Below are 70489 nucleotides of genomic sequence, written 5' to 3' on the forward strand. Positions count from 1 at the left end.
CTTGACTCTGTTCCCTAAGAGCTGGGATTACAGGTATGAACCACCATGCCCCATACTAGGTCCAGACCGCTTATGTTAGAGTCGGATCAATCTGCAGCAGCACTTCCTTGGAGTGGGAAGCAGGGATAAATAAGGAAGACGTGGGGGAGTCTTTAGTGTCTCTAGAAGCATCATTGTGTGGGGCTAAGACGAAACATCATTAAACCTCCTCTTGTAAAAAATAACTGGTGTTTCTTCACTGTACATCTCTAAGACTATGTGGCCCCCAGATCTAGGCAAAGGCACCAAGACCATTTCAGATCTTATTTCTGTGTTGAACTCAGTTGTGGTGTTTCCTTCCTCCTTCCCTCCCTCCTTCCTTCCTTCCTTCCCTCCCTCCCTTCCTCCCTCCTTCCCTCCCTCCATCCCTCCCTCCCTCCCTCCCTTTCTCCCTCCCTTCCTTCCCTTGCTTTGCTTGTTTATTTTTGAGACAAGGTCTTAGTATGTAGCCTATGCTGGCTTTGAATTCAACACGTATTCCAGGCTGATTTCAAACTCCTCCTGCCTCAGCCTCCTGAGTGCTAGGATTGCAGGTATGTGCCACCGTTCTCAACCTGAATGCCTCATGCTGAAAGACCATTGTGTCCTAAGACTGGGTCCTATCCAAAACTCTGTTAATTCATTCACTTCTTTAGTCAGTATTTACTTGTTAATAACTCATGGTTTGAGATTTAATGTGACTGAAACATCGTTTTGATCTAACAGAGTTCAGCGAGTCTACATACAATCCTAGCATTGCCTTCAGGGATCACTGCATTCTGGGAGCAGAATGTATCAGGTTTTCTCTGGGTCTCAGTCATTCATTGCCTCAATTCCATGAGTATCACTCGTCTTCCTGGCCCTTCAGGTTGGCTTTTGTTTGTTTTGTGTGTTTTTTGTTTGTTTTTGTTTTGTTTTGTTTTATTATTTTGAGATAGTGTCTCCTATAGGCCAAGTTGACCTCCAACTCGATATGTAGCTGAGAATGACTTTGAATTCCTTATCTTCCTGCCTCCAACTCTTGAGTGTTGGAATTACAGGTTATCTGGTTTCTGTGATGCTAGGGATCAAATCCAGGGTTTTGTGCATGGTAGGCAAGAACTATACCACCTGTCCTATACTCCTGGTCTACAGGCTGTCATTCTTTATGGGCAAGAAGTAATGATATTTTCTTTTTACTTTGCTTTCCTTTATGAGGATGGCACCAGCTCCGAGCAGATATTCAAATGAGGTTGTCTGACTAAATTATTTAAATGACTAACTGTGAACCATGAGAAAGCAGTTTCTACAGTTCCGGATTTAGTATCTTAGAGGTTGAGTGGCATTTGATGGATGAGCAATAATAGAAACAGATAAAATTCCATGGAGCCAATTCAGCATTCCTCTGAAAGTTTGACTTTGGGTATCTTCTGTATGTGTTCTTCAGCATTCTTTCAGTGGCAAGTGTCAGAAAACTTGACTCAAGCCATCTTATCAACAAGAAAGGAAGAGGGGGATGACTCCATCACTACAGTGTCCAAAGACTGATCCAGCATGTTCATGTCCCATGTTAGACTCAGTGATTCAAATGGTGAACTCACAGCTAGTTCTCTTCTTTTATGTTGGAACTTTCTTTTCCTCTGTGCATCGGTTCCTATCTAGGTCAGACTCCAGTCACAAGATAGGAAAATGACCACCAACAGCTGCAATCTATATGCCTCCAATGGCATTTTAATAATTTATTTTATGTGTGTTGGTGTTTAACCTACATGTATATCTGTGTGAAGGTGCTGAATCCCCTGGAGCTGGAATTATAGACAGCTGTGAGCTGCCATGTGGGTGCTAGGAATTGAACCTGGGTCCTCTGGAAGAGCAGCTCCCAAATAACCGACTTAGAGGCTTAATATTAATTGTAAATGCTCGGCTGATAGCTCAGGCTTGTTACTGGCTAACTCTTCCACTTAAATTAACCCATGTTTCTTATCTGTGTATTGGCCACGTGGCCTGGCACCTTTTTTCAGTGTGGCATTTCCATCGTGCTTCTCCGAGTCTGCCCACGACTCTTTGACTCCGCCTTTCTTCCTCCCAGCATCCTCAGTTTGATTGCCCCACCTATATTTTTGCCTGACTATCTGCCAGTCAGCATTTTATTAAACACACTGGGGTGACAAATCTTTACAGTATACAAAAGGATGATTCCATAGCAGTCCCCAGTGACTTCCTGCAGCTAGGCCCCACCTCCCAAATTAACACTACCAGTAGAAGACCAAGACTTTAAACCATGAGCCTGTGGGAGCAAATGATGATAACTCCATAGCTCATCAGGGATAGATGATAGTCTGATACTGAGATTGGCTCTGCCTGTACCAGGACTTGTAAAAACAAAGCGTCCTGTGAGTCCAGACAGGTGGTGTAAATGACTGAAGGAGGATGGAACTGTGTCAGACTAGGGCGTTTACATGCCACATCCAAGGAACAGTTTCTAGTGGAGTGGTGATATTGTGTTTGTGCTCTAACGAATAAAGCTCGCCTGGAGATCAGAGTGTAGAGCTAGCCACTAGTTAACCATAGAGGCCAGGCAGTGGTGGCCCCTAACTTTAATCTCAGGCTTGGGATCTCATGTCTTTGATCCCAGGACTTGGGAGGCACACGCCTTTAATCCCAGCACTAGGGAGGTGGAGACAGGAAGTGATATGGCGGGGCAGAGAGAGGAATATAAGGCGGGAGGAGACAGGAGCTCAGCCCCCTTTTCAGGCTGAGGAGGTAAGAGGTGATTGTGGCTGTTTTACTTCTCTGTTCTTTCGGCATTTACCCCGATGTCTGACTCTGGGTTTTTATCATTAAGACTAAATAGAATTTGAGCTACATAGTGGGTTTTAGTCTATCATTGTCATAAGAAAGTGCATATTGTGGTAGACATCAATTGCTCCCTAATTCCTGGTTCTCTTCTCTGTGGATTTTGGATCAAGAACCACCTCTTATTTTGGCCAATGAAATGAAGCTAGCTCAAGTGATGCACTCCAAGAGGGATGACTGGACTGCTGGTGCTTGGTCCTTTTGCCTCTCTTTGCCACGGTGGCCTTGCTGACAGGAAGGTACAATACCAAGCCCTCACCGATAGGCTGGCTGCCCTGGCCAATCACCTAGATCCATAGTTGTCTTTTGTGAGGGTTGTGTAACAGGTTCCTCCAAGATAGAAACATTACACTTTGTAGGGAAGCTCCTTGAGCACAAGGTAAACAAAGAAACTGCAGAAGTCCCTGAAACTGACCAGATTCACTAGGCCCCTCCCTGCCAGAGTAAATGATAAAGCGGAACAGAGCTGCAAAGAAGGCCAAGAGCAGACCAGGTGCCTGGAAGGAGCAGAAACCAGCTGAACTGCCTGGAAGAGGTGTAGACCAACTGAGGCACCTGGAAAGATGCTCTCCAACCTGCAGGCTGTGACGTGTGCTCAGGTTCCCATGTGTGAGTTGTCATCCATATTGGGGTGGGCTTTGGTGAAAAGTTGTCTTTGAGTCATTTCTGATCCTGTAGGTAACCTCAATAAAACTCATGGTTCACCAACTTGGACTTTGGTGGTATCCGTATTTTGGTATCTGTGTTGTGGGCTCCCTATCTGGGGTGAGTAGATGTGTATATTGCTTTCTCCAGGGAAAGTTCTGTCACACAACAGTGAGGAATAACCTTTCTTGTGTTAAATCAATTGGACTGGGGGATGTTGGCTACTTCTGTAAAGCCTACCCTGCTTTCACTCTTGGATGTAGACCCAAAGTTGCCTGGCTTTTGAGTTTTTGGTTGTGAGCTTCAGTCTTTCACGGCTGAGCCATCTCTCCAGCCCTAGGCGTTGCTTTTTTAAGAGAAGGCAGCAATATAGATGTTGAGTGAAATATTTGGGACATAGAGAGAGAAGAGGAGGCAGAGGAATAAAAGGAGGCGCAGAAGGAGAGTTTTAACTCAAGGGAGGTTTAACCAAGGGAACAATACCTACCTGGATGTGGGTGGCACCATCCCATGCCTAGGGTTCTGGACAAACTAAAGATGAGAACAGGAGAAGGCAAGCCAGAAGGTGCAACATGGCTCCCATCTCTGCTCCTGACATGCTCAGGTATGACTAAGATGCTGTTGCCACCATGCCTTCCACACCAAGGTGAACGCTACCCCCTGAGCCAGGTATTTGACCACAGCAATAAAAAAAAAAAGGGGGGGGGGAATACAAAGGCTGATCCAGAAGCCTATCAGCTTGCCACATGATCCCTGACTTCTGGTGATTGGAAATACCATCTTTCAACTTTACGGCGGTGTTAACACACCTTTATACAGCCATTCTGTTTTTCCTTTTCGGTCCGGCAGTCGGTAAATCACATGAAATATGAACACATGGCATAAGCTGTGTGTTAGAAGGCTTGGCCCAAGGCTAGGCTAACACACGTGTTTTGAGCAAAGCTGAAGGTAGGTTGAGCTAAGCCCTGGTACTTTGTAAGTTAGTTTAATTAAATGCATCTTTTGGCTTATGGAATCTTCAGCTCACGGTGGGTTTGCCACAGCATAACCCCGTCATGTGTGAAGAAGCATCAGCAGTTTATAATCTTGGTGGACACGGTTGGAATGGAGACGGAAGTGGGAATCCTGCCTGGACTCCTGCAGTGCCTAATTAATTACCTCTCAGCCACACTTGACATTGCTGCTTGGCTCTTTTTGTTTGTTTGAACTCATTTTTCCTAACTAGATGGGGAGTGGGGACAGGTGAGGAACCACGTCTTCGTGCACGTCACAGGTCACGGGCATCTAACAGATTTTCAGTAAATACTGAGTGTAACGGTGAGCCGATCGGTTGGTTAGTCAGAACTATCGCTTCCCCTTTTGATGTTGAGGGACAGTTCTGGGGAAGTGTTTTATCTCATCAATTCACTTTTTTTCCCCTCGGCAAAAAGCTTAGGATTTATCAGTGTCCATTAACCTTTAAAACAGGATAGTTCAAATAAGAGATGCAACAGCCAATGTATATTTATTTATTTAGCATGGGTTTCACATATTCCAGGCTGGCCTGACACTCGCTATGTGGCTGAGGATGAACTTGAACTCCAGATCTTCCTGCCTCTACCACCCAAACACTCAGTTTATGGGTATGCTTCACTATGCCAAACGTATGCTGGTGCCAGCGACTATGCATGCTAGGAGGACACTCTACCACCTGGGTTTTATCCCCACCCCAACACACGCTCCATTGATGAGGACGTTAGTAGCAAATACTAGGAAATCTGAACCCAAGCTGCTTCAGACAAGCCACAGATTCCTAAATGGAATCCCCAGTGGGAGGGAGGAAAGCTGGTCTGGCTGGAGGTAGGGCCTTGGGTGTCATCAGCATCCACTGTCACTCTCTCCTCGGTGGCTTGGCGTCCCTCTACTGTTCTTTGCATTAATATTATTCCCAGGAAACTCCTTTGCTGAGGCAGCATCTACTAATTTCAGGTCAGCTTCTCGAAGCTTCTCTTCCCAGCGACTCCGGCAAAAACGCCTGGTCTCATCAATTTGAACTGGGGTATGTGATTATCTTTGAATCAGCCCACCGGCCATGGCTGTATATCTTAATCAGGACTTGCAAGAGACAGGCCACCTACATTCAGATTGCTTTAGGCTAGACCATTGTTTCCCTAAGCAACCGAGGTAGATCAGTTATATCAGGAGACGGCAAGTCTGCACAGAGGAGCCTTTCCCTAGCCTCTCCCAGAGGCAAAGTCTTTACAAAGGGGCCTGGTAGGAAACAGTATGCCTAGGAGATGGGTCTTGAGCTGCATTTGTATATAAAACTGGAGAACATCTATATCAAAAAGGGGAAGCCCAATGGATATTATGGGAGATGAGAGGGAATAAAAACTCCTTAGTGGCCCCCCTAGTGCCTTCCCTATAGCATATTTAGTGTAGGAAGTAAAGGCTCAGTAGGACTACCAGTCACCCCAGCCACGATCCAAAGTGCGCCCTGGAGAGGACCCGCTTTAACCACACATGTTAATTATTAGTCCCTGAACAGAGATCAGTTTAGCTTTTTCAAAGTCCCAACAGAGGATGCATAAAGTAATGCTTCCCGTGTTCAGTGTTTTCTTTCACATAAATGCCCAGACCCCCTCATCCTGGGGGAGAAACATCATGTAAGGCAGTTTCACAGTCTCCAGCTTTGATCTTCGTGCCGTGGTAAAGGTGTTGCTGGCTTTTCTGGGATGGAGAGTCATGTTCTTGTACAGGACTATCACATGACTACTGAGCTGGCAGAGTGTGTTCTTTTGGAGTACTTTGTTTTTTTTTTTTTTTTTTTTTTTTTTTTCTTGCATCAGTGTTGTGAGGGAAGCTGCTGATGGTGATCACGAAGACAGACAGGTGATGTCACTGGGACCTGGTCTGCCTCTTTCTAGTCCACCTGTTCTCCCTGCAGAGAGATTTAAGAGAAACATGGAGAAGGATGCCTCCCTGCAGGCAGGCACATGGAAATGGGATGTCTGGCTTGCCTCTGGACTTCCTTCCCTCCGTGTTGAAGTCTTTCACTCTGAGCGCTGGTACTCCAAGAAGGCATGAACTTTTTCTTTCACTTCCTTTCTTCTATGGGTGATGACCTGCCATCTCTCTGAGAAGGAGTCTGAAGGTCACTGAGTGTCAACATTGCCACCCCTCTCTGGCTTAAGCAGAAAGGGCGGGGGGCGCTGGCTGGTCACCCAAGGATTTGGAGATCTGGCATGACAACAATAGTTCTCAGATGTCACGTGTGTTTCTGCCTGAGGGCTCTGCGTACCACCCTTCGAAGGACTGTCATATTTTCTCTGGAGTGTCCTTTTGCTATCTACCTCTGTAGGAGGTTGGGAGGAGGGCGTGGAAGCCAGCCCTGGGAGTCCTTGAGGAAGAAGGCTGTTGGAGGTCTTGCAGAAGTCAAGTCCGCTCACGGCTGCGTCCTGTCAAAGGCAGGCAAAAGCCTGCGGGAGTTGGGCAAAGAGCCCTGGGTCACACTGGGCCAGCCACCGACAACGGTGGCCTCTAGCTGCAGCTCCAGTCTGGGTCTCGGTCCACTCACAGCGCGGCTTCAGGACCTCATGGCGCTTTGGTGGACAGCGGGAGGGGACAGAGGCTTCCAAACGCCTTAATCTCCCCGCCCATGCTCCGCCACGGAAAAAACAAAACAGGCTTGCGAGATCCCGCAGCGTCCGAAGACATCACTGCGCCGAACGTCACCCTCGCTCTGGGTTTGGGGGGAGAGCGCACCGGCTGGAGGAGGATGGTTCAGCGCGGGCTGAGCTGGAAGGGGTTCTCCGCTCGTCCGGCCGCCGCCTTCGCGTCCCTGCCTCCCTGGCTGCTCAGCGCCTCGGGGGTGGCGGCCGCGCGACCGAGCAGGGGATGCGCTTACATAACCGCTCGCCGGGTCCTGCTGCCTCGCGCGCTCGGGAGCCGCGGGCGGGGCGCGCCGCGGGACCGCGATGCTGCCGGGACCAGCGCGACAGGGCCCCGGCCGGCCCGGCAGGCGGAGGAGCGGGAGCAGCGGCGGCGGGAGGAGGGCGCCGGCGGCGGGGGAGGTGAAGGTCAGTGGGTGTGAAGCGAGCGATCCACACCCCCCCCTCCTCCCCGTCCCCTCCTTCTCTTCCTCTCCGTCCCCCCTCTGACGTGTGGAGCTGGCAGCTGGGTCGGTTCCGCATTCCCGACCCCTCCCCGCCGCGACTCAGGGCCCGCTATATAGCCGGGGCTGATGCAACCCGTCCCGCCGCCCGCCACAGCCTGCGGGAGGGACGCTCGGCGGCCGCGACGGGGGGCGCTGGCGGCGGCAGGGGCTGCAGCGGCGGCGGCGGCGGGGCTGGCGCCGCGGCGGCTCCCGGGCCGGGACGGGCCTGGGCAGCGGGCGGCAGCGGCGCGGAGTGGGCACGGCGCCTGCAGCCGGGGTCTGGGCCCGGGGGCGCCGCCTCCGCCAGCGGCGTCTGCACGGTGGGTGCTCGGGGAGGGGAGGGGAGGGGAGCGGGTGTTGGGGGGTGTAGGCGGGGCGCGCGGCCGCGGGCACCTGGGGCGGCCACCGTCGTAGTAGCTACCGCTGGGGGCTCGCACCCGACCCGGGGCCCCGAGCTCTGCACGGGAGAGCTGCAGCCGCTGCCCACCCGTGGCTTCCCGGACTGGGCCGGCCAGTCCTGTCTGCGGCCGGGACAGCGGGGAGCTCTCTCCTCGCTCTCCTCCCCCAGTGCGCGTGCTGGGAGGTGCTGTGCACGGACGGAGGAGAGGGCGGGGTGAGCGGGAGAAAACTGTCGCGGGGACTGCGGGGAACTCGAGGGGGTATGCATGCCCCAGACCTGCTGACAGGTCGCGCCCCAGTCTCTTCCTCAGCTCCGCAGGACCGGGAGGAGGGTATTGGGAAAGGTATCTGACCCACAGGGCTTCCTTTGCTCAGGACCATTGCTGCAAGCTCTGGCTGGGTTAGGAGGGAACCACGGGGTAGTCCCGGGTCCCCTTGGGATCCTATCTCGCACATCAGGTTACATAAGAATGGTAAGCAGGCGCCTTTAGGTCACCTGCCCACACTTCTGTCCCTCTTCTCCAAAAAGTCTTGGCCTTCCATCTGGACTCCTGGACCCTAGAGTGGCAGGGACAGGCTTTGCCTGGGTCTCTGGGGGAGCTGGCAAGCCTTGGAAACCTTGGCTCATTTGCAGAAATTGGATGGGCCATTTGGGGATAGAAGTGGAAGAGAGAATCAATCGACTGTTTGAGACAGCTCCCAGCCCTTGTGTGATGGAGTGGCCACTCGTCGGTATCATTCAGGGTAGGGGCCGTGGCATAGGTCTTGTGTCTGAGGGCTTGCACTGTGTGTACTGTTAAATCTTGGTCCACGCTACCCAGGATCTTAGTTCAGTGAGCATGAAAGAGCAGGATCTGCACCACAATAGGGTGGGTACCTGCTTGTCCTGAGGACTGTTAGCACCTGTCTTCACTACCCCACCTCATCCCTCATCCCCTAGGGGTTTAAAAAAAATCACCTTCCCCTGCGTTCACTGCTTTTCCACAAATCTGGCGGCAGCTTGGATGGCAGGCTTATCTTCCTGTACAGGTTTCTAGGGGAGAGTTGAACCAGGGATCAGGTGTGAGCCGGACTCTGGGTTTTGCAGAAACCTGAGGTTCAGGGGACTAGAAACAAGAACTATTCTTATACCTCTGGGTGCTCAGGGTTTCGCTTTGCTTCAAGTAGGGAGGATGGATTTCTCAAAGAATCTTCTGTTTCCCCTCCATGTTGGCTTCAGTTCAGAGGAGCAGGCAGCTCCAGAATCTTCCTGAAGAGCTGGGGGTGTTGTGTGGTTTGAAGGACTGCTGGGGGAGAGGGCATCTGATTTTTTTTGGGGGGGGTCAATAAATTGGTTGCAGTCATCTCCAAGGAGATATGTCTATCATGTGACGATGTTACTTAGGAAAAGCTTTGGTATGTGTCTCCCTTACTCATCCACTGCCTACTTTAGGCCCTGCCAGGGAACACTCCTCCTCTCCCCACCCAAGCTCTGTTTTATGCTCCCACCTGTTTGCAGGGATGTCCTCTCTCCTACCCTTTTCAACCTGCAGAGCTAGGTAGGTCCTCTGGGCCTCGTCTGTTCAGGAGTTAGTACTGGGGTGGCATGCAGTCCATATCGCCGCTCTCTCTCCCCCCATCTCCCTCTTCCCCCTCTCCCGCCCTCTCTCCCCACTCTGGGAAGGAAGGAGTCAGCACAGACTCTAGGCTGGCCTGGCCTGTATTCATTCAGCTCTAACTCTCCTCGGCCCCTCCAACCCTCCAGGGCGGAGGACAACTTGTATTCTTTTCTGCGGCAGAAGGCGGTGGACTTTTCTGTCCATGAGAATGACTTGGGTTTGAAGCCCCAAACCGGAGGAAGCAATAAAGAGTGAGTGTGCAGGGCTCTGTGTGCGAATACCTCTCTAGGCAGGGGGAGAGCAACAGGGACGCTATTTTTCCATTTTCCTTTAATTAAGGCTCTGTGGAGGTGTGTTTGGAAACAGAGGGTCTCCTATGCCTTTGAGGAGGGTGAGAACACTGTTTTGGCTTCGTCCCGGGCCCATATGCAATGTATGGTGGCCAATGAAACTTGGTCTGGCTCATTCAATTGCTTGTTTTGGCAGTCAGTTCCATGGCTTGTGTTACCAGCTCTCGGAGCTCCGGGGCTGCCAAGCTCAGTGTGCCTGTGTGTGTTCGTGTGTGTGTGTGTGTGTGTGTGTGTGTGTGTGTGTGTGTGTGTGGTTTGTTGAGACTCAGCAGAGACAAATGTCTTAATGATCCAGGCTTGGAATTTCCAGTCTTTCTCTGCACTCACTGGAGGTGGGAGAGCTGGCCAGAGCCCACCATGAAGTCTGATTTCTGGATGCAGCCCATGGGGTTTGGTGTTTCTAAAACTTCAGCTGGCCAATGTCTTTTTTTTTTCCCCTTTTCTTTTTTAGGACCAAAGCCATCATACACCATGGTCTGTCCCCTGCATTGTGCTACTTAGCCTTGCCACTAAGGGACAGAGCTGAGGGAAGACTGAGGAGAGAGATTGTCTAGCGGGTGGACCTTCTTGGTTCCCTATAGTCTGCCCTAGTATGGGTTCTGGCAGAAATAATTTGGTGCCATTTATTGATCCTCTACGTTGGGCAGAGGACAGGGCTGTGTTTTCGGGCAGAGCTTTGGGAAAGACATTTTTCTGGCCTCCAGGGAAGGGCAGGAGTCTGCTGGGGCACAGTTCCGGCTTCTTCCATGGCTGGGACAGCTCTGCAGAAGTCACTCCTGCCAGCATGCTGTGGCTTCTCCTGACCCCAGCTGCCCCGCTTCATCTTCCCATGACAGCCCATGAGTGATCCCTAGTGACCAGCCAAAGAGGTGAAGGACACTGGCACTCTGTTTTTCTGGAGCAGGGCCAGAGCCCTAGCCCATCAGTCGTACCCGTGGTGGAGAATGCATGCCACTGGACTTTGGGCCTGCAAGTTTCAGGACACTTTAGGAGAAACCGAGGCACGCTGAAGGTGCCAGGCCTCATTTCCGTCCTTTGGTCCCCAGCCCTGACTCAGCACCTTTCCTCTCTCTATGCTGTGGTTCACTGTCAGGATGCACTATGGCCCTGCCTTCTTGGGGCTTAGAGTTGGGAAGAGGGAGAGCAGAGCAGCGGGAGGAGTGAGAAGAATCCTCTTCATGACTCTGGGAAGAGAGAACATTGACAGAGGGGACGATCTAGAGGTGGTCTGGAGGGGTCATCTGGTGCTGGTGCCTCCACAGGAAGGAATACCGTGCCACCCTGACCCCCCAGCTCATCAAGTGAAGGGTTGTTCCAGGTGCTTTGCAAATGCTAAGTAACCTAATTTTGTCTACTGCCTTACGAGGCAAATGGTGTCATTACCACTTTATAGTGAGGAAAGCGATGCCCGGAGAGGTCATAGAATCGCCTTAGGTCACATAGCAAGGTTTTATTCAACCATCCGGCTCCACGGATTCCCTGTCACCCCCCTGTAGACTTCGGGCCAGCTTTTGCAAGAGAAGCTCCTTGCTGTCACCCAGGTGCTTTGCCCATTCCTTAGCTCCTTGCCCTCTGGGTCTCTTTGGGTTTTGGAGGCTGCTTGGCAGTACCATTCAGATTATTGGAAATAAATCATCGCCTGATTGTATAGCTCTGAGAAGACCCTTGGGTTTGCTTCCTCGCTGTGAAACTTTGACCAAATTCCCTAACCCCACCATGTCTCGCTTTCCCTGGGATTCCTAACCATCGGTCCCACACTCTGTGGTCACTGGCCTACCACCTCTCTGTCTCCTCCCGCGGACATCTCCTACCCTCCTGGGGACCTCCCAGAGTCCAGCTCCCAAGTCTTCCTGATTTTTCATCATGGCTCCCTGCCTCTGACTTGGGCTCCACTCTTGGGGTTACACGGACAGAGTCTCGCCCCTTCCCTGCTCGGTTCTTCCCGTTCTGCTCTCTCTCAGCCCGGAGCCTCAAACCTGAGGCCATCTTGCACCCGCCTGCACACCAGTCCCTATGCCAGCCCAGGCTGGCTGCTCCCGTGGCAAGCAGCTGTCTTTATAGGTGCCCAGGGAGTTCACACTTTTTCTGTAGTTCTAGAAGTTAGGTTCTATGTTCTTTTCAACTAGTCTTTTTTTTTATTTTACAAACCCACTTTTGGTATTCTAGAGGAAGATGCCGGTTATTTAAGGAGAGCCCTTTATGTGTGTGGCCTGCCAAAGTGAGACCGCGACTTACAGGCATACAAAAAGACGCGGGGTATTATGCTGCTTTCCGTACGGTGGACAAGAAGAGCAGGTGGGGCAGCTGAGTAAATTCCTGCCACCTTTATTCTCTCGAGGGGAAGGACTCTTGGTGTTCATATCTGCCGCTGGCTATTTTTGGCCTGGAAAAAACTTTGTGGCCTTTTATTCTGCACATCCAACGCAGCACCCTACTGTGTTCTTCCAAGTCCCCAAGGAAGTCAGCACAGACGTATAAATACTAGATAGTTCCTCCAGTTCTTTCCCGTTGAGCCCATCTGTCCCATTTTCTCTAAGCTGGCTTTCAGAGGGCCTCGTCGGTTCTCCCCTTATCTTAGCTCCACAGCGGCTTAGGGTCCCTGTGACCCTTGACCCTTGACCCTTGTCTGGAAGTCTTATTTGTACTGGGCTTGTCATCTTGGCTTTGGGCATTTTCTTTTTGCTTTATTATTATTATTATTATTAAATTATTTTGTTTTTGCATGGGAAGTAGCAGATGATACTTTGATACATACCTAGCCAGGGTTTCCCTCACATTGGCTAGCTTCCAACTTATCCCTGGTCAGTGTCCCACATCTCCATAGTCACTTTGGATTCTCTTCTGCATTTTTGGGCAAAACACCCAAATGGGGAATGTTGGGAGCTTGGTCTGTTACTCATCATCACCCTAGTTACTCATGGAGACATGGAGGGTGTCTATCTTTACTGCAGACCTCCGAGGCTCGGAAGGGAAGGAAAATCAGGTCTTTCTTCTAGGGCATCCAGTGTGCACTTCTCATTTCCCACTGAATTGTTTCTGTCTGGAACGAGGACTGTGGCGGATAATTTCGCCTCTTCTCATCTTTCCCGCGTCGTCTTCCTTGGAGCCGTGGGCTCCTCTTCGCTGTTGAGAGTTCCTTCCGTCTCTAACCCTTCTGCTTTTACAGATTCTCTAAATTACATGGAACTGCTTTGTTTTCTGAAACACCAAAGCTGCTTTTTGGCCTTGGATAAGTCAACCCGTGGCTTTGCAGTCAATGGGCTTCCATTTTGCTGCGGCTCCTCTGCCCTCCCCGCCCCTTCCCCGGGACAGCCGGGAGGGATGACTCCTCCCTGGGGAGAGTCAGTGCTGTGGCTGTCTCCTAGGAATGCCATGTGTTAAGGACTCTGTGGTTTCCATCTGAGCAGTTAGGGATCCCAAGCCGGGGAAGGAGAGGGTGATTTTTTTTTTTCTTCTACAAAAGAAAGCCTATTGCCTGGTCCCTTGTCCAAGATTTTTCTTTGGGATGAATTCACAGGGGGACAGGAATGGCAAGAATTTGGGTAGCTACTATTCCCAGGGTGGGGGTGAGGGGAGTTCCTCAGTAGCAGAAAATTCATTATTTGTCGGGAGCGTTTGTTAGTGTCCCGTGTATACCATCTGTATGAACATAAACAGAAACTGCAAACAGAGCCTGCCGTTCCGGGAACAGAGTGAGGTCTGGCTTCCATCTTGAAGGGATGGCTGAGATGAGAAACGGGCCAAAGCCCTTGGGGGCTTTCTCTTGGGCTCTTCTATGGGGAAAAAAAAATGACCTGGAGGAAGAAGTGTGGCCTAGCAGAGAGCCTGTAAGACTCCGGAGCGATCCGTACCCTGCGTGCTAACGTTTGCGGCCGTGGATTGTTGCTGTCCCTTTCTTCACACGCTCACTCATTCAACAAGTCTTTCTTCATCATGCTGTTGTGCCGGAAATGATCGTAGGCAGTGGGATCACCCGAGTAACAGCGGGTGTGACCTGCTCTCGGGTGGTAGAATAGCTGGGCCCTGGCAAAGCTTTGCCCCACAGGAGAAGGAATTGGCGGCTGCCCCTTCCCTCTTCTAGGGAGATGGCAGCTTGCCCAAGGGCGCTCTGGGGAGGCCTCTTCCTGTGCTAGCTTCAGACTCCTCTGCACCACAGACCCCACTCAGTCACTGACCCCGGGTGCCACCTTGGCGTTAAGGAATGTCCATGTGGGAAGGGCCTCAGGCCTGTTTTCCATGGGATCCTCCTACTCAAGCTGTTCTGGAGCTGTTAGGGGGAACTTCCTAGAACCGGGTCTCCACAGGAAACAGAGGGTCCTATACTATGGCTCTTAGGTCAGAGTTTGTCAGTGGAGGACACTATCATCTACTGAAGGCATTAACACCTCTTAAACCTCCTGAAGGGAAGTGGAAAAAAAAAAAAAAAGGCAGGGTCCCAAACTTGCAACCAGAGTCTGGTCTCGGCTCTGTCCTTATCTAGCTGGGTGACCTTGGGCAAGTCATTTTACTTCTCTGTGCTTCAGTCTCAACGTGCAAAATGAGGATGTGGTTCAGATGAGTTCAGGGCCTTCTCCAGCTGTGAGACTGCCACTCAGTGTGAATGAGTCTCAGGTCCTTTTCTGAGGTGACAGCGGTGGGGGTGGAGGTGGGGGCACATTGGTGCTCAGGATGTTGGAAGAGAATGTTAAGAGCAGGGAGAGCCAGATGTTGAGGGTATAGTAGGTGGAGCTCGGATGAAAGATCCCTACAAGACAAGGACTCTGTCGGCCATGTGATGGACAGAGGCCATGTGGTACTTCAGGAGAAGCCAGCTCACCATCCAGGTGTGCCTTTCTTTAGACAAAATGACATCCAATGAAGTCTTACGTTTGAGGGTGCATGCAAATCACCCATGTGTTTTTAAGAGACAGGTCCGGGGACTTGAGAGGTGACTCGGCAGTTAAGAGCACTGACTTCTCTTCTGAAGGCCCTGGGTTTGAGTCCTAGCATTCACATGGTAGCTCACAACTGTTGTGGAATATTATTTTAAGATGTGTTACATTCGTTTATGCTGTGGAACATTTGCTTAATGATGCAAAGATGTGTTGCGTTCTTTTATGTTGCATTTGTTTAATTCTGTGAAGCTGTGTTACTGTGCCTGTCTGAAACACCTGATTGGTCTAATAAAGAGCTGAACGGTCAATAGAGAGGCAGGAGGAAGGATAGGCGGGGCTGGCAGGCAGAGAGGATAAATAGGAGGAGAGAAAAGAAGAGGGAAGAATGAGAAAAGGAGAAGGAGAGGAGGAAGCCAGGGGCCAGCCACCCAGCCACAGAACCAGCCATGGAGTAAGTAAAGAAGGTATATAGAATAGAGAAAGGCAAAAGCCCAGAGTCAAAAAGTAGACAGGATAATTTAAGTTCAGAAAAGCTGGCTAGAAACAAGCCAAGCTAAGGCTGGGTATTCATAAGTAAGAATAAGCCTTCATGTATTTATTTGGGAGCTGGGTGTTGGGCTCCCCCAAAAGTAAAACAAAACAAAAAAACAACTACACAAAATTGTCTGTAACTCCAGTTCCAGGGGATCTGACACTTTCTTCTGGCCTTCAAGGGCACTGCACCCACACAGTGCACAGACATACATGCAGGCAAAACACCTTTACACACCAAATAAAACAAAAAATAAATAAGTAGGCTCAAGACTTAGATAGGGAAGCAGAGTTTACCCTCAGAGGTGAAATGGAGAATGTGTCTTGTATTCATGGATAAAAATGGGATTCTGGTGCATCCTTCTCTTGATTCTAGATCCAAGAAATTGAATGAGAAAAGGTGGTCAGGGTCCCTCTCCAGGGTTACTTATGTATGAGGACAGATAGCCCCAAACATCACGGCCTTAGGAGTTACCTGAACTCTAACAGCAGAGAAGCTTGGCCCAGCTGATGTCCATCTCCGCTGTCCTGACCTGTGTGTCCTTCTCCACAAGGAGACGGAGGAAGTGCAAGGATGAAACACATGTTCATTGCCTGCCTACTACCCGGCATTTCCAAGACTGTAAAGATGGGATTTTTATGGACCTGGGCAGAGAGGTGGGGAAAAGGTGAACTTATTTCCCTTATAGCACTGGACTGTGTGAATGGTTTTTGTTTTAGATTGTTCTGGGCAAGGCTGCGTCGAGGCTATGAACCTCGGACCTCCATGTTGTGGTGCCTGCTGGCCAGTAATAGCTGGTGCTGTATAGCAATTGGATGAATGGACGGAGGATGAGGGGGTGGATGGGTGGGCTGGAGGACTAGGTAGGTCTAGATGTTTAGATACATGTATTGGCAGACAGACTTTCTTCCCTTGTATCTGTGCCTGGAAATAGGGAAATGACTATGTCTTACCTGTGAGATTCCCTCAGTAGAGGGAAGGAAGAAACAAGAATTCCCTGGCTGTTCATCTCCCTTTTATGTCCTTTGAAGTTGGCTTCTGTCTTTCCTTGTATGGGGCTCTGAGAACAGGGAGCTCTTGAAGGAATTTTCTGGTGGTGCACAGAGAAAGCACACGCAGATTAATTCCATCTTCTTCTCCCTCCCCCTCCCCCTCCCCCGGGCACTGGACACGGACACAGTCACCTTTAACTTTGCTTAGGTTCATCTTGTATTCGTGGTGTCTTCACAAGTGTGCCGAGTAGGATGTGTGATTTGTGGGGAGGCACCATGCCAGGCCAAAAATAGCTGCCTCTTGAACAGGTGTGAAGGAGCCTGTAATTCCGCTGCTGTCTCCGCTCAGTCTCTTCAGAGGCTGCCGCCGCTGCTATTCACCTCCCCCCCCACCCCCCCACTCCCAGTCCACAGCGTCAGTGCAGAGCCCCCGAGGAGTTACCTTTCTGCCTTTGCAAGGGATTCTGGCCGGGTCTGGTGTGGTGAGTGGGAAGACTATGGGCAGCCCGGTGCCATCCAGTGCCAGATAAACGTCACCCACAGTTGGGCTAAGCATCGTCTTTTAAAAAGGGGCCAACTCTTCCCTGCGTGCCAGAGATGGGTGGCCTTAGTCAGTTGGCTGAGCCTCCCTGAATCACCAGGACTTGGGGCTTGCAGGCAGGAAGAACACCCGGGAGGAGAAAGGATTCAGGGGAACCCTGGTGAGGAAAGGATGGGCTCCGGCAGCTCACGGAGCCTCTTCTCAAGCTAACCTACCCATCCTGCTTTCTCCAACCCCTCCAGGCCAGCCTGCCACTCCTCCTGCTATGATGCCTGGGCAGATCCCGGACCCTTCGGTGACCGCAGGCTCTCTGCCAGGGCTCGGCCCCCTCACCGGACTTCCCAGCTCGGCTCTGACCACAGAGGAGCTGAAATACGCTGACATCCGCAACATTGGGGCCATGATTGCACCCTTGCACTTCCTGGAGGTGAAACTGGGCAAGAGGCCCCAACCTGTGAAGAGTGAGGTGAGACCCTTGTTCTCCAGACAAAGCCCAGGCTTCCAGGTGTGGCTCTAAACACACCTTGGAACCTCAGCCGCGTTCTTTAACGCGTAGTCTGAGAACCAGTAAGAGGAATGGGCACTCTTAGGTCTCATCCCCAGACCTGCGGAGTCAGAACCTGCATTTTTACCAAGCTCTGGGGGATTCATGCATGCATTCAAGTTTGAGCCGCACTGGGCTGGGGCAGGAGGCTTACCCTGCCTGTGGGTCTAGGAGGTGAGAGGAGACTGATGATAATACTGAGCACGAATACTACCTTAGCAGTCTCTCTGGGGTGCTGGGAGGATCAATAAAGGTCATGGAGGTGTGAGCATGTTTTGAAAAGCATAGAGGGCATTGAATTCTTTTTAAAAGTCAGTGTTGATGGTCTCTAGCCTTTTTGGCTCCCCTCTGGAGCTGCACCAGGGAAATCAGGAAAAAGGAGAGTGCAGCCTTCCTCTTTAGGCTCCGGCAAAGATGGGTGTGGCTTGGGTCCCCAGCACCACCTGCCTGAGATGGGGTTTGCAGAGGGCTGACTCATGGAAGCGCCCGCTTCTGAGGTCTCCTGCACCTGCTGCTCTCAGGACCCCACAGTGTCAGGACAGCTGTTCCCCAGTGACGAGTGAGAGGCAACAGTCCCCAGTGTGGGTCCTGGTGTTCCAGTGGAATGCATGCTTCATGCATTTACCCAGAGCTGGTGATGTGGTTTGTCCAAAGGAATACCTGGTGAGGGTTCCTGCAGGACTGTTTCTTCCCAAAATCTACCACCCGGAAGGAGCCAGGGCTAGGAGGTACTGGTAGCTGGGGTGGGCTGGGAGTAGGCAGTGGCCAAGCAGTCTCTCTCTCTCTCTCTCTCTCTCTCTCTCTCTCTCTCTCTGTGTGTGTGTGTGTGTGTGTGTGTGTGTGTGTGTGTGTGTGTGTGTGTTCCTGCCTGGAGGAAGCGTTCACACGCAAAGGTAAACCTCAATGGAGACTCAGAGCTTGGAAGCTGTGGAGAGAAGGGCTTTGGGGTGGAGAAAGGTGTCAGGATGCACACTGTGTGCATTTACTGGGTTTTTGTTCTTCTCGTCCCCTCTCTCCACGTGAAAGCTGCCGAGAAGGGCTTCCGGGGGCTTGTCCTGAGTGGCAAGCTTGCTCTTTGCAGGCTGGAGTTGGCTTGCAGATGTGTTTGGTTTGGCCTGTTCAGTATTTTAAGAACAACCCAACCTGTTATTTCACTTAAAATTTTCAGCAAAAAGTTTGGAAAATCCAGTGGCACACTGCTCCTCCGGTCAGGGCCTCACAAAGGCCAAATGGATGGTGGGAGTTGTCTCAATCTTGATTACCATAGACCCTGATGCCTCCCTCGAACCTTGGCTCTGCCTTTTTTGTTGGTTTGACCTATCTTACCACTAGCTGCTTTCGACCTCCACCGCACGGTCCCTCCCGGAGCCTCTGGGCTTGAGACACCTGGATGAAGGGCATCACTGGCGTCTACTAAAGAGCACTGATTCCAAGATGGGAACTGACTGAGCTTACTGTCCAGGGACAATGGGCTATGGGTAGCAATACTGTCGCTGGGAGACCCTTGTCTTTGGCCCTACGCTTCTCTTCTTTCTGGGCCCATGACCTGAAAACGGTCCTTTCTGGGTTGTTCTGTTATGAGGGCCGCTAACTGAACAGTGTCATTGAACTTTGAGGCTGAGAGTGGCTTGATGAAACCAGCAACTTCGGGTAAGCGTTGGCCCAGCTGTGACCTTCCTGGGGGTGCAGAGTTTTCCACTTCTCACCTCCCCCCAAAGACCTTGGAGGAGCTTCCTTTTTTTGGAGGAAAAAAAAACCATTTTGGGGTTGGGTATTTTTACATTTCACAGCCACCCCCAGACTGGTGGCATATGCCCTGTACTTGGTAGTGACGCTCTGTCCTCACAGGCACCCACAGACATGTACCATCCAGGCCGTGAAGATGACAGGCTGTTTTTAGGGTGTATTTGCATGTCCTCTCGCTCACCGTCAGGCTGCAGCACTGTGGGGGCAGAGGCAGTTGGAGCAGCTGACTTGGCGCCTCCCGGGGCGGGGGTGGGGGGGGAGGCCAGCCCTGTCCCTCGAATTGACTTCCCAGTGTTCCCTAGGTCAGACAGAGTGGTCAGAAGCTCTTTCTGGGAGCTGGTGACGAACCTTGCAGCTGATGGGGCTAGGGGGAAGGCCTATGTGTGTAGGGCAAACAGCCTTGGTGGATTTTCCCGTCGGTATTTTGGGCTCGCACAACTTTGTGCAGTGATGCTGAGGTGCCAGTTCACATTGAGGAACCGCGCCAGGGCTCTAACACACTTGATCCTTCACTCCTCAGCCAGGTCCTGGTGACCACGCCCTCCCTGTAGCAGAGACCAGGGATTTGAGGTCTAGGAAGCCGGGCAAGTGACCAGGTTCATGCTGCTGAGCAGTGGCTTGCCGGGTGGGTCCTGGCAAGCGGTGGCCGTCGTCACAGCTCCGTCTCCCTTGCCCCAAGTCAGCAGCAGGTGTAGTGGTGGTCCCTCCGTGAGGCCCCTGGTGTGTCTCCCAGGCCTCTGTGAAGTCCCTCCCTCCCCTCTCCTCTCTCTGCGTTCCTGTGTGCGTGACTGTGCCTGCTTCCATGTCACGGCCTGTGCGCAGAGGTTAGAGGACAGCCTGGGGTGTCAGCCCCCCCCTCACATTGCATCTGGAAGCAGGGTCGCTGGTGTTCTTTCACTGTGTGTGCCAGGCTAGCCGGCTCCGAAGCTTTGGAAGGTTCTCCGGGCTCCATTTCTTGTCTCCCCCACAGGAGCAGTAGGGATGGCAGACACTCAGGCTGCGTGTCCAGATGTGACAAGAGTCCCGGGGACCCCAGCTCCGGTCCTCACACCTGGACAAAGTGCTTTTACCTGCCGAGCCATCCCCGAAGTCACGGTTGCTATTATAGCGTTGTTACAGGGTGAGGTCTTCCAGGCCAAGTGAGGTCCAAGGTCACCCGCTAGGAGGAGAACAAACAGTGACTTCGGAGCCAATGAATTTAACCTTAGGCATCGCTGTTCCCCTGCCCCATGTTTCTGTTTGAGCTCCTTTGGCCTGAGGATACACCGAGCCCTGATACACTTGTCTGTTCAACGGTATGACAGTTCAGCAGCGGGCAGCGTTTCAGGACCCCAAGGGGGCAAGGGCCAAGCCGCGGTGCAGACAGCTCGGTTGGAGTTGGCTCTCGGGCCGTCCGTCTTGCAAAGACCCGTGGTCTCCTGGGCCACATCCAAACACACACAGCAGTTCAGTAAGAGAAAGTCGGAGGATTTAGGCAACAGGTTGTGAGTTACAGAGTGCTTTGTGCAGATGTTGCTCCTCTCAATGGCTGACATGATATTAAAATGGTTCAGGGCCAATTTCTTGTCTGCGGTCCATCCGCTAAGTACCTATTACTCGCCAAGCATTGGGCTGTGCCCCGAGGCTGGAACTATCAACAAAGGAGATTGGCTCACTGGGAGCCAAAAAAGAAGGCAATTCATCTGTAGTATTAGAGGTCAGGTAGTGATCAAGTCAGTCCCGTCTGATGAGATGGCATGGCGTTCATTCTAGTGACTGGCCAGGGCCTCTGTGGACATTCCGTCCCGTGGAGGATTTAGGTGTGTGTGTGTGTGTGTGTGTGTGTGTGTGTGTGTGTGTGTGTGTATGTGTGTTTTAAGAGCCAATGCTTCTTTCTTGTCTCTCCCTTCTTTTCAAGGAGACATTGCTAGAAGACCCCAGACTTTTCCTCCCGTTCTTTTATGCCCTGCATCCCCTGATGATGGTACCCCTTGGCCAGCGAGTCCCTTCTGACCTGGAGGTCTCAACCCTGCTACAGTGGGCAGCTGTGGCCTGGTGGGTGGCCTGGAATTCATTTTTAGTCGGGAGGAGGGAAGGAGGCCAGAGGCTTCACCCTTGCACGCTCAGCCACACACCAGGCCTTCCCTCACCCTGGTGGACAGGACCCCCACACCCCACCCTTGCACTGCAACGTTTGGAGGAAGCGTAAGGGTTCAGCAGGGGACTAACTGGTCTGGGTGACCCTCCAGGACAGAGGCTGCAAACTATCCAGCTGGGCTGGGTGTCACCCGCAGACTGAGTCTTGTTGGTGCGGTCAGAACAGTCAATGGTCTCCCTCCCTCCTCTGCCTCCTCCCCCCACTTTTTTTTCTAAGCTAGGGTCTCCCCTAAGTAGCCCAGGCTTGAGCTCATGAACCTCCTGTCTCAGCTTCCTGAGCCTCCCCCTTCTCAGCCGTGTGTGTGTGTGTGTGTGTGTGTGTGTGTGTGTGTGTATTTTTTCGCTGCTGCAGGCCTACACCCTGCTATGTACAGGTACTTTCCATGTCACCGGGTCACACTCCACACTGCCCTCTTGGTTGTCTTGCACTGACCCACTTCTCGCAATGATGCCCACTGGTGGATTTTCCAGTCTGTGCTCTGGGTTCAGGTGCAGGAGTCGGGTCTTACATTCTCCGGTCTGATAGCTCCTCATGTGGGTGGTGTGTTCCACACCTGCTTACTGGGCTGGTCGTTATTGACGGTGTCAGCTTGGCAAGGTGCTTACATCTCTGCTCTCTCATTTGCTCTGTCTTCCCTAGTTTTCCTATTTCTGAATTTAAGTGAGGGGGAGGGGGAGGGAGGAAGGAGGAGAGGGAGAAAGAGGGAGAGGGGAGAGAGAGCGAAAATGAATCAAAACAACCATCCTCAAACTTGGTGGATCATCCACATAGCTTGGGAAGCTTTTTCAAGGTCCAGCTTTCCATTCCCCAGCCCAGCCCAGCCCCCCCCCCCCCGCCCTGCCCCGCCCCACCCCCGCCTCACCCCTGGAATGCTCTGGGTGTAGTAGAATTTAGGGGCTCTGCACACTTAGCAGGCTCTGTGTGCGCTCAGATCTCTTGGGGAGTGTGACTCTCAGGCATCTATACCTCCAACATCCTTATGTCCTTCCCAACTTCAGTGCAGGGTCTATTCCTTGGCCACTTTCAGAGCAAGAGAGGAAATCTGCGGCTGGCAGATCTCATCCTGGTGACTTGCTGCCTTCTCCAGGCCCCTATGGAACATTTCAAAGCTTTCACCCACTGGATGAAGGTGAATTGGAATCTGTGGGCCCAGGGTGAGTGACCTCAGAAGACAGTTTACTCCCCAGCACAAGTGGTGTGTCCAGGGTGTGTTCACAAAAGGGACCAAGACACACACCCTTGTTTTAGCCTGAGCATACGAAGTTGCTTCAAGCTAGCGCTGTGCTGGGCAAACATTGGCTCAAGCTTGCTTGTGTTTTTAGAGACTTGAAACGTAAAGGCAGTCCGCTGACATTTTTAGCAAGCCTTGCATAATTGGTTTTTAATTTGTGGCTCTTTGGAATAGGCTTGGCGGCCTCTTCCCCCTGGCTCGGATGCTGCTTTGTGTGTGTGTGTGTGTGTGTGTGTGTGTGTGTGTGTGTGTGTCTCATACTTGGTTGGCAGAGAAATACAGTCTGTCCTTCCTGGAACAGACTTTCCCAATTCGTCTTTGAAATCTTGAGTTTCTACTTAGGCTCTATTGCTCTGTGAGCATGTTTTGGAAAGTGGGTGACTGTTTAAAAGGTGAGTGTGTATACTCATGTGTATACAGGCACACATGCACATGTGTGTTTGTGGAAGTCAGAGGATGACCTCAGGTGTCGTACTTCCTCAGTCATGATCTACCTTGATTTCTGAGACCAAGTCTCTTATTGGGCTGACGCTCCTCAGCTGTGGCTGGGCTGGCTGGCCAGTGAGCTCCACGGATCCTCCTTTGCCTCATGACACTGGAATTACGAGCATGTGCCACTGGGCTCAGATTTTTAGGTAGGCCCTGGGGGTCGAACTCGGGTCCTCATGTTTGTGTGGCAGACGCTTTATTGTTAGAGCTATCCCCACAGCCCTGGGTTTTTGTTTTTAAGCAATTAAGTTGGCGGAGGAGTGAGTGATAGTGACCGGCAGTGATGAGTATGTTTGATGTTGGCCCCTGTGGTCCTGAGTCCAAGTTGATACCAAAACCTGAGCATGTCCAGGGCTTCAAGGAATTTTTACTGAAAATGATGTTCGGGGGATCAAGATGTAGCTCAATGGTAGAGTGCGTGCCTCAGGGTCCTAGGTTCGATCCTTAGCACAAACATACGGGTCATAGCTGTTGTCCTGACACAGGGGTCCCTTGGAGAGATGATGGAAGACATCTGTATCTTCATGGGCACATCTGTACTTTCTTGGTGGAAACTGAACACTTTTGAATATTCTTGGGAGTCTTGGGACTTCTTCATGCTCCCGCCGAAAGAAGGGCATGGCGCTAGTATCTCCTTCTTAGAGTTGATATGATACATCGAGTTAATGTAGGTAACGATTTCCCAGGATGCCCAGCCTATAATAGAACATATGCATCCAGAGTGTTGATTGTGCACGTTCATATTTGTGATTGATTAAGGAGCTTGATCCTCGGGCTCTCATTTCCTAGAAAGTCCTTTGTCCCTGAAAGTGCTGGACAGTCTGTTTAGAGGTGCCCAAGAGTAGGACCTGCTTCCTAATCATGGGAGCCACTTCTGGGATCTGGGAAGCGCACAGGGCTTGAGGTTATGCTTCTGGGTTTAAAACAGAATGCCACTCATTCCCAGTGTGACTTTGGGCAAGTCATTGGCCAGGCTGAGCCACAGAACAAGGAAATTCAGACTCAGAAGTTTTAATGGGGAGGTCAGGGGAGACATTGCGTACAAAGACGACCTTGACTAAACAGAGCACACCGCGCTGGGGAATCACCTCTCCTGGGAATGAGTGTGTTTGCCGTGACTCAACTGCCCTGGCGGTGCTGGTCTCATGATGTGCAGAGCTTGTGACTTGGGCTGCAGGGAAGCAGTGGACCTTCCTGTTTCTGGTTGTTCCTGCAGTAGAGAAGCGGTTGGAGTCTGCTGTCTCCAGAGCCTGTGGGTGGGGAGGTGTTCCAGCCCTTTGCTGCCATGTGTGACCTCTCATCTTGTCTCCTGTGGTATTCAGGATGCCCGTTGGCCACTGTTTGTGTTGTTGTTGTTGTTGTTTTTCAGCAGCCCTGTAAAGTGGCCTCTTCAGCACAGATCCATGGCAACATGGACGGTTAGGTCAGGAGATTGACATCTTTCCCAGGTAAAATGTATCTGGTTGAGCAATGTGGAGCCATTTAAGGCTCTCTCTCTCTCCCCTCTACTGTCCCAAAAGGCATAGAACAACCTGGCTTGAGGTTGAGCAGAAAGCTCTGGGAAGATAGGTAGATGGATTGAGGCAGGCTGTGTGGGCGCTGGGAGCGAGTCCCGAGTCTCCTCTGGGTTTAGCTACCCTGGACGGTTGCCGTGCTCTGCGGCATCCATCTTCCACTTTATTGAGGCCAGTGTATGTGTGTGTGTGTGTGTGTGTGTGTGTGTGTGTGTGTGTGAACCTCTCCAGCCTTCTTCTATGCTCGACACCGCTCAGCCTCAGTGAGCACCCCAGTTCTGTGGCAATGGTGCAGTGAAGCCCATGCCGCTGTTGCTCAAGGAGCTGGGCTCTAGCGAAGCCGTGACGCGCCCTTGTAAAAGTTGGGGGAAAACGTAAAACACGGTGAAAAGCAAAGAGTCAGCATGGGCTAAAGAAGCAACCGTTCTGCTTGGTGCCACCTGGGACCAGGGAGGTAACAGCAGCCTGAGTGCAGATTTGTCATGGTCACGGGGGTCACATCCTCTGTAAGTCTGATGTCTTACTCACCAACCCGGTCTCGTTTGGTACTTCAGTACCGACAAGATTATTATTTTTTTTCAAAAAGGAAAAAAATAATTATATAGTTAGAAGAAACAAAATTTTAATATCCTTGGACTAGGCAGTGGTTACCCAGACACACACACACACACACACACACATACACACACATACACACACACATACCCCACTAGCAGTAAAATAAGATAGAAATTAGACATCTCATTCACAGATGAGAGCTTTTGCAAATCATAGCTCCGATAATGCATTGGTGTCCAGTGAATGAAGAATGGCCATGGAGCTGGGGACATGGCCCAGTTAGTAGACTGCTTATTGTGCAAGCTTGGGGACCTGAGTTGGATCCTGATGCCCAGGCACCATGACATGCATCTGTAATCCTGACACTGGGGGCTGAGAGATGTCCCAAAGAAAAAAAGTGGAGGGTGATTGAGGAAGACTCATGATGTTAACCTCTGTCCTCTGCATGTACACACACGTACACAAAAGAATGACTACATCTCAATATTAAAAAAGATAAATAATCCAACTTAAAAAAATGGGCAAGGATTTCTTCCAAGAACATTTTTATTCTTAGTTTTTGGAATCTTTTTAATTGAAGCACAGGAACAATCAGTTCCATTATGACATTTCCCCACATTCATATCATTTTCCTGGCTCACACTCACCCCTCCCATTACCCTATGCTGTTCCCTTTGGTTGGCTCCCCTCCTTTCCTCTCTGTCCCCTTTTACAGTATTTATGTATAAATCTAGACTTTACAGAGGAAAGAAGATACGTGATATTGGCCAAAGGAAAAAATGAAATGGCTAATAAATCCACGCAGAAGCTCAACATTCAAAACTACACGTGTGATCTCGGAATGGCTGTGCTTGAAAAGATAATACAAAGCCTGGGAGGAGGCCGAGGAGTGGCCATCATCGGAAGCTGCTAGTGGGAGTTTAAAGGGTGCAGAGTATAAATGTTCTCTTTGGAGAACTGTCTGGCACTTTTCCACAGACTAGACACAGTTACCGTAGGACCCAGCGATCCCACCCCTATATCCAATAGAAAGGAAACCATGTGGGCGTGGGGAGACCACTAGGTGGGTAAAATGGAATTCCCAGGCAGGGTGGAGGCCGTTTGTAATCCCAGCACTCGGGAGGCAGATGCTGAGATCGCCAGGGCCAAGAGGCTAGCTAGACTAGCCAGAACTGGTGAGCAGTGGGTTCAGTGAGAGACTCCGCCTCAGTGAAAATGGGGAGAGCAGCCGAGAAGACAGCTGACATCCATGTGTGCCTCTTCACACACACGCACACACTTCAGCAAGCCATGGCGAAACTGTACAGCTGGATGTGATTTGACCATGCAAAGGGTGAAGTACTGATACACGTTACACTGAAATCAGCGTCCTGAGGAGAAGCAGTAGCCAGTCACTCAGGATCAGGTATTCCATAACTCCATATACGGGAGATGCTCAGAATAGGCAAGAAGACATAGAACAGTGTCCCTGGTTGTCTTAGGGAAACTGAAAGAACAGAGACTATGGCAGGGCTAGGGCTAGGGCTAGGCGTTGTGGAGAGGGAGTATAAACTGTTTTAAAAGTGGTTGTGGTTCCCTGACTCAATACACATAGTTCAGTGGGTGAGCTGTGTATGTGAATTTTATCTCAGTAATACTTACGAGTTGGAGAGCATGCTATCTGCCTGACAGGGGTCTGAAGAGGTTCAATATAACAGTTCTCCCAGCATGCAGCAGTGCTCCAGAATTTGCGTCTATGCTATCCAATCCCTCCTTGGTGCTGGGGAGAGCTAAGTGGTTAAGAGCACCTGCTGCTTTACAGGGACCCAAAGTTTGATTCCCAGCATCCACATGGTGGCTCATGGCCATCCATAGTCCCAGTTCCAGGCGCTCCAGCAGGCACACACACAGCATGCAGGCACAACATTCATACACATACATGTAGAATAAATAAATCTAGAAGACAATCAAATAAATCCCCCTTTGGTGCCAACAGCTGAACAAAATCTCAGAGCTGGTGAGGGTCAGCTTTCTCCACTTCCTGTAATTTTCTCCGGTCCTGCCCAGCCCCGAGGTCCCACAGCCACTTATAATCATTCAGAGGCTTATATTAATTACCAGTTGTATGACCTATGGCATGCTTCTTATAACTTAACCCATTTCTATTCATCTATAAGTTGCCACCTTACCATGCCATTACCAGTCTGCTGGCATCTTGCTGCTCCTTGGGCGGCAGCCGGCGTCTCTCCAGACTCTGCCCTTCTCTCTGTCCCTCCACTTGGACTTCCCACCTGGCTGTAAGCTTTCTTGCCATGGGCCAAAACAGCTTTATTTTCTAACCAATGGAAACAGCATCTATTCACAGCATACAGAAAGACACCCCACAGCAACTTCCTTTCTGTTGCTAGTGGCCATCTGGGAGCAGACAGCATGGACAGGATTTTGTGCAGAACTCTAGGAAACAGGGTATACCGAAGTGACCACTAACTCTGCTTACCCATCTGGATCCCCAGTTCTGATTCATTCCATCTGCATGTGACTGGCAGGCAGCAGCAATAACATAGGTCTATCGGTTGAAACCCTCAGCTCAGTAGAAAGCAGCCAGGGTCTTCTAAGGAGTACCGCGGCTGTGTTTAGGGCAGGAGGCTTGCCTGAATACCGCCCTTGATGGTCAGCAAGCTGCTTCTGCAGATGTCAGCTCTCATCCGCTCCAGCCTCCATGTGAGGTGGTGGTGGTGGTGGGGGATTAGCTCCCAGAGAATGAAGACTCAGCAAGACCAAGCCACCAGCCAGGCCTCACTTGTAAACATGCCTTTCTTCTATTTGAAAGAAAGCTGTCTTTTGGTATAAGATGTGCCCAGACAGATCTTAGTTACCTAATCTAATGGCTCCGGGTGCCAAGAGGATCTGTTTTGCATAGATTTCAGAATAGGGGCTTCCCTGCGACTTGAGTTTAACTGATGAGCAGCCAAGGCATCATCTTCTGTCTGTTCCTCTACTTAGCTATCTAGCCTGACCTACTATTGTAAGTAAATTTGGATGCCGGGTCTCTGCGAGCCTTGCAACTGTCCCTGCTAATTCTGAGTTTAAATTTTGCACCAACCGAAGCATGCTGGTCATTGCATGACTGTTCAGTGTTGATACAGCTATAGGCCTTTGAATGAATGCTGCCATTTTCTAGGTTTAACTTTCATGGTATCAAATGGACAGAAGACTTTGGTTGCTAAAGCTAGCCTGCAATGTATGGGTTCATACTGATGGTTTTCACTGTGGGGCCCAAAGGCTGATGATGCTGGCAGCCAGGAGTATGCTATAAGCGCCACACTGGGTTTTGTCCAAGCTGATTCTGTGGAGGGTAGGATCCAGGACTCCTTTGTCCATAAAGCCCTCTGGGAATTTGGATGCTGTGAGCTGTGAGGTGACTGGGCCTTCCAGGCCTGCCTGGCAAGCTCCTGTCTTGAGACTGACTGACAAGGATCTAAAACCACATTTTTCTTCAATCTTAACTCCCGCTTCTTGCGTGGATCTGCCTGCCCCTGGGTATTTATTAAAGCGTGTGAAACCTGGATCTGCTCAACCAGAGCTTGGTCTCAGTCAGCATCCAAACCCCTTATTTCCATGTCCTGAGATCCCTGGCCCGACATCAGCGGTGTCCATGCCCTGGGGGACTTTACCCAGTGCATTAAGCTGGTTCCTCTGTTGTTATGGGCAGGACAATCAGATAAACTGTTCCCATGTCCCCGGAGCCTGCGTTTGCTGTGGCTGCCTTAATTGTTCTGGCTTCAAGGACTAGGTAGGGAGTCACTCCATCCCTCTGACCAGGGACAGCTGTCTACCGTACTTCATCTGCCTTAGCATGGCCAAGCTTTTCCTCACCCATCTGAACTTTCATCTGCCTGGTAAAAATCCTCCTTCCATCCTCCAGGCCGGGCCTCCCCGGCTGTGATCTTATTTGACCTTGTCACAAGTGCAGGATTTTTATTAGCCGGCATTCAGTTCCCTCGATGGAGAGGTGGCCGTTCTGCTGAGTGATTTGTCAGTTATCTATTTCTTGCGCCCGAGAGAAATTGGCTGAAATCTGTGGTTTGGCCGCATGGCCTGCATACAGATGAAACGGAGCTGCCTTGGTGGAGAATAATTAAGCTCAGGACCTTGTTTTTCACCTTCACAATGAAAGACGAATGACTTCCAAAGGCTTTAATGGGTTGGCACTTGAAAAGGGCAGCCCTGGCCAACTGGGGCTTTCAGAGCATCCCTGTTCATAAATATTCTGTGCAGCGGCCGAGCCTCTCCTTGTTGGTAGAGTCTATGTGCAACAGCATGTCTCTCGTTTGTGGACCAATGTCTCCCAGGCATTTCACACCGCACACGTCCATTAACTGGGGAGGTAGTTCAGTCAATAAAGTGCTTGCTGCATAAGAGTGAGGACCTGAGTTCAATCCCCGGCACCGATGGAAAAGCCAGATGTGGTGGCACAGGTCTGTGACCCCACTGCTGAGGAAATAGAGACCAGACCACCTCAGTGGTCAGCCAGTCTGGTAAATCGGCAAGCTTCAAGTTTGGTGAGAGGCTCTGTCTCAAAAATAAAATAAAATAAGGTGACAAGCTATTGAGGAAGACACCCAATGTATCAGCCTCTGGCCTATGCATGGGCACACACCAAAAAAAAAAAAAAAAAAAAAAAAAAAAAAAAAAACCAGTTTTCAACTGCGTTATTAACTTTTTGGGGAGACAATGGGTTTCCCCCTGCCGTTTGTTTTCTGCTTCATGCCTGCCTTTTGGGGGATATTGGGAGTCCTTTCTTGTCTTTTGAAGTAATTGTCAACTGGACAAGAAAAAGATTGATGGCCTGGCGGTGGGAAACCGACCCCACTAAACTGTTACGTGTGGACCAAGTCTGAAATAGACACATTTCAACAAAGGTCATCACTCTGCCAACGGCTCTCTCCTCACTGGCGGCTCTCCTGGCCAGTGTCGTCGACCTGATCCCTGCCTGCATCTCCTCCATTCTCCGTCGTGGTAGCGCACTGTCTGCTCTTTCTCCAGCGGGGCTGTCAGCCAATGGGTGTTGCCCCGCTCAGCCTGGTCTTGGAGGCTTTGTTCCAAACACAATGCTGTCTTTTCTTAGCCTTGGAAACAGGCTGTTCTGCGTGGCTTTTTGCGAAAATGGCCCTTCCCTATGTGTGCTGTAAATCAGCCCACGCCTAGCAGCAGCCTTTTGTTTTATAGGTTCTCTTGACCCAGAAGATTTTTTTTTCCTCCTGTGGACTAGGTGGGTGGAAGGCCAAAGTCAGACACACGCATCACTTCTTGGTGAGGGGCGGTGGGGAGACAGAAGTTGGTTTAACGAGCGAGTCTGCCGCGCTGGTGTGACAATTCCCAAAGGACTATCAGTTTGTAAAAAAAAAAAAAAAAATGGTATCCGTGCCTCTTCCCGGAAGACAGTGGCCTTCGGCCTGGGCTGCCAGGATCTGGCCCGGGGACCTGGGCATGCCCACTCCCCTCTGCGAGCTCTTGGCCTCACTGATGCACAGGGATATAGAATCGTAGGGTCTTGTCTGTTCTGGAACCTCCGGCTGGGTTTAGTTTCCAGCCCCATTTCCTGTCCACTGCAGCCTGCAGGTGCTGGAGCTCTCCTCCTCCACCTGCTGAGCCTAGGAGCTGAGGAATCCCTGCAGCAGGGCTCTGGTACCTCTCTCAGTGCTCCTCCCACGGAGCCTTCTCCCGGGATTTACCAAGCGGCCTCCAGGGAGCAGGGCCTGGTACTTGCGGTTGTCATGGTTACATGCTGGCCCTGCAGGCATCAGAGTGCAGTGGCAAAGCACGGGACTGGGATCAGAAATCTTGGGTTCTCGTACTGGAGCTGTAGGGCTGGTCCCCAGCACCGTAAAGCGAAAAAGAAAAGTCCCAGGTTCTTGTCTAGATGGAATGTTCTTTCCTCTTAGCAAATGTTTAGCCATCTACTGGGTACACAAAAAAGCCAACAAGACACAGGCTTTGTTTTCACGGAACTCCCAGTATGATGGAGACGACAGTAGAGGGAGAAAACAGTGAGGTGGGGGCAAGGATAAACTCGGAGTTGAGTAGGAGCTCAGAGCAGAGGGATGGTTCTCAGCTTGAAGGCTTCCAGTCAAGGAGGACTTCCTGTTGGAGGTGATATTCCCACTAAGTATACAGGAGGCCTGAAAAGTGAGTGAGCTCTTAGGTGCACAGTGGTGCAGAGGTATGCAGGCCAGGGAAGCCTGAGGCAGATAGACACCAGGTGCTTCAGGAGCACAGAGTGGTAGAGTTGGTATGGGCAGCCGGTGAGACCACAGGCAGGTGTGGCCAGGTCACAGGAACCTGGTGTGATAGAGTCAGCAGCTTGGCATTTGGGGCAAGGAAAGCCACTACCACCATCAAAGGGCCGCCACTGGTTATGTTTGCATTTCTGAAGGATTCAGTGGCTGGGGGGATGGTGAAGGGTGCTCACTGCAGGACCAGGAATCCTCCCAGGAGGCTGTCACAGTGTCCCAGCTGTGACTTGGGCTCAGGAAAACGGCGGTGGAGATGTCAGATCTCCAATCTGAAAGCCATGCAGGGCGGGCACGTCCAACCTCAGTTGCATGGGCCACGTGCATCTCAGGTTAGCTATGAATGCCGCTCAACACATATGTAGAAGACAATGCCATGTTACAGCTGCAGAGGATTGGACACTCCTGGTGTAGGACATGGAATGGGGTGTCTGGTAAGATCAAAACTGGAGATAATGAGGAAGACAGGGGAGGGTAGGCCAGAGCGTGTAGCTCTGGGGAACAGAGATGAAGGGACCTGAAGGCAGTATGATCTTTGGGGGCTGACGCACATTACAGTGAGTGTCCAGACATCCGTTGGATGTCTGGGTGTGGAAATAAAGATTTGGTTAGTAGTGGTGTACGGGAGGAGTGGATGACTGGGACCCGCGGGTGGTGCGGAGAAAATGACAAGGTGGGAAGCCAAGGGTAGGCTAGAGCGTGGCATGGAAAGGCCAAGAATTGGCTCCCATGTGAAGTGACAGGGTCGGAGGACAGTCGGGTGGTAAAGTGGCTTGGACCAAGGTGGAGAGAATTCAGGAACACAGACGACACAGTCTAGTGGCCCAAGAGGATGAACCCAAGTGTCCGTTGTTAGTTTTCTGGCTGCGTTGTGTTCTTACCCTGCAAGGAACGTCACGAAACACGACAGAATCCGCTTATAGAGTTTATTAGAAACAAAGGATAGAAAGTGCGCAGGCCTGTGGGAGAGACACGTGCGTGGAGAAGGGGAGTGGGGAATATGGCGCCGGACTTTTAAAACCGGCTGGGTACGTGGCCAGGTCACGTCACTACTCTACGTGTGTACGTAGGGCACATGGTGGTGCCGCGCGCTTGCATCACCAGGCAACGTCACGGGACTCTGATCACGCGAGACCCCTTGGCCCGGAACTTGCTGGGTGGAGACATCCGGGCCCACCGGTATCCTGGCTACGGGATGCTTTTGATGCGGAAGTGGCTGGACGGAAGTGTCCGCCCCGTAAATGGAACCATGTTGTGGTATCCTAGCTACGGGACGCTTTTGATGCGGACATGGCTAGACGGAAGCGTCCGCCCAGTGAATGGAACTGCGTTGTGAACCCTTCATCCGTTGAACTTGTCCTCTGGGGACCCGGTCTCTGCCCCCAAGTGTCAACCTGGAGCCAGCCTCCGTTTCCCAGGGGATGGGTCCTGGGGTTGGCCATTTAGTCTGTGAAGACAGAGACTTCTTAAAAGGGATCTGGGGAATGTCATATTGTTCATCCCGTACCTCACGCTCGCTCCGTTCCTGCCATGAGGACAGGATGGATGAACCCGGGGAAGTCAGATGCTAGAGCCAGGGGAGAGGAGGGGCTGGTCCAGTCAGCCATGCAGGAGGCTGCCTGCCATCCCAGAATCCCGCTGTTTCCCTGCCCGTGGAGCTACAGGCTGACCTTTGCCTTTCCAAACTACAGTTTGTTCACTGGTAAACCAAGAAAACCAGACCCCTCAGCTTTCCTTGCAGAGGGGCCGGAAGGTCAGAGAGAAATTGGAACTGTTGTATTGTTCAAGTGTTTAGATGGTCCCGGGAGGTAAGCTGAAGTGGCTCAAGGTCTCAGTATAGGACGCTGGTGGTGATGATGAGACCCAGACTTAGGCGGCAGACTCCACCGGAGTCAGATGCGAGCCAGGAGGCCGTGCAAACCTCAAATGTGGGTTTTTTTGTTTGTCTGTTTGTTATTTAGGCTCAAGCGGCGTTCGCTTCAAAGTGGAATTAGTTGACAACGTTGAGAATTGAGAGGTCTTACTTTTAAAAATCTGTATTTTCGGCCAGTCCTGAAAACTTGGAAGACTGGGCAGTATTGAGACTGCTTTGCTGGTGTGAACCTGGGTGTCCCCTCTGCAGACACAGCCCTCCCCAGCCCTCCTCCTTTATTAACCATTAACTGACCTAGCTCTCGAAGGTGGCTTGGGTTTGCCGCCCTGGCCATTTGTGCGAATTTGCTTATAAAGCCCTGCCCAGGAGGAGCGGATCTTCAGCCCCTGGTCACTTGCATCAGAAGTCTTGGCTAAGGAAGAGGAGAGGCCAAGGGCAACCGGTTTTGAGCGGCTCAGCCCTTGGAAGTGCCTTTGAGGGCCAGAGGCGTGGCCTGCGAAGGCTGCAGGGAGACATTGGGGTTTCCTCATCCCTGCAGGAGAGGCCGTGGGCCCAGCCCAGCTGGCCTGGCTTGGCCAAGAATTCACCTCTGAACTGTCCTACTTTGTTGATGGGGGGGGGGGCAGGGGAACCCCCAGCCCGGTGCAGCCTGTTTATGTGGGGGAATGTCTGGTATGTTTGGTATTTGGGTGTTTACTTCCCAGGGTGCTCATGGGTCCCCGGTGTTGAAATGTGGCTTCTTCGTATTGGCGGGGGCTCTTGTGGGCCTGGCTAGTGGCTTCGAGCCCTGTGCTGCTGCGTTTGGATGCTGCCAGGCTGTTCCACCCTTTCCATCTCTCTCTTCTCTCCATGCCAAGGAGGGAGGCTGACTGTGCCTCCAGGCAACTGGGAGTATTAGTTGCTTTGCTGCATACAGAGAGGGACATTTGCAGAGCGATGCCTGGGCTCCAGGCCCTGGGCTGGGGCTGTGTCCTTCAGGATCCACTCCATCCATGTGCATTGAGGGATGGAGACTCACAGAAGAGCCCACAGTCTTACTAAGAGAGCGTCTTAGGAACTTGTAAAGAATGGTACAGTTTATGCCATCGCCCACACGCCCAAGCCTGGCTCTCTGTGCGCATGCTTCGGTTCGGGGCCCTTCAGATGTCCCATTCTAACAATACTGTTTGTTTCTGTTTTCACTGTCTACCCACCTGCCTGCTCTGTGTCCCTTTATTGCTTTGTCCTTGTGACCTCATGAGAGAGGATTTCTGTATTTCCTATACCTTGGGTTAAATGTGTCTTTTTTTCTTTCTTGTTCTGTCTTGGTGGTCTGGCAAAAGAAACCTTTTTTTCTCTCTGAGACAGAGGTTTGTGTAGCCCAAGCTGGCCTTGACCTAGATAACGTAGCCAATGCTGACTTCGAACTTCTGGTCTTCCTGCCTCCACTTCCCAGGTGTGCGCCAGCCACCACACCCAGTGTATGCAGGGCTGACGATGGAACCCAGGACCTTCCACACAGCAGACACTGGGTCATATCTCCAGCCTTCAAAAGACATAATTTTGAAACTGCTTTTGAAATGTCAGATGTCAAACAGCAGTCTCGTGTGAGCTCCTCTAGCCACCGAGGCGAAGTGTGTCCCGAGGAACCTGAGCCACGAGGAAGACTAAGCTGCAGAGAACAGGCGAGGGCCCTCCATTCGCTCTGTAGACACCGCTTGTTCCTGTCCGTTGTGCGGTCAATATTGTTTTAAAATGAACATTGCTATGTGAACTAGAAGGTCTGGTGTGGATATGTGTTCCCTTCATGAGTGCATGGATGAAAAGGCTGGGGGGGTGGTGGCAGTGGGGGTGTAATATGCATGTGGAATACATGTAGACCATGTGACTTTTCAAAAAGGCAGGAGTGCTTGAACCCCGGGGGCCAAAAGACCTGGATTAGAACCCTGAGTTGTCACCAGTCATAACAACAGCCTTATCTGTAACGGCGGCAGGGAGCGGGTAAGGGAGCTAAGAGAGAGAGAGAGCTGTGTTAGATGTCTAGCCGGATGGAAAAGTAAATATTCTTGATTCAGTTCATAAATACCCATTGAAGGCCCTTTCCTTCCGTCCGTGCTCGGCTCTAGTGGCTGGGTGATGGCGGTAGAGACAGGCGTAGATACTTACGTAGCTAGGCTAACTATAAGGTTAATAACCTCAGGGGAACCTGAGCAGCAGCAGGCACATGTCTACATGGAAAAGGTAAAGACAGTTCATGAAAAGCCCCTGGAAAGAATAGACAGGGGCGGGGGGCTGGGGGTGGGGTGGATAAAAAGCAAGGCACCTTCCCATTGAGGTGGCAGTGAAATCTGGAACAAGAAGTCTCAGCAGAGGGGACAGCATGGGGAGAGCCCAGGGATGGGGAAGAACGCGGCGTTCCGAGGATGACAGGAAGGCCCTGTGGCTGGAGTTGAGGGTAGACAAAAGCCAGGCGGTAGAAGAAGCAGTCAGGGTCTTCTCCCACTGACAGACGAGGGTTTGTGCCCTGAGTGATGAAGGCTGTGGAGGGTGGCAAGCAGAGAAGATGACTGACATTTTAGCCAGGAGAGCCCCCCCCCCCCCCCCCGGGGAGCCATTGCCGCGTGGGGCTCAGCAGTGAGAGTCTGACCCGGGGAGGCTGGATTGATGCTGGTCATACCATCTGATGGCGCTTTGCCAGCGGGACCCTCGCAGGCTGTTAAATGGGCTGTTGTGAGGGAGGGACAGGACTAAGGTGATTTCCGGCTTGTTTCTGGCTGAACTGTCAGGTAGAGGGTGGTATTTACGAAAAGAGCACTTCCTGTGCGCCCCCCCCCCCCCCCCCCCCCCCCCCCCCCCCCCCCCCCCCCCCGAGCAAACTCCTGTGCATGCGAGTCCCCTGGGAATCGGATTACAGACAAGTCCCATTCCTGAAGGTCTGGGGTGAGGTTCAGGAAGGAAGCTGATAGGCAGACAACTGTCCATAGACCTTCCCTCGGAGTCTCGGGGTGCTGGAGCCCCCACCCTTACCCCAGTCCCCAAATGCCTGATGGCAATTGCCCAGAAAGAGCCAACTGTGACCCCAGTCTTTGTCACTGTGCCCTTCTTGATAACTGGGACCGGGGCTGCTATTGCATGTGGGCTTTACGAGATATTTTCACTCATCCAGCAGATCCACGCAGGTCTTGCCTGCTGTGGGCCTCTTGTGACCTATCGTAGCAAGTACCGTTACCCAGCATCTCTTGGTTTGAGCTTGGCCAATGGGAGGCACCAGCAGGGAAAGAGGGAATATATATATATATATATATATATATATATATATATATATATATCCTAATTTTTAGTGTATTTTAAAATATTTTTTGGGGGGTAGTAGTATTTCATACATGTGTGTTTTGATCAAGCTAACCCTCATTCCCTCCACTCAATTCCTTTCCCATCTCCCCACGTCGATTTCCTCCCAGCTCTGTGTGTTTATTGTTCACCTGCGGAGTGAACTGAGGGCCGCCGGAACGGGTAGGGGCCATGAGGCTATCTCCTGAAGTAAGGGTGGCTTCTCAAGGGCTGGGGTGGAACTTCACGTCCGCTTCCCCTCTCCGTGCTGGGGTCCTCCTGTCTGTCTTGAGCTCGCCGAGGGTTTTCGAGCGCTGCCACGACTGTCCCGGGTTCATGTGCACAGCTGCCCAGATGTGTGCTGCAAACGCTGTGGTCCTCCACCGCCCCCGGCACTTACACATCCCATTCTCTCTTCTGCAATGACCCTGAGCATCGGGGGTGGGGAGTGGGGTGGGTGGGTGGGTGAGGTAGACGCCCATTTAGGACCCAGAGCTCCACGCGCTCTCATTCTCTCTGTCGACCATTGACCACCACACACGGAAGCCTCTCCGATGAGGGTTGAGAGAGGCACTAATCCGTGCGTAAAACCGTAAGGTGTTTGGAGCCAGTCAGCTTCATACCATGTCCATATAGCAGAATAGCAGTCGTAGGGAGGGAGAGAGAGCTTTAGAAGTTAGTCTTCCCAAGGCTGGCCCCAAGGCTGGCCCCGTTGGCTTGCCTTCTGTAGCTGCTCATCTGAGGGCCCTCTGTACCCGCGCTCTGCCACCCTCCTGTGGCTGAGTCTAGAGACAGGATTGCTGGGTAGTTCTTCCTAAGATCACTGGGGACCACCTTCTGCTCCTTCCGTCTCACCTGGCACCCCTGACTACGTGAGGGGGAAACCTGATGCCCCAGGTGTCTCTCAGTAGCAAGTGGTAGAAACCTCAGACTGACTCCATGCCCAAGGAAAAATAGTCTCAGCATTCGTGGGTCCATCGTGAACCCCAAAGACAAGCTGCATAGTCAGGCCCCACTAGATGGAATCAAGAGGACCAAGATTTTTTTCCCCCTGTCTGTGTGCCTCTCCTTGCCATTGTCTGTCTGCCTGTGTCTCCACATGCCCCACCTCTCTTCATCCATCTTTGCCTCTTCATTCTGTGTGTATCTGTGTCTGCCTGGGACTGTCTCTCAGGGCCTAGGTGTGACACTGAGGGGTATACTCCCTCCCTGGGGCCCACCGTGTCCTTACAGGGACCCCGGGGTATCTTGCTCACCCACCTCGGCCAACACCTTCCTCTCGGTCCTTGTGACTCCCACACACAGCTGAGTGTTTCCCTCAGATCTCTTTTTATTCCTTTATACTTCAACTGGCTGGCCTTTCCGCCTCCGGCAATGGTGGACGTTGGTGACGCTGCACATCTCTTGTGTTTAGCGTTCAGAATCTTCACATCCAAATACAGCTCGGGTCATATCAGCCATCCTCACCTTGTCCCTCAGGGTCCTCCCTGTCCCTCAGCAGGGACCTGAGAGCAGAGATGGGATGAGGTGAGGAGGGACCTTTTAGGTCTCGGGTCCCTGAAGAGTCTTTTCCTTCAATGCACAGTACAGTGCAGAAATACTTCTCACTGACGTTGTAGACTTCTTTGCCCTGGGGGCTTCTGGGAGTTAGGGAGAACACAGATGGAGGGAAAGGTGATGACTGGGAAGGATGGGCTCCCCGGCCCCCAGCTCCATCGTCACACCCTTCTCGAAATGCCTTCTGCCATAAGCTACCTCCTCCTCAGACACCTCAGTTCTTCCAGCTGCGTTGTAAAGAGCTCTGCCATCCCCCCATTGGGAGTTCTGGTGCTGCGCTGTGTGTGGCGAGAACATTCTGTCAGATGCCTTGGAGAACTCCTCAGGAGGTATCAGGGAGAGGGAGGTCCAGCTTCCTTCTGGGGGATGCCAGAGGAAGCTGGGGGGGGGCGGGGAGAGAGTAGGCTCTGTCTAGTGAGGGCCACAGACAGTTGAGGCACTGATTTAGTGCGAGGAGCCCAGTGGCTATGGAGGTGGAGAAGGCAGAGGCCCCGTGAGCCCCTGGCCAGTTTCTGGAAGGGCCTTGTCATTCATATCTCCCTTAGGCATCTCCAAAGCTGCGGTGGGGGAGGGGGCGGAGGAATGCGTTCCCATTCTAATGCGGGAAGAGGTGATAAGCGGCATCCTGGGCTACATCTCAATTTCATGAGATGTCATTTAGTGGGAAAGGTTGCTCAGGGTGGGCATAGGTGGAGGAATGGCCTGGGGTGGGTGTACGCAGTGGGGGCTGCAGAATGGGGGGACTCTAGCTTTGAATTCACACCCCAGTTTCTGCCAGGACTGTGTAGGACTTGCACAGATTTGTCCCTCCCTCTACCCCGAATCTAGATTCTGCTTCCAGTCACTGTGCTTCTGGGGGAGACAGGTACCACACTTCCAACGCCTCCAGACAGGCAAGAGGCACCCCAGCGGAACAGGTTCCCTCCTGCGTGCTGGGTGAAAGGTCACATGGACGTCAGCTCAGCCACCCAAGTCTGTACAGTTAGAATCCATCCAGCCGCACTGTTCACTTTACAGCCGGGTATTCCGCTCATTCAGCTGAGCCCATTATCCTTGATTGAGTGCTGTGCTTAGGTACCCATCCTCCAGAAGAGCAGGGAGGGCGGTGGCCACTTTAACCGGGGTTGGGGTAGAATTCTGTAGTAGCACAGGAGTTCTATCAGGGGCGACCAAGGGGCCTTCCCAGAGAGGGTGACATTTACTCTTGAAGGAGTTTGCCAAGTAGGAAAGGGAAGTCCCCTTAGCTGGGATGGGTAGCCTGACTGGCACGGAGGAGGGCGTGGTGTCCAGAGTAAAGAGTATTGACCTGAGGATTTGATGGGCTCAGAGGGTGGACGGCACGGTCCACTGATCTGGTGTCAAGCTGACCCAGGCGACCTGTTTAACCTGCAGCCACAGACCCTGAATATAGTGCTCCCAGCTCTGGATCTAGGCCTTGTGCAGGGGTAGGGGTTGGGATCCAGGTTCTGGGGACAGGGACTGTGTCTCCTCGGGCTGCTTAGGGAAAAAGGCTGGAGGCCCTGGAGCCCGGCAGGGGCAGGCTGCACCCGTCACCATGGCAGTTTGTGGGCAAAGCCTCTTGGCAGAGGGGAGATTGCGCCGCTAGCCACTTCCTCCAGTTCCTTCCCTTTGCCTGATGTCACAGTTACCTCTCAGCCTGCTCCGGGGTGAGGCTGAGGTTGGGCGGAATCGCTTTCAGCCAGGTTTCTGGATCCTAGATGCAGGTCAGCCAGAGGAGCTGTCACTTCTGGTTCCGTTTCCAAGGAGGCCAGGGGCCTGGGAGGTGTCGGGTGTGGTGGCACTGATGAGGCACCCCTCCAGCAGCCTCCTGGGGGTGCAGGGTGTGTGTGTGTGTGTGCAGTATGACTTAAAGAGGAGTCTTAAGCTGGGGATGGGAAGAGGAAGTAGACGTCTCTGCCAGAATCTGTTTCGTGGGCCAGAGTGCTGATCTGGGTCCTCTCCCTGTGCTCTTGACTATGTCAGAAGGGCATGGAGAGAGGATACTTATTTTCCTGGCCGATGTCCCTTTGGATGGAGACCTGGTCACAGGCTGTGGACTGCCAGAGTCACCCCCGCCTAACCTTATCCCACTCAAGCAGTGACAGAGTTGGCAAGCCCAGAGCTTACCACAGCTTGTGGCCTCTGACTTGGAGCTGTCCTCAGTCCAGCTGGCCCTCTGAGGCCTCCAGATCTCCCTGGTTGACAAGGACAGCACAAGCCACCCCAACAGAATACCCCCGGAGGAATGTGGCTCGTGTGTCAGAGAGTTTGCCTAGCATGCACAGGCCCTAGGTTCAGTCCCCGGTAGCCGGTAAATGGTGGTAGCTAATAAATTTGTGATAGCCTCCAGCTACAACCTTAGCACCCAGGAAGTGGAGACAGGACAATGATAAATTCAAGGTCATCTTTGACCGCATAGTGAGCTGGGGAGCAGCCTTGGCTACATGAGACGCTGCCTCAGGTTTTTTTGTTTGTTTGTTTGTTTGTTTTTAAGAGCAGAAAGGTTGAAACTGATGAAACCCGAGTTCAAGATCTGGCTCTGCCATGTCTTTGTTGAATGGCCGTGCATAAAGTGACCTCTTAAGCCTCAGACTTACGGTCTGCAAAAATGGGGGGGTAACAACACCTTCCCAGTGCTGGTACTTGTTCTGAGGATAGAGGGGTCTGTGTCGAAAGCATTTGCCCAAGTAGGCAAGAGGCAACTCCTGTTATTATCGATAGTGAAACCCTAGCAACTGCCCGGCAGGGTGGGTGAGTAGGTGGTGAGTTTTTGCCCCTCCTGGGTTATGGGCCTTACTTCATGCAGCCTGAATTCCTCAGGAGAGACAGGCTAGCTTGTGATCTCAGGGGACTCTGCGATGTGTCCTGGCACCTCCTAGTTGTCTCACAGCTGGAGTCTTGGGGGAGTCCTGGAAGGGGAAGAGAAGCCAGGTGAAGGGACAGAGTCATTGTGACGGTCTGGGGAAATAGACCAGAAGTTTGGGGGACCAAGAAAAGGAGCCACATTGGTAGGAATGGGTAGGGGAGGGTTTGAAATCCCAACAGAAGAGGTGGGGTGAAGATAGTCCGGGAGGGGTGTGGGTGCAGAATGGGAACCTGGTCTCTGCCAAAGGTGTTTTTAAAGGAAGTGCCTGGGAGCTGCTGGCCTGGAAAAAAAAAAATCACACCCAGAGGGCTTGAGCTAGGCAGAACAGGTTGACCCACTCCCTTGTGGGGAAGCCTGCCTCTGATGAGTGGACTGGCCAGGCTCCCAGCCCCAGAAACTCTGGCTGAGCCAGGTAGCCCTGCCCTTAGCGGACACTGGCTCCTCCCCAGGATAGCCACCTGCTCTGAGGAGTAGCCTCCTATGACCAGGAGACCGATCCATCTCAGCAGCCGGAGGTGTTCGCTGAGATGTGGGTGCGTAAGGGGGATCTGTCCCCCCTTCTGTCCGCGTGTCAGGTGGGGAGCTGTGCCCAGGGCCGCCCGTGGTGTCTAATCCGTGGCTCTGTGCCCTCACAGCTAGACGAGGAAGAAGAGAGAAGGAAAAGGCGCAGAGAGAAGAACAAAGTCGCCGCCGCCAGATGCCGGAACAAGAAGAAGGAGCGAACGGAGTTTCTGCAGAGGGTGAGCGGGACAGCTGTGGTGGGAAGGCACCTTGTCCTTTGCAGGGGCTGATGTGCCCCGCAGCTGGGGACATCATCGGGGCATGCCAACCCAGAGAAGGTAGAAGGATCCATGTTTTTCTCTGCTGAGCTTAGATCCTGGGTACGATTGACCTGGCACTATCCATTTTGGCCCCTTGTGGCTACCACAGTATTCTAGGACTCATGTTAACAAAGTAGGATGTTGAGTGGCAATGTCGTGTCTGTGGGCAGTGGATGTAACTCCTGGGCTGGCTACCAGGAAAAACTCCATTTATTGCAATTGCATCCACCCTGCATCCCCACTGGCTAGGGCTTAGCCCCACTGAAGATGACCTCTGAACTCTGCTGCTGCCTCCAGGGACCAGAGGACTGGTATATAGAAGTCAGCCTCTGTATGCTTCCCTTTACCTCCTGCTACCATCTGCCTTTTTACTTGTGATGTGCCCAGCAGGGTGCGTGCTCTTTCTTCCCCTGGGTCCTGCCTCTCGGTCCCTGCCTTTGTCTCAAAAAAAAAATGGTGGCACAGAAGGGAAGTGTGCTGTGGGATGTTAATGTATGTCCTGTGGGAGCCCTTCTTGGGTTCCTTGTGGCGTTACCCAGCAGGTCCGTATAGAGGATGATTAGGACCATGGGCCTGAGTGCAGGTGTTTGAGATGGTCTGCACTTGGCTGTGCTGGGGGATGGTCTGTATGTCAAGTTGTTCTGATTGGTTAATAAATAAAACCTGATCGGCTGTGGCTAGGCAGGAAGGATAGGCAGGACTAACAGGAGAAATAAAAGGAACAGGAAGGCAGAAGGACTGGCTGCAGCCGCCGCCATGACCAGCAGCATGTGAAGATGCCGATAAGCCACCAGCCACGTGGAGAGGTATAGATTTGTAGAAATGCGTTACTTTAAGATATAAGAATAGTTAACAAGAAGCCTGCCACGGCCATACAGTTTGTAAGCAATATAAGTCTCTGTGTTTACTTGGTTGGGTCTGAGCGGCTGTGGGACTGGTGGGAGACAGAGATTTGTCCTGACTGTGGGCAAGGCGGAAAAACTCAAGCTACAGAAGTGAGTGGAAAGCTGAATAGTCTGTCCCCTAGTCGTCAGCCGCGTCCCACCCCAGCACTGGTCTTACTGACCAGTAACCGGCAGGCATTGTTGTTCTATGAGACACCACAGTGATGAGCAGTAGCCGTGAACATCTGCAGAGCCAGATCTGTGTGATCTCATTGTGTTGGCAGAGCAGCCACGGAAATAGGGAGCTTCGTGGTTCGCTTTCTGCAGGTGAGGAAGGCACGGTGCAGATGGCGACCTGCCCAGGTCTCTCGGCCACCAAAGGGTGGGACTGAGGTCCAGGCCTGCTACGAGCCTCAAAGCCTCTGGTCTTCATGTCCCCATTGCCGTCGTGATTCCCAGTTCCTTGGCTGGTTCGTTCATTAACTCACGGATTAATTCAACCAGTGCAGAAAAGTGTCCAGTGCTGCACTAGGCACACTGTCAGGGGGGACAGAGCAAGAGTGGACATGGTCCTCCTTGGGTGTCCTTCTCACTCCTGCCAGAAGCAGGGAGCTGTTCTGGGGTCACAGGTGTGAGCAGTGCGAGCCGTGTGTAGACCTCTCTAGCTGTGGGCACCCTGGGCAGGCCAGTGCTTATCAACAGGCCCGAATCTCCTACTGCTGGGCGGTCTTGAAGTGAGGGTATGCAACATGAGGCTTGAGATTGTTCAGCAGGTTCTAAGACACAGGCCTTAACGCTGAGGGGAGTGTTCCGTGTTTTCTGTCCATCGCCGAGTACCTGATGGACAGAGCCGGGAGGTGCAGGCAGGCTTCTTAGGAGAAGCTGCCCATGCCACTCCAGCTTCCTGGAGCTTGTCAGCAGTGAGCCGACAAGATGCGCCCACCCCAGAGGCTCTCAGTGACACACCAGTACACTAGAGAGCCAGTACCAGATGAAAGACTCCTCATTCTACTAATACTTGCAAAGCACCTGCTCTGTGCCTCGATAGTTGGTGCCAGGTGAACTTGTCAAACCCTTACCGGGTGCCGGGCATTTCACGTGGTTACAGCATCTCAATAAGGTAACGTCAGTTTATTCCCAGTTTAGAAATTGGTCCGTAGTTCGGAGAGATCAAGTTGCCTGCCCAAGGCCACACGGCTAGCAGATGGAGGGCGGGGACGCATCCATCTGTCTGTCTAGCAGGTGATAACCAGGGGCCCGCTGCACTGTGGGTCAGTGGACCCCCGTTCTCCGTGGACAGCAGGGGGCACATGGGGAACAGGAGCTGGTGAGCAATGTTGGTTCAGGAGCCCAGAGTGCTGTGGGGGCACACAGCAGCGCTGCAGGGGGCCCCTCCTGAGGATGAACGGAGGAACCTGTTCCAGTTGTGAGATAAAACGGGAAGGAGGTACGAAGATGAGGAATGTGGGGTGAGGGGGACCGTCAGCAGCAGCACATACCAAAAAAGCAAGCAGGAGGTGCTGTTTAAGGATGTGTCCAGGGCACGCAAAAGCACATTATTAGTGTGGCGGGGGGTTAGGTGCCCACATGGAAGAACAGAGGGGCAGGCAGGCCCAGAGCCTCGTTTGGAAAGGGATCCTACATGCTGGCTGGTCTGAAATAGACCGGTGTATCCCTCTTGCCCTGGCCCAGTTATTAAGACACCTTCTTCCACTCATGGAGTGTCCCCGTTCCACAATAATGTCTGTGGTCGTGGGGAGCCGTGACAGGATTCAGGAGGAGAAAGGCGCCAGGCAGTCGGAGGAGTCCCCTGGCCGCGGGGCAGTCCACTGGGTTGGGGCAGCTGAAGTCCTACTGTGTTGTCCCAGCAAGAGATGTGGCAGCCTAGATGGAGAACACTATGCGACCTTGGGTCTAGGAAGCAATACCATGTGGGCGCCAGCCCAGTTCCCTCCTCCCTAGACACCCCTCCCCCCATCTGCAGCCTTGGAAGCAGCAGACTGGATGTGAAAAGAAGACCACTGTGCTGGCTCTGCCTGTGGACCTTAAGCCTCACCCCACCCTGACCTCTGGACACTCACATGCAACCCAAAGGGAGACAGCCCCTCAGAGAGTTCGCCTCTCTAGTTCAGCCTGAATTTGGGTGGTCACACGCTTTTGGAAGGGTCAGTTCACACCCCACAGATCTTGGGCCTCCCCCAAAGCCTCTGTCTGTCTGCTGTGACGCTGGCTCCTGCTGGGCCGTTTTGCAAGATTCTCTGGGCCCTGGAGGCAAGGAGACCATTTTACATTCCCAAGATGCTCTGTGCTCTCTCTAGGCGCTCTCCTCCTGGTGGTCGCTTTGGCCCTGGAAGGGTGAGAAGGGTCCCCTCTTGGCAGGTTTCCGAGGGGTGAGTGGGTAGGCCTCCTCCACCGCCCAGCTCTCTCTACTCAGATGGCCCGCACTCCAAGACATGGGGAAAGCTGTTCCTAGTAGCAATAGCTAGGAGCCAGCCAGCACTTAGCCCAGACACAAACTGCTTCCCAACCCTTAGGAAAAGTTGATGGAACTCGGTTCTATGTCCCCTAGGGCGTTTCAAAATATAAAGTCCGGGCTGGACATGGTGGCGCACGCCTTTAGTCCCAGCACTCAGAAGGCCGAGGCAGGTGGAACTCTGTGAGTTCGAGGCCAGCCTGGTCTACAGAGCGAGTTCCAAGACAGCCAGGGTTACCCCGAGAAACCCTGTCTCGAAAAACAAAAGCGAAAAAGAACGGGTTAGGGATGCTGTGGCAGTGAGACCAAGCTGCCCAAACCCTCTCTGGCCGTGACACAGAAGTCTGCAGAGGGGGGTGACGCTCCACCGCTGGTTTGGAGGAGGAAGATCTGCGGGGTGTTGAAGGCTGTTTTTTTTTTTTTTCTTCCCTTAGGTTTTATTTTATTTCATTTTTTTTTTTTTATTCCTGTTTTGGGTGTGGGAGACAGCCTCATACCCACCAAGCTGTCTTCAAGCTTACTGTGTAGCCAAGGCTGGCCTTGAAAGCCCTGACTTCCTGCCTCCAACTTCTGAGGGCTCGAGTTGCGAGCTAATGCCACTCGGCTCAGCTCGCCATGTCCAGCTTGAACTTCAGGCGCAGCACACCGGAGCGGAGGCCAAACTCCTTCCAGACCCCAGGTAGCACCCCCCAGCCCAGCTCCCCTCTCGGGTTCCATTCTGGTGCCCATGCAGCTGCCCCTCTGCCCTGCCGCCTCCATTTTCAAACCCAGGCGGTCCTCAAGACTCGCTGAGTTGTCAAGCTTGAAGCATCTTTCTACTTCTTACTCTCTTCCTGCTCAGAGGGTAATGGAAGGCTCCCTTAAGGCCTCCTAGCCCTTCAGTGTGCACAATGCTTTCCCCGTGGGAACTCTTCTAATCCCAGGGATCATCACCTCTAGACAGATAAGATAACTCGCTCTAGACGCCGATTCTTAAACCTACAGTATTTGTATAGCTCTCGCCACTCTGTATCCTGCTGGTCCTAGAAAGCAGAGCGCAGTGGTCCCGGCTTATCTCTTCACGCATGGCAACTTGCCCTGCCTCTCCTCTTCACTGAGGGCTCTTACCCGGACTTCCTTCCCTCCCGGGCCCTACCGTCCGTCCGAGGTCAGCCCCTCACCACGCTGTTAGCCCTCCTTGCTGGTCTGCACTCAGAACGGCTGGGTTAGCGGGGCCTTGCTGTGGGCTGAGTGGACCCTCCTCAGGAGCCATGGGAGGGGCAAGCAGTTCACAGGGCTCCGGCTTCCCCAAAGTATTCATCGCTGTGGCAGGCTGAGGCACGTCCTCAGAGGTGGGTAGATGGCCCCGAGGCTTCTCAATACAAAGGCTGAGGACAATCTGAAGATTGTGTTAGCAGCTCGGGCTGGGGGAGGTGGGGAGGAGAGAGGAAACACTAGCCATCTCCCCGATTTCTGAGAAGTGTGGATCAGGCCAGCATTCCGGTCTTGTCTCAGCCTGTCCCATTAAAAGCCACCATAGAACCTTCCCCTCCCCCCTGTAGTTTCCCCTTAGCATTTCTTTTCTACGTTTTGAAGCTGTTGCTTTGGGTGTCTGGTTCTAAAGCCTGCCTTCCTTGGCCATTCTGAGCTCTTTGGGAGCCCATGTGGCCACCTCAGAAATATGCACAAGGTACAATCCGGCAGTGTGAGGAAGATGGCCCCTCACAGGAGGTGTGGGGACTCCACGGAAGGCCCCAGAGTCTCAGAGAGAGGCTGCTCCAACTGCACCCCCCCTGGGCAGAAGGACCCGTCACACAGCCTCTGTGACTAACACAGGTCACTCAGCATCTGCACCATTGGCGTTTTGGACCGGAAGGTCCTTGTGAGGGTTGCCTTGTGTGGCACAGTCACAGCATCTTTATTCTCCACACTCCATCTGCCAGTCACACTGACTTAGCTGTGAGAGCCAAACACTTCTCCACACCCGGGGACAAGGTCATGCCCAGTGAAGCACTCGCTGGCCCGAGGCGCCTCAGTTCACACTCGAGGAGAGCTTTCGGGTACGGGCTGTAGCTGAAAAGCAGGAAGACTCATTGCTGTGTCCCTTGGTCCTGTTGTGTGAGCCCCAGGCCTTGATCAGCCATGCTTGTCACCTGTCCCCACTGTGAAGACACAGCCCCACGTCCCATCACACCCTCAGCATCCCTTCCTCTCCTCAAGGGCTGGGAGTGTGTAGGAAGTCTCCTCTGAGGTCAGTTGGGGTCCAGCAGGTTGCTGGTTGATTGTCTGTGGACGAAACTCCTAGATTATGGGGGATACCGAGGGAAGCCAGGAAAGGTCTAAGTAATGGCAAGCTAAAGGCCAGGAGGCACGCGTCTTAGGAGGAACGGCCTCGCTGGGTTTGTCAATCCCAGCGTCAAGACTATCCCATCAAACATTTGGCTGGTAGCAAAGCACTTGGTCCTGTGGGCCACCATGGACTACTCTTCATGGACCTGCTCCAGATTCACCTGGCCTCCATTCTTGGCCTGCCTCCCCTCCTTTTTTTTGGCTCCAAAATCTTGTTGCAGGGGAGCCTTTGGGTGGGTTGCTTAGTGAACAGCAAGGAGGCCACGAGGCTGGAGTCGGTAGAAGGAAGGGAGAGAGAAGGGATATGAATTGGGGTGTTCCCCACGTGTCATTTGGACCCATCCAAATGATGGGCAGAGGTCATGTCTGTGTGACAGGCAGGGCACGACGTGCAGAAAGTCACCCCAGATGCTCAGCCTTCAGTGGGACCTGGAAGGCAGAAAAACCATGCCAGCAGTACAGGTGGTAGCCAGAGTGGCTCTTTCTTTCTTTCTCTTTCTTTTTCTCTTTCTTTCTCTTTCTTTCTTTCCTTCCTTCCTTTCTTCCCCCCATCCCTCCCTCCCTCCTTCCTTTCTTTCTCTCTCTCTCTCCTTCCTTCCTTCCTTTCTTTTTTTTGGTGCCTGGCTACTTCTAAGGAGCAGGCTGGCAGTGACAGCTGACAGTGTGTCTCTGTCCGCACAGGAGTCAGAGCGGCTGGAGCTCATGAACGCAGAGCTGAAGACCCAGATAGAGGAGCTGAAGCTGGAGCGGCAACAGCTCATCCTGATGCTCAACCGCCACCGCCCCACCTGCATCGTGCGCACAGACAGCGTCAGGACGCCCGAGTCCGAAGGCAACCCGCTGCTGGAGCAGCTGGACAAGAAGTGACTGCAGGCCTGGAGGAGGCGTCAGAGGAAGAGGGGAGGGGGGCGGAGCAAAAGGAGAAGAGGAGCGAGGTGATGGAGGCCCCCTCCCGGGCGCATGACAAACTCTTACGATGAGGCTTAGTGTAACTGGCCTCCAGCTGGCCCTTTTCTGAAACTCAGCCCAGACGCGCAAGAGCAAGAGTGGACTGAAGAAACCAGAGGGACCAAGCGTTGAGACCAAAGTTGACCCGCAGGTAAGGGCTGTCCCACTCCAAGGCTCAGCTTGATGGCCACCTCAGCCAGGGAGATGCCCAACCAGGCAGCCTCCTCAGGCACTCCTCTGGCCTCTCTGCCAAGACTCCCACCCCAGGGACGACCGAGCCGCCAAGAAAAGCCATGCGTCACAAACACAGTGTGGCCGAGGATGGAACTCAGCGTGGACTCCAGTCCATCTTCCCCAGTCCTGCCCAAGACCGATGGAAAGGGGTGCACCGTGTGGGCTGTGGTGGCCCTGCCCAGGTGGCACAGCCTGGTGGCCCTGCTGGAGTTTGCTGTGGCACTGAGGCGCGGGCGCCCTTCCAAAGCACACACTCAATTGATGAATGTTTACAGACTGGCTGTCCTGGCGGGGCTTCCAACTGCACATGTTTTTTTTTATACTTTTTTTTTTTTTTAATATTTTTTACAAAAAAAGAAGATTTTATACAAGCAATATATATATGGATTTCTATAATCACTTGATGTGACACAGTACACATATGCTATGATCTGTTGTTACGGACATCCACCCACCAGTTACAGCCATTCTAATCCTAAGTACTGTAGGCTCTGGGTGTTGGGGGGGCGGGTGGCCCGGCGGGTGGGGTGCATTTCCATCCTTGTAAACCCTTCCTAGTACTCAGTCCTGTATCGCTCAGTAAACATTGCTCTTAATTACCCAGCTGCCTCAAGTGGTGTCTGCCCAGGGAGAGGGCATGCCCAGGGCAGGAGGTGTTTGGAGTAGTTTCCATAGCTGCCCTCCCAGGTAAGCCTGAATATGCCCATTTCACAGATGAGGAGGACAAGGCCTAGAGATGTTAAAGAACTCTGTACATACCATTTTAAGAGTACTTACTTCATTTATTTAGGCCAACTTTTTTTTTTAATATTTATTCTTATTATTTTTAAGTGTGTGTGTGTGTGTGTGTGTGTGTGTGTGTGTGTGTGTGTGTCTTTGTGTAGATATGTGCAGAGTGGAGTTACAGGCTCTTGTGAGTCACCTGATGTGGTTGCTGGGGATCAAACTTGCGTCCTCTGAAATAGCAGCATGTGCTCTTAACTGCCGAACCATCTCTTTCCAGCTCCCACAGATGTTTTCTGAGGGCACCCTTGAATGTGCCAGACACCGCAACGAACTGAACCTTTGCTGGGGAATAAACAAACCTTGGTCTTGCCCCATGGAGACCACAATGGGTTCATCTTGTGCTTGTTTGCTTGCTTCAAACCCCATCTCCCTTCATCTGTCTGGGCAGCTCTTGTCAAGGGACAGCCATTGGCCCCGTTCATGGATGGGGATCTGGGGGACCCAGGGTGACAGAAATGAAGCTACCATTTGTTGAAGTCGTAACGGCCTGACAGATGTGAGGTCCCATGTACTTCCTACGACAGCGCTGAGCAGAGCTTAACTAAGGCTCGGAGAGAACACGTGACTTGCCCCAAGGTCACTCAGCTAGTGAGAAACAGAGCTGGTATTGGAGCTCCACCTCCAGAGACACCTGGCTTTTCCCATCACCAGCTGTCTCTGGTTGTCCTTAGGGAGGAACGCTGCACCCCGGGGAACAGGAAGTTTAGAGGCCACCATTATAGACATAATTTGGGAGAAAGCTGTGGACTCCAGAGAGTTCTAGGTTGGCCCGTGATGGTGTAGTGAACCAGCTCTCCCAGCAAAGGTGTACCTGACCTAAGGGACCCAGATCTCTCTCATCTCCACAGTCAAATTTCCTGTCCTGAAAGGCTGGAGCAGCACAGTGCTGTTCATACAGCAACAGCCATTTACTTAGTGGTTTGCAAAGCACAGTCAGATGTGTTACCTGTTTCTGTCAGGGTTCTGTGAGGCAGGCGAGGTGGTTGTCATTAGCTCCCTTCTGCCTGGAGGCTTCCCAAGCTTCGAGTTCACCCGGCCACAGAGAAGTGGGGTGGGAGCAGACGCCATAATGCTTCTTCCTGGGAATGGGTTGCTTCTGGGGCCGGGTGACTTCTTGACGTTGAATCTTGGTGCCAGTGGCCTCTCAATCATAGATAAGGCCACTGGGAGGGACGGAAATGGCAAATAGGTCACTAATAAACAATCGGTCCCTCTCTCCTTCCCCTGTGTTCCCTCCATCCAACTTGCCTGGTATGGTCTGTCTACCCAGAGCTCCAACCTGGAGACAGAGCCAAGCCAGCTCACTGTCTGCCGTGGTAGCACGCAGTAGTAACACCCCACCCCACCCCCCACCCCCCGCCCCATGTTTCTTTAAAACTTTCCAACTAGGAGAGTGAGAATTTGTAAGAGCCTTCAAGAGGCCTGTAGATGCCCCTGCAGGTCTACTGTCCACCCCAGGCTGTGGCTTCTTTAGTTTCCTGCTGCGATACCAAGACCTGGACTCTCATAGATGCAGCCCTTTTTAGGCTATGTGGATGGCTGCCTCCCCAGACCAGTGGCCTAAACTGCTGTTCCTGGCACCATGGTAGCTTTCTCCTCCGTGGTTACACTCACGGGCTTCACCATCAGAGCCAGCGCTCAGGCGTTTCCTGTGCGTTGTGATACAGCTGGCTCACATAGCCTTTCTGAGAGGTCCATGCTACAGCCTCAGTTAGAGGGACAAGGCCGAGAGAGGAGGGACCTTGCCCAAGGTTACGGACCTGTTAGGTGCCAGTGCTGAGATGCTATTCTAGGCAACTCTGGTGGCTAACAGCTGGCTCTGCACCTCTCTGGGAAAGAAAGTGATCTGATGAGACCTCGGCTGCCGGAGGATCACGGCAGGGGACGGAAGCAATGGTATAGAACCTCCTCATGTGTCCCCAGCACACACAGAGTCCCGGCTCTAATGCCTATCCACAAACCAGAGCTTTGTATTCTTTTTTTAAATCTGTAAAGTGGGACAGTAGGATCCTAGTCTTCCTTGTGGGGATGTTATCAGGCTCAAAGAAGGAATACAGGCAAACGAGCATTATCCTGGCCTCTGTTAGGCTGGCTGGTATTTATCACACAACGTGATTTGAGCTATCTTTTAGTCTCTAAAGGCAGGCTGCAGAGTTTGCGTCTGACCATGTCTTGACATGTGATGTGACAGATGCCTAGGACCCAAGACTCCTGGGCTCCCACAGCTGTGTAGGGTCCATCGTTCCCTCCCTGGATGTCCAGGATGCAGCAATTGAGTTGTGTGCAGTCACAGCCTGAGTGAGACAGGTGAGACACATTCGCCATCACCAGAAGGCAGGAGCCAGAACGGGATGGTCAGGATGGCTAAGGGACGCTTCCATCCCCCACTAGCGGGACTCTGGGAAGAATAGTGTCTATAGAGGTGTAGTGACCGGTGGTGGCCAGCCACCCTCTGACAGCAGCTTCCTCCCTGAGGCCGCACTTGGGAGGAGCTCTGTCACGGGCTCCCCACACGCCCAAGGAACACCTCTGGCGCCGTTTGTGCTAAAGAAAAAACTAGGGCTGGAGAGATGGCTCCGAGGTTAAGAGCACTGGCTGCTCTTCCAGAGGTCCTGCGTTCAATTCCCAGCAACCACATGGTGGCTCACAACCATCTGTAATGAGATCTGGCGCCCTCTTCTGGACTGCAGTCATATATGCTGTATACATAATAAATAAATAAATCTTAAAAAACAAAAGAAAGAAAACAGAAAAATAAAAGATTAAAAAAAAAAAAAAAACTAGAGGTAACCTGACCGCCTGTGGATGTAAGGCTGGACAAACAAATGACGGTGTTTCACAAAATCGAGTATTCACCCTTAGAAAGGAGCCTCGGCAATGTCTGTCATTAGCCATCTGCTCATTAGGATGACTCTCGGAAACAATGGGGAGCTGGAGGACAGGAGAGCGAGGTACAGGAGGATGTTACGTATGGAATGTTTCTCAACACGTGAATCGAGGTGTTATAAAGGACCCACAGAGATCCGGGGGGACAGACAGAACAGTGAATGCAAGCACCCTATAAATAGCAAAGCCAGAGGCTGGCATTGACCCTGGGGGTGGGCAGGGACCAGCAGTGGCTTCCATAAGGGTAAGTAGGACACTGGGGTTCAACTGTACGTGTGTGACCGTTTCGTTACTTTTAAGCCTGGTCATCAAATGTAGAGTAACTCCAGGCTGGTCGGAGGTGGCGTGTGGGCTCAAAGGCACAGTTTATATTCCTTTCCTCCTTTGTCTGGTTCAAGTTGCCTGATTAAAAAAGAGCAAATCCCAATTCAAATAGAAGGCTTGGGTTTTTCAGGGTTTTTTTTTTCCCTCCCCCTATTATTTCCGTAGCAAACTCAGGAAATAAAAGCCGCCCTGAAATGACAACGGATTGCAGCACTTGGCTCTGACTTTGTGCAAGTTCAATTGCAGGCCTAGGGGGAAACGAGAAGCACTTCAGAGTGTGGATCCAGCTGGCCTTGCCCTGGGGAGGACGCTCTGCGGGTGTTACCCTGGAGAGCGCCCCCACGCCACTCTGCCCGGGCTCCGCAGCTCCTGGTCCTGGTGCCTGAGCACTGGGCAGCTGGGGTGCATTCAAAGTTAATTCCTGCTCCCTAGACTCTCTCCTTCCCGGCTGACTGTGCAGCCCCGCCCCTCCCCCACGGCCTCCCCCCCCCCCCCCCCCCCCGTGCAAAGACTCCACCGGACCCCTCCAGCGGAGAAAGCGGAGGGTGGGGGCAACCTCTGAAGGACAAGGACCCAGGGGGCCCTGGTGCACAGCTTCCTGTGGCTGCTGTGACATTACAGCGGGCAAAATGACTTCAAGCAACACGTATTTTATTATCTCACAGCTCTGGATTTCAAAAAGTGTAAAATGCTTCTCACCGGGCTGACGCCAAGGCGTTGACAGGACCGGCCCTTCGGAAGACTAGGGGAGAATCTGTGTTCTTGATTTTTTTTTTTCCCAGAATCACAGTCCTCAATTCTCACCCTCTTCCATCTCCAAAGCCAGCAGTAGTGGCTACCCAAGCCCTTTCATGCCCTGTTCCCCTAACATTGACTCTTGTGTGTACACGTTCATGTGTGTGCACATGTTCATGTGTGTGTACATAGGAGGCCAGAGGTCTACCTGGGATGTCTTCCTCGCCCACTCTCCATCTACTCTTTGAGACTGGATCTCTCACGGACCCTGAATCTCACCAATTCCTCGAGAGCGGCTGGCCTGCAGACCCCAAGGAGTCTCCTGTCTCCACCTCCCAGTGCTGGTGTTACAGGCATGTGTGGATGTGCCTGTCTTTTTGTGGGGGTGCTAAGGACTGAACTCAGGTCCTCAGGCGTGCACAAACTGAGCCATCTCCCTGGGCCCCTTCTACTGTCTTTTAAGGACCCTTGTGATGACACTGTTCCCACCCACATAATCTAGGGCGATCTCTTCAATTTTAAGGCTGATTAACAACCTGACCTTCAGCAGGGAGGTGGTGCTCGTTGTTTTAAAAATATAAGCGGCGCTGTTACCGGGCGAAAAGGTCATGAGACACGACAAAACCCAGTATCAGAGCTTTATGGGGGGGGGCAGAAGAAAGCGTGGCCAGGCCTGGGGGAGACACACGTGCAGGAGGGAGAGAGTGGGGGGGGGGAGGAGAGAGCAAGGAGAAGAGAGGAGAGGAGTCTGTGACCAGCTTTTTAAGGATTCCCCTGCACGTGCACAGGTTGGTTTACAGAGCTACGCCATGCATGTGCTGATTGTGTGACCACACTGTGTGCAAATGCCGTGGATTGATGACCTAAGACCCCTTGCTTAGCTTCTGGACTGCACATGGGCAGTCACGCAGCTGGAGGAGTATCAGCATCCTAACAGTGGTGCATGCTTTTATTTCAATCCCAGCACTCAGGAGGCGGAGGCAGGTGGATCCTTGTATATTCAAGGCCAGCCTAGTCTACAGAGTGAGTTCCAGGATAGCCAGGGCTACACAGAGAAACTCTATCTTGAAAAACCAAAAGCAAAACCAACCAAAACGGAAAACAACCAAACAAAAAAACACCCCATCACCTTACCGTCATGTGCAACCCGAGTTCCCCCTGGTTTATGACAACAGCTTCCAAGGATTAGAATGTGGTCCTCTCTGGGCTGCCTAAGACCCAGGAAATGAAGACTTAGAGATCCTTAACTCTGACCCTTCCTGCTACCTGGAAAGATAGGCTACATTTCCTGTGAGCACCACAAGATGTGTGGTGGACCTCCACCCACCCACCCCCAGTGCCTGGCACACAGATCTATGAAACAATAGAAACATGGGCATGACCCAACACAGAGATAAATACAGACCACCTAGGCACCTCCATCTATTCACAGAAATGCACAAACACATGCATGTTAAATACAAAATCGCGAGAGTCTCCTCTTTTTCATTTGTATTAAGTTCTGAAATTTTGAAATGAGCGTCTTTAACCATACTGGCATATCTTGGTCATTTAGGAATGCCCAAGTTTGGTTAAAGGGGAGGTTAATGGAGCCGGATGTGCGGTTTCAGATTAAAAGACAAGACCAGCACAAAACCAGGCCATGCAACATTCCTGCAGGGAGCAGGGAGCGAGGGCCTCAGCTCCCTCTCACCCCTAGCTGAGGGGCTGTGACAGCTGCTTCGAAGGAAGGAAGAAGGGTCGTTTTTATTTAGAAGTGTGACACCCGGTAGGTTGACCAGGTTCCAGGGGATGCCCCACCCCCATGGACAGACAGGGCACAAACTGAACTCCACAGATGATTTTTTATAAAGGACTTGGGGTTGGAAGTGGGTGGGAAGTGGATCCAGGAGAAGTCAGAGGGAGAAGGAGGGGCTGCCTGTGGTCAAAATACATTATGTGAACGTATGAGACTCTCAAAGAATAAATATAAATATTAACTCTTTTGAGAGGCTGATTTCCTGCTAGGACAGCAAAACGACACACACACACACCTTCACCGCTCTAAAGGACGGTGCACGCTGGGTGGTCTGTCCTGGATACCTGTTGTGCTCATTGCCGGTCCTCTGACTCAGCTTTTTCTTCTCATCACCTACTCTGAGCAGACCTCCACACAGGCACAACCAGATGGCACCTCCCCACAGGTGTGGGCCCTGAGAGTCCCACTTCCTCTCCTGGAATTCATCTGTGGTACAACCTGGAAATTCTGGGCGTCCGTCGATGCCGCTAGAGCCTTCCTTCTGTGGTTGCTAGTGGGGAGAGTGTGGAGAATGCCTTCCCCTTTCATCCCCCAGATGCATGGTTCTGGGGCCTCTCCCACAGTCCCTGAGGCCTTACAGAGTTAGAGAGCCGTGGAGGAGGGTGGGTCTGCGGAGAGGTGGGGAGCTGCAGAAGGAGCTGCGGAGGTGGCCTGTAGAAGTGATTTGGAATTTGGGGACACATGTGCTGGTTGTCTCTTTCTCTCTCCTGGACCTACTGTGTCCTTGTGTCCTTCCTGCTCCCCCCACCCCCACCCCCGCCCCAACTAAGCATCTGAGCACTCCCCCACCCCACACACACACACAAACTAAGCATCCGAGCATAAGACTCTGCTTTACAGGAGCCAGGCAAAGCCAGGTGCTGTCCCAAGTGGATGGTGGAGAGGGTGACGCCTGTGAGGACCACAGTCACTCAGATGTTCTGTGTGCATCGAGATGTGATTCTGGTGGGAAAAGGACATCTGTGGCACCTGAGCGCTCGGGAGGGGGGGGGCAGTTACAAAGCTGGACTTATTGTTTACTTTTGGTCACCGCGTTTGAAGTCCGCTGACTGTAAACTTCATGGGTGCTGTGAAAACCAGAATTCACCTTGGTAGTGTTTAAGGGACCCTGGTCTCTATAGCACCAGGGCACACTATGCTGAGAACTGGACCCGGAATCAGAAGGTAAAGACAGCAGACCTATCTGTGAGTGAGTAGCCATTGATGAATTTCCTTTCTTAAAAACAAACAAACAGCCGGGCGGTGGTGGGGCACGCCTTTAATCCCAGCACTCGGGAGGCAGAGGCAGGCGGATCTTTGTGAGTTCGAGGCCAGCCTGGGCTACCAAGTGAGTCCCAGGAAAGGCACAAAGCTACACAGAGAAACCCTGTCTCGAAAAACCAAAAAACAAACAAACAAACAAACTTATTTGTGTATGTGTGTGTGTGTCATGTGTCTGTCTGTCCACATACTACAGTATACTTGTGGAGGTCAGAGGATAGCCTGCAGGAACCTGTTCTCTCCTCCTATTATGTGGGTCCCAGAGATCGCACCCAGGTAGTCAGCCTTGGCAGCAAGCTTCCTCACCTCCCAAGCCATCTCGCCGGCCTCCTTGATGAATTTTTTTACATCAAATTCGGGGCCCTGAAAGAGAACACTTAGGGCAACAGTCCGTAACACCTGAAACAGGGGCGTTTGGGTGAGTGAGAATTAAGAACCCCCCAGAATCTGTGGAATGTTGTGGAGAAGCAGAGGAAATCAGGGCCCCTGCACAGATCGCAGACGCAGGCCCTGCCACGTGGTGTTTATCCTCGGGCCCACTCACCTCCAGGCAGACAAGCAAGGCCGCGTGTCAGCACAGGTCAGAGAAAAGGCAATTTCTCACTTGCTGGAGGAAGCCCGGACCCTGGCTGACAGGTATCTGCTGGATCTAGGAGAAGACGTGGGAATGGCTGTATCTGGACAGTATTGAGCCACAGTCTGGAAAAGTGGGAGCGCTCACCCGTGACTCAAGCGTCAGCATCCACCTCTGGGATGTGTCTTGCTCCGCTGCCCATGTTGCTGCTCAAAGCCTGCAGATGATGCTAGCCTGTAGGTGAGGTGAAGACATGCTAGCAAGGTTTCCTCAGAGAGTTAGGAAAGGGCCCAGAAGGTCCAGGGAGAGGTTGACACGTGAGATGGAAAGATCATCCTCTGACAGTGTCCCCCTAGAGACCCAGAGGCACTCTCCCAGGGGAGAGGCACATTCTGGTGAGGGACATCGGCATCTCGGAGGAGCTTGGCACTGGCCACTCCGTAGCAAGAGCTGACCGTAGGGAAAGCTGCCCTAAGACCGGCATCGACAGTGATTGTGGAATTGCAGAATGGGGGAGGCCCGCTAGAGACATGAAGGGCATCGTTACTGTAGGCGTCAAAGTCCTCATCCGTGTCTGGATGGAAGTCAGCTCACAGACCCAGAATGCGGTAATGGAAGGGCACTGGGAACTCTGTCGAGGGGACTCCTCCATCCCCAGCACACTCTCCAGTCGGGAGATGGATTTCTCAGCTCCTCGGAGGACTGTTGAATCCCACCGTGCCCATTAATGTAAAGGATGTGAGGGTACCTGTGCTGGCCAGGTTTATGTCAGCTTGACACAGCTAGAGTCATTTTGGAAGAGGGAACTTCAGTTGAGAAAATGCCCCCACGAGACTGGCCTGCGGGCAAGCCTGGGGTGCATTTCCTGGATCGGTGATTGATGTGGGAGGGTCCCATCACTGTGGGCAGAGCCACCCATGGTCCTGGGTGTTATAATAAAGTGGGCAGAGCAAGCCACAGAGAGCAAGCCAGTCAACAGCACCCCTCCATGGCCTCTACATCAGTCACCGCCTCCAGGTTCCTGCCCTGCTTGAGTCCCTGCCCTGATTTCCCTCCGTGATGGACGGCACTAACTGTAAGCCGAAATAAACCCTCTCCTCCTCAAGTTGCTTTTGGTCATGGTGTTTTGTCACAGTGATAGACACTTACCCAAGACAGTGCCTGCAAGCCGTCGCAGTCTGTGGATGGTGTCACCGAGGTGGATGGTGACTGGCCCTAGTCTGCCCCACAGTGGCTCCAGGGGTGAGTTACAGTCACACCCTTCCTGTTGGTGTCTGCCTAACGGGAACGTGTGCATTTGGGATGAAGATGCTTGGGGGCTGCAGGATCCTCACGTTCGTTCTTGACATTCAGTGGCTTTTGATGGGAAAAGCCGAGTAGGTGCATTTGAAACGGTCCCCCCCCCACCCCACCCCCAAAATCAGAAATGAGAGCTCCCCCTCTGAGCAATGCAGAGGAAAAGCTCCTGCTGCAAAGACTACGGAGGATGTAGGTTGGAGCCAGTTGACCCCTGTGCAAGGTGGATTGCAGAGGGTGATGTAGACTACTGTGGACCTAGACTATTGCTGCCAGTGTGCTGGGTGTGTTATCATTAGAACAGATAATACTGCTCAGTCACTCGGGCAACGCGCTCTTCTTAGTCTCCATCAGCAGATAGAATAAAAGGAGCTCACTGTAGTTGGTGCCATGGCTTGGATGTTGAAGGCCCCCTCCAAAGACCCATGCATTAGTGACTTGGTCCTCAGCCGGTGGTGCTGTTAGGAGGTGGTTGGATTTTAAAGAAGTGTAGCTGTGTAGGAGGAAGTTAGGTCACTAGTGGGGTGCCCTGGAAGAGGATATTGGGACCCGAGGTCGTTCCTCTCTCTCTTTGGGTTTCCTGGCTGCCAGGAGGCGAGTGACTTCCTCTACCATGCATTTGGTGCCATGATACTCTCTCTGCCTCATCACAGGCCCAAGGCAACAGGTCGAAGCAATTGGAACTGAAGCCTCAGAAATAACAAACTAAGATTAATTCCCCTAATTGCGTGATTACCCAGATGTTCTGTCGCAGTTACAGAAAGCAGGTAATACAGATGGCAATACAGAATTGTTTGCAGTTCCACTAATTGGTAACTATATTCTTCTCAGGTTTCACCCACAGGGGAAGAGCGTCAAAATGAGCTCACTTTCACACAGGAAAGGCAGAGGTGCCCATTCACTATCCAGCTGTTCTAGACTGCAGGGGGAGCTGCTTTTTGCCAGTTACACTATGTAACTGAAGACACAGTAGAACCAAAGGAGGCCATGTGTGCCATGGCTCCACTAAACAGAGCCCAAGGTAGTCCACACTAACCTGCTCCTGGTACTGGGAGTGCAGTCCCTTGCCCAGAGACACTCAGGGTATATGGACTCCACTCAACCCAAGAATTTTTTTTTTAAATGGTCTCCTCCCCTTCCTTTGGCTTGGAGGCTGGGGAGGAGAAAGCAGTCCCTCCCTCATGCTGGGGTATGAGAGGATGTGATCCCATGAGACTCTTATTTGTTCTTCGAAGGTAGCCCCATCTCTCCATGATCAGATCCCAAGCCAGGTCAGGGTTCCGTCATCCTAGAGACAGTTCTGCACATGGTGACCTGGATTCAGACCTTCTGTGCCTTGCTATCTCTGTTAAAGCTTTAATTTTAAAAATTTCCCTTTTTACTTTTATTTTATTTTATGTGCATGGATGTTTTGCCTGCATGTATGTCTGGGTACTACATAGGTGCAGTGCCTGTGATGGCCACAAGAGGGCGTCGTATCCCCTAGGACTGTGTGAGTCAATGTTAGAACTTTTACCTAGCACTTACAAGCCCTGGCCTTGATCCCCAGCAACACACGCACACACACACACGCACACGCACACACGCGCGAGATTACAGCAGGCCACATGACTCCCTGACGCAATAGGATGAGCCAAAGATGGAAACCTTTACTGAGCACTTAAAACACCTGCTGGTGAGATTGGTCGTTATTACCGAGACTCATCTGTGACCGGAGAAACCGAGGCTTGGCTGAGAGACTTACTCAGTATCCCACAACTAACGGCTGGATTCAGTTCAGCCCGTGTTAGCTGAGCTCTGGGATGCTTTGGGTGTGCCTTGTACCCCCTTAAAGGCCTGGTTCCCAAAGCAGTGGGGTTTAGAGGTGGGGCTTCATGAAGTGGTCAGGTCATGAGGGTGATAGCTCCCTCAATGGGGTTATCTTCCGGCAGACTGCTGTAGAGATAAAGAGGCGGGGCTTAGCTGGAGGAAGTAGGTGAGTGGGGGCATGTCCTGGAAGATAAACTTCGTTCCTGTGCTCTTTCTGTCTCTCCTGCTTCCCAGCCACCACGAGAAGAAGACCTCTGTTCATCTTGTTGCTCTGCCTCACAACAGCCTAGAAAATAAAGGAGACAGAGGCCGCAGACTAAGCCCTCTGAAACAGGTCCAAACAAAGCACTCCTCCTTTTAAGTTGATTCTCTCTGCTCTGAGAAGCTAGAAGGAGCATCTTCCAGGCTGGAGAGCAAGTATGGACCCAACAAAATCCTCATCTTCAGGGAGGCCGCAGTTTCTTGGGCAGCGGGCAGGCCTGTGTGGTATGGGCTAGGCTGCGGTGTGAGGTGACTGCAAACCACAGTCTTCCCTATGGAAAACAAAACCCTCCTGCGACGACTGAATGTGTGCAGTAGTTTAGGGATTTTGTCAGTGTTTTGTGTGCCAACCATGTTTCAATATTCTTACAGCAGCCCTGGTCCCGCTCCCCCATCTCTACAGCACAGCTATCCCAGAGTTGCTTCGTCTAGGTGACCAGAAGCTGTCCCTGTCTCAGGTGACTAGTCACAGAAACTCAGCAGCCCTTCCGAAGAGAGACGACTTGACGGGCTGGCTGCAGGCCTCAGCAGATTCACCCTCCCAGGGACCCAAGTCCTTCCGGCCCTGCTCTGTGGTATTGATGGCCCCAGTGGGAAGGGTAGGATTGCTCTCAACCTCTGTCTTTTTCTTCTTGAAATAAAGCCCAGGCCACCCTTCTATTAACTCAGCTTTGGATAATGCCGACTGCAAGGCAACTCCTCTGCTTGGGGACCTGAGTAGCTGATTTCTCCATGCTATTCAGAGTTGCTGAAAAAACACTTCCTCTCTCTCTCTCTCTCTCTCTCTCTCTCTCTCTCTCTCTCTCTCTCGTGTGTGTGTGTGTGTGTGTGTGTGTGTGTGTGTGTGTGTGTGTGTTGGCAGGAACAGGGTATCCCATACCCCGAGGCTGGCCTCCAGAATGCTCTGATAAATGCAAGGTGCTGGGGATTGATCCCCGGTCTTCTTGCATGCAAGACAACCAAGCCACATGCCCTGTTCAAAGGTCCTTCTGTGAAGGCAGGGGGCAGAGCAGCTGAATCTTCTCCTGGATGGGGAAAGGTCCATGAACTGAGACTTTCGCATTCCTACCACATCGTCTAGCCAGAATCGAGAGCAATGGTTCTCAACCTGTGGGTTTCAACCCCTTTGGATGGTGTGTCAGATATTTATATTACAATTAATAACAGTAGCAAAATTACAGTTATGAAGTAGCAATGAAATAATTTTATGGTTGGGGTTCACCACACCATGAGGAACTATATTAAAGGGTGCAGCATTAGGAAGGTTGAGGACCACTGGTCTAGAGACATCCTCGCTGTGTTAGAAAGAGAGGGGACTGAAGGGAGGAAAAAGTCCAAGGTCACGGTTGCTGGGGTCTGGGAAAAAAAAGCACAAGGAAACATCAGGTTCTTAGGGAAGGGCCAGTAGGTCACATGGGCCACTTGGTGTGAGGCAGGTGGACGGCTGGGCAGCCATTACAGCCAACTCCATCCCCACCTGACTCCTCCACCAATGAGCAGGTGACCCACGTGGGGTCTCTGCTGCCATCCCTCCCACGCTCAGGAAGTTGGGACTTGCAAAAAAGAGATTGGTTTCCATCATAGACTGATAGATTCAACAGTGGCTGGGATTGATTAAATCATTTGTGTAAGTGTGACAGCTGTGCCGAGTTTAAAACCCTTAGGCATGGATTCGTTTTCCAGCCAGCTCCCCTTCTCTGGGAGAGTTACATTAGCAGTGTACCCAGGCAGAGATGGCTGAACGAAGCCACACTGCGCCTGCTCACCTTTGGCTTTATGTAAACATTTACTCGAAAAATGCAAAAGTATTCCAAACGACCATAGTTAAGAGAATGGAAAACAAGGGCCGGGTGGTGGTGGCGGCGGCGGCGGCGCACGACTTTAATCCCAGCACTCGGGAGGCAGAGGCAGGAGGATCTCTGTGAGTTCGAGGCCAGCCTGGTCTCCAAAGCGAGTTCCAGGAAAGGCGCAAAGCTACACAGAGAAACCCTGTCTTGAAAAACCAAAAAAAAAAAAAAAAAAAAAAAAAAAAAAAAAAAAAAAAAAAAGAGAATGGAAAACAAAACAAAAAATACAGTTACAAGAAATATCTGCAAAAAGACAGAAATATCTGTCAAGACGACTCGTGGCCCAGATATCCCAAGAATAGCTCAAACTCAACGAGAAGAAAGTGAATGCTGGGCATGGTGGTGTACGCCTTTAATCCCAGCACTCACTCAGGAAGCAGAGCCAGGTGGATTCCCGTGAGTTCAAGGCTAGCCTGGTCTACACAGCAATCTTGTCTCATAAATCCAAAATGAAGGAAGAGGAGGAAGAAGAGAAGGAGGAGGTGGTGGAGGAGGAGAAGGCAGTGGCAAACAATTGCATTTTAGGGCAAAATGGCTAATAGGCACCTCACTAAAGAAAATATACAGATGACAAGCACACATTAGTCAGAAGGGACTATAAATCACACTGACGTACACTCTACGCTTATTGGAGTGACTCAGATCCGAGTCACAGGTGAACACTCAATCCTGGAGAAGAAGGGGAGGAACAGGGATCCTCATTGACTACTGGTGGGAATACAAAACCATTTAGATGCTTGGGAAGATGGCTTTGTGGGGTCTTAAAAGCCACATACACTCTGACCATATAATGCAGAAACTACACATAACTTGACTAAATGAGTTAAGCTTATGTCCATGCAAACGCTCTTAGCAGTCTGTTCAGAATTGCTCCAGGTGAGGACTGAGGTGATTCTGTAGGTAACAGAGCATGTATGAAGACCTGATCCTCAGCACCCATGTTACAAAGCAGTGCCTGTAGACCCAGGGTTTGGGAGTAGAGACAGGTGGATTCTGGGAACTCACTGGCCAGGCAGCCTTGCCAGAATGGTGAGCTTCCAGTTCAATGAGAGGCCCTGTCTGAAAGGAATAAGGTGGAGAAGGCTAGAAGATACCAGATATCTTCCTCTGGCCTCTGCATACCAAGACTACACACACACACACTCATACAGAGAGAGAGAGAGAGAGAGAGAGAGAGAGAGAGAGAGAGAGAGAGAGAGAGAGAGAGAGAGAGAGAGAGGTATCAGCCCATGAAGATCCATGGAGGAACCCTAGGACTGTATTGCTCTGTGGAAGAAGTCAGTCTGGGAAGGATACACACTGAGTGTACTGGCTAGTTGTATGTCAACCTGAGACAACCTGGAGTCACCAGAGAGGAAGAAGCCTCAACTGACAAATGCTTCCCAAAGATCAGGCTGGGAGCCCCAAATCAAAGCACAGACAAGCTTAATGTCTGGCCAGGACCTGGATCCTCCTTCTAAGATGGTATCTTGTTCTTGCGCCCTCTAGAGGGGAGGAATGCTGTGTACTCACATGAAGAGACAGAACCCCCAAAGAAAGGGTGAGCTCCGCCCGCATCAACCCCTTTTCTCAGAGCATCTCCTACATTCTCAAAGTAAAAGCTCTTGTAATAATCACCCCCAAAGGTTTCACCTCTTAACAGTACTTCCTGGGGTTTCAGGTTCAACATGAACTTGAGAGGTAACACAAACATTCAAACTGTAGCAGTAAACATTCCAGATCATTACAATCCCCCATTCCTCATATCCTCTGTGGAGGTCATGGCTGTTTATGATTCGGTATGCACACCTCTTTATTTTTTTCCTTTGATTCTCTACAACTATATCTAGACATACATACATACATACCTACATACATACATATCTCAAGTATTTTTTTTAAAAGATAGTCATTCTGTGCACATTAATTTGCAACTTGATTTTTTTTTAATTTAACTTACATTATACACCTCCACCTAGGCTGTATACCCAGATGGAATGCTTTCTTAAAAATCAAGGCTGACTGCATCATCTGTATATAATTGTGGTCTATAGTCCGGTTGATTGCTGAGGAAGACCACAGGGTCTGAATCAATAATTCCTACAAATCCACTGTCTATTGATGGAAAAATGGTGTAGTCAGCTTCAGCTGTCAACTTGACACAAACCTAGAGTCACCTGGGAAGAGGAACACTCAACAGAAGAATTGGTGGGATCTGACTGTCCTGTGGCCGAGTTTGGGAGGTATTTTGTAAATCACTAATGGGTAGAGGAGGGCTCGGCCCCTGGTGGGCGGTGCAATCCGTAGGCATGTGGGCTTGGGCTGGGTAAGAAAGGTAGCTGGGAGCACGTCAGTAAACAGCATTCCTCTCAGATCTCAGACATGTCACAAGACCGCTTGGAACTAGAAAGCCAAACATGGAGCTAATGCCAGGGAGCCATGTGCCTGCTGCTCACCTAGCTGTGGTTCCTCCTGTGTTACCAGCTCTGGCAGCTCTGGTCTTCCAAAAGCTCACCCAAAACAGATGCCAATCACCAACCTCATGATTATCAATAATCAATGCTGAGCAAAGAGAACATTAAGTGATTCTGGTGGAAAGTTAACACAGTCCCCCACCCCCCTGAAGTCCCTTGTGCCTCAGTTACAGAATCATGGTATTCATCAGCATGCTTAATGCTCAACCAGGGGTTAGTGCGGCTCACTTCAGTGAGCTGACTCGTGCTGATTCCAAGCCCGCTCGAATTAACCTCACAATGAATCAGGGAATGCACCAGCCTCCCTTCATTCAACAGCCGCATGTTGATGGGCATAAGAGAAACCCCAGGATCGATTTAATAGAAAGTGTGTGTGTCTACATAGGTCAATACACATCTGTGCACACCTGCTATGAAGGCTTGTCCTCATTGTCCACTTGACTCGATTTATAATCACCATGGAAACACTTCTGAGCCTGTCTCTGGGGAGTTGCTGGAAAGGTTTAACTGAGGGGAAAACCTACCCTGCATGTGGGAAGCACCATCTCTTGGACTGGCATCCAGACTCAGCAAGGGGAAATGGAGCCCAACACCAGCGTTCATCTCTCGAAGCTTCCTCACTGTGGATGCAATGTGACCATCAGCCTCACGCTCCTGGCATCAGGCCCTCCCCATCATGATACTGGGGGTGAAAATAAATCCTTTCTTCTTTAAGTTGCTTTGGACAGGTATTTTGTTATAGCAATGAAAAAAGTAACTAAGACACCTGCGTTCTATGTGTGTATAAGTGTATGTATGTAGGCATAACACACATGTGTACATACATATTGTGCAAGTCAGATCTTTCATTGCTGTGAACAAAATCCCAGAAAGAAACGGTGTAAGAGGAAAGTTCATCAAGCTCACCGTTTCAGAGGTTTTCAGTCCGGGGTTATCAATGCCCCACTGCCATGGGTCTGACGGTCACGTGAATGACCAGGAACGCTGACCCTCCAGTCCCAGTCAAATCTCCAGACACCACAGCTCTGACCGAGACACGGACCACAACTTCCTGAAAATCCCTGAGCCAGAGGCACCCAGGTGAGCCAGCCCCGAATTCCAGGCTCAGCACTCCAAGAGAGAATACTGATTCTTGTTTTAAACTGCTGAATCTGGGGATATTTTGTTATGAAGCAATAGATATTTTCACTGGCTACAGTTCAGTCCCATGATCACACCTAACCTCAACAGAAGTATAGCCCAGTTGTATACCTAGGAAAAGGGAAATGGATTGTCTATAAAAGTTCTGTGATTCCTCTCTCAATGGACAGATGCTGTGGTCAAATCCATCAGCTCCTGGGATATAAGAACCACAGTCCTCATCGTCCACTTGACTCGATTTATAATCACCATGGAAACACTTCTGGGCCTGTCTAAGCATGCTGATGTATACCATGATTCTGTAACTATGAGGCACAGGGGCTTCAGGGGGTGGGGGGCTGTGTTAACTTTCCACCACTTTCTCACTTCTGACCACCCGGTGCCCATGTTGTGTGCACTACAGTAGCCGTGGATAGCTAGAAGAAAGTAAGGAATGCTGAGTCCAGATTTAAGTTTTATTTTATATATTTAAATATTTTTTTTTGTTTTGTTTTTCGAGACAGGGTTTCTCTATGTAGCTTTGCACCTGTCCTGGAGCTCACTCTGTAGCCCAGGCTGGCCTTGAACTCACAGAGATCCGCCTGGCTCTGCCTCCCGAGTGCTGGGCTTAAAGGCGTGCGCCACTGCTGCCTGGCTAATAATTCTAATTCTAATTGTTCCTTTAAGCGTTTGCTTTTTTGATGTTAGGTTTTTAATTGATTTTGAGTGTGTGCAGGCTGTGCCTTGGTGCACAACAGTAGAGATCAGAGGACAATCTGTGGCCGCTGGTTCTGTCCTTCTGCTATGAGGGTCCTGGGGACTGAGCTCGGGTCCTCCGTCATAGTGACAAGCGCCTTTAGATGCTGAACTATGCTGCAGGCCCTGGACTCTGCATAAAAATTTATAAAAAGTTGTGTTATGTGATCACATGGGGGCAAATAAATGTTCATATGCAATGAAAAAAAAAACTAAAAAAGAAATGAGTGGAAAATGAAATATTCCTAGTGACGAGATTATGGATGACTTTCTTGTATTCATTTTTATCTATGTTTACTTTTATTTTAATATTTCTTTCTTTTTGTAGAAAGGATAGTTTATTGAGTGCATTGCATGGGCAGTAGGTGAAGCGCAGCCTACTTCTAAAATTAAAAAACAAACAAAAAACCAACAAAACAACTGCCTATTTTATTTGACTTCAGTTTTGGGTGGTGCCAGGAATTAAACCCTGGGTCTTATTCATACGAAGCACGTACTCTACCACTAAGCTATATTCCTAGCCCTGTTCTTTTGTTTTGATAAGATGAGAATAGATGTATTATTTTTAATTAGAAAAGATATAGTTTTAAAAACAGGGTCTCACTATGTAGTCCAGACTATCCTGGAACTCACTCCTGGCTTTGATCTCTCTGGGGGTTTGAAAGAAAATGGCCCCCCAAAGGAGTGGCACTATTAGGAGGTGTGGCCTTGTTGGAGGAAGTGTGTCACTGTGGAGGTGGGCTTTGAGGTCTCTTGCTCAAGCTCTGTTCAGTATGACACTCAGCCCACTTCCTGTTGCCTGTGCAAGATGTAGCACTCTCTGCTACCTCTCCAGCACCATGTCTGCCTGCATGCCTCCATGTCCCACCATGATGATAATGGACTGAACTTCTGAAACTGTAAGCCTCCACCCCAATTAAATGTTTTCCTTCATAAGAGTCGCCGTGGTCACAGTGTCTCTTCACAGCAATAGAAACCCTAAGACAAACTCAAAGAGATCTTTCTGTTTCAACTTCCCAAGCACAGAGATTAAAGGCATAGAAAAGATAATCTTTGTAAAAAATCAATTTAAAAAATATAAAGCCAAGTCCTCTTACACAAGAGATGCCACAAAGAGAGCAGGCTGGAAGGGGCAGGTTGGGAAGCTGTGCCCAGTTTAGGTTGAGGATGAGCCGTCCTGTAGCTCTGGGAGCTGCCTTATTAAAGTGGCAGAGAGGGGTGGCATCCTCTGGAACATTCCTTCCCCTTCCCACCAGCCTCTTCTTTTTCCCTCTGGCCTGCAAGGCTCTGGGCTAAGCCTCATGGTGGCAGGCCATGGTAGACTAAACTCCCGACTGTGTGACTTTGGGCTAGTCACTGGACCATTTGACTTGAGTTTGTTGATCTGTAAAGTGAGCCTGAAGTAACCCCTGATGGATGCCATACATGAATTCATGCAGCACGTGGCACACAGTAGGACATCCACCAATGTGGGGGTGAAAAACAGACAACCCCCTTGCCCTCGTGGAGCTCAGGCTTAGGGGAAAAGGAAGTGTTAAATAGACTATTGCAGACTGAACAATCGAGAAAAGGGGGGTCCCCACTGGTCCGAGAGGTAGGATTTTCAAAGGACTATTTCTTCATAAGAACAAATGATTTGGTACCATTATCCAGGTCTTGCTCCTAGCCAGTGTGGAGCTGAATCCCCGCTGGTTACCTCCTACCCACCCACCCTCCCTTGTTCCCAGACCTTCATTAAGCCATAGGCATTTTGCCCAAAGGACCCTTCTGCCTTAAAAAAAATATGTTAACAGAATTGGGCTAGGTTATAGTCAGTTTTTCTCCTATTTTTTAAAAGAAATTATGGGCTGGGGAGACGGCCCGGTAGGCAAAGCACTTGCTGTCTAGACATGAGGACCTGAGTTCGGAGGCCCAGCTCCCACACAGAGCTGCGTGTGGCAGCACGTGTCTCTTCTAATCCCTGCACTCCTACAATGAGGTGGGAGGGTGAAGACAAGAGATTGCCTGGAAGCTGGAGCAGCAGACAACAGAGACTCTGCCTCAAATAAGGCGGGGGGTGAGGGGGTGAAGACAGATACCCGAGGTTGCCCTGTGACCTCCACATGCATGCCATGGCACGTCCCCTCCCAGACCCCCACCCCCAATATTGTAGAGCATGCATCACACAGAGAAAGAAATGGAAACATTGTTCATGTCCCCCTAAAATATTGAAAATCTCCCGTACTGCTTTCCTAGGGCTTCATGGATAAGTCAATGTGGCTTGTCATAGGAAGGTGAGCACAGTGCAGGTATTCAGCCCACCCAGGAGATTTCAGTCCAGTAGCAGAGCCCTGGAAACAAAACTTCATTTTAGTAACAAAGAGTCTCACTTGGATGCACTGTGTCTTAGTTTGGGTTTTTATTATTGTGAGAAGACACCATGACCACAGCCACGCTAATAAAGAAAATACTTCAGTGGGGTGGCTCAGTTTACAGTTTCAAAGATTCAGTCCATTATCATCATGGCCGCGTGCAGGCAGATGTGGTGCTGGAGCTGAGACTGCTACATCTTGCAGGCAACAGGAAGTCGACTGACTCACTGGACAGTATCCTGAGCCTATGAAACCTCAAAGCCTGTCCCCATAGTGACACACTTCCTCCAACAGGGCCATGCCTACGCCAACAAAGCCACACCTCCTGATAGTGCCACTCCCTATGAGACTATGGAGGCAATTACTTTCAAACTGCCATATACTGAGTACATGTATGGCTTTCAATAACCAAGGGGGTTCGTAGATAATAGTTTATTCATTTAATTTTGGAGACAGGGTCTCAGTTGCACTACAGCCCGGTCTGGCCTCATACCTACAGAGATCCTCCTGCCTCAGCTTTCTGACTGCTGGTATTATAGGCATGTCTCACCTTAGCCAACACACACACACACACACACACACACACACACACACACACACACATGCAATGAAACAGAGGCCCAGAGAATTTCCCTCACTGGCCCAGGGTGCTAAGCCTGTCAGGGACAGAGAAGGATTTCAATCAAGGTCTATGTGACCCACAGGCTTGGGGATCCTGCCATTCTGTCCCACTTCCTGGCTACTTCAGCAGAAAAGACTGAATGAAGTCAGGCTGTAGGGGAGGTGTGGCTTGTTCCGACAGGCTGTTTATCCCTGTTGTAACAACTTGGGATCCTGCCCATTGCCAGCCACAGGGGGAGACTTTGCCTTTGAAGGTCACCCTCTGCTGCTGCCCAGGAGTCCTCTGCTGCTAGAGAGGCCCTTTCCCTCTGCCTTGTCCCTTCATCTGTCCCCCATGAACCCCAGCTTGGCTAGGCTGAAGATTAAGGATCACCACCTGAATAAGACTGCAGCCCATCTGAGAAGGTGGGGCAGACACACCCTGCAGTTATCTTGTGGGCATGGCTAGAGTGCGGAGGAGGACTGGGAAGCCTGCCCAGTTGCCATGGAGACAGGATAGGCACCCAAAGAGCAGAAAGACAGTGGCATGTGTGTCTAGCTTACAAAGCACTTTCTTCACTGTTCTTTGTTAACTCTTAGACAATGGGCAAAGCTGCTGATATGACGTCATGGCCTGGGGTAATAGTTCAATTGGTAGAGGGCAGCATGCATGAAGCCATGGGTTCAGTTGCAAGGTTTGGATAAGTTGGACACAGTGGTGCCTGCCTGTAATTTCAGCACTTGCCTTTGTAAAGCACACACACACACACACACACACACACACACACACACACACACACACACACGCAAATTAGCGATCCACTTAAAAACACACCATATATATCCCTATATGTGTATATGTTTGTGTCTGTATGTGTGCATAAAGCACTCACACACGTGTGTCTCACTTGCTTATTAATATATGTAGCTG

The 70489-nt window shown here is 51.5% G+C and overlaps 1 protein-coding gene across 2 annotated transcripts; it reads left to right on the forward strand.

Moving 5' to 3' along the window:
* Positions 1-6303: 6303 nt before the first annotated feature.
* On the forward strand, positions 6304-49819 carry Jdp2 (Jun dimerization protein 2). 2 transcript variants are annotated; one of them, XM_037210721.1, is made up of 4 exons: positions 6304-7556; positions 17162-17385; positions 41655-41755; positions 48203-48358. In XM_037210721.1, exons 1-4 carry the CDS (start codon positions 7136-7138, stop codon positions 48225-48227), a joined length of 771 nt encoding a protein of 256 aa, XP_037066616.1. In that variant the 5' UTR covers positions 6304-7135; the 3' UTR covers positions 48228-48358. The 2 variants fall into 2 exon arrangements, with proteins under 2 accessions (XP_037066616.1, XP_028732306.1); XM_028876473.2 differs by having other exon boundaries at positions 6314-7556; positions 41651-41755; positions 48203-49819.
* Positions 49820-70489: the final 20670 nt, after the last annotated feature.

Source organism: Peromyscus leucopus, chromosome 14 (genome assembly GCF_004664715.2).
Source record: "Peromyscus leucopus breed LL Stock chromosome 14, UCI_PerLeu_2.1, whole genome shotgun sequence".
Taxonomy (NCBI): domain Eukaryota; kingdom Metazoa; phylum Chordata; class Mammalia; order Rodentia; family Cricetidae; genus Peromyscus; species Peromyscus leucopus.

Bases quoted from the DNA above. Each gene is read 5' to 3' on its own strand.
- Jdp2 (XM_028876473.2), top strand. From the start codon at position 7,136: ATGCTCCGCCACGGAAAAAACAAAACAGGCTTGCGAGATCCCGCAGCG. The intron at 7,557-17,161 runs GTCAGTGGGTGT...CAACCCCTCCAG, and splicing joins CGGCGGCGGGGGAGGTGAAG to GCCAGCCTGCCACTCCTCCT. The intron at 41,756-48,202 runs GTGAGCGGGACA...CTGTCCGCACAG, and splicing joins GAACGGAGTTTCTGCAGAGG to GAGTCAGAGCGGCTGGAGCT.